This window comes from Neomonachus schauinslandi, chromosome 8 (genome assembly GCF_002201575.2).
Source record: "Neomonachus schauinslandi chromosome 8, ASM220157v2, whole genome shotgun sequence".
NCBI classification, from domain to species: domain Eukaryota; kingdom Metazoa; phylum Chordata; class Mammalia; order Carnivora; family Phocidae; genus Neomonachus; species Neomonachus schauinslandi.
This window is the reverse complement of record NC_058410.1, coordinates 110,600,580-110,671,388: the sequence shown is the minus strand read 5'-3', so window position 1 is coordinate 110,671,388 and position 70,809 is coordinate 110,600,580. Positions and strand designations below refer to the sequence as shown.

At 51.8% G+C, this 70,809-nt stretch overlaps 1 protein-coding gene across 1 annotated transcript; it reads right to left on the bottom strand.

Annotated features, from left to right (window-relative positions):
• Positions 1-12,856: 12,856 nt before the first annotated feature.
• KCNK5 (potassium two pore domain channel subfamily K member 5) lies at positions 12,857-50,495 on the bottom strand. The gene is made up of 5 exons (XM_021684622.1): positions 50,304-50,495; positions 19,494-19,605; positions 18,158-18,324; positions 17,679-17,847; positions 12,857-15,555 (listed from the first exon to the last, which is right to left on the bottom strand). The coding sequence occupies exons 1-5, from the start codon at positions 50,487-50,489 to the stop codon at positions 14,690-14,692; spliced, it is 1,500 nt and encodes a 499-aa protein (XP_021540297.1). The 5' UTR covers positions 50,490-50,495; the 3' UTR covers positions 12,857-14,689.
• Between the last annotated feature and the right edge of the window lie 20,314 nt (positions 50,496-70,809).

Genomic DNA, 70,809 nt, shown 5'->3' with positions numbered 1-70,809 from the left:
ACTGACCCTTGGCTTCGGCTCAGGTCATGATCTCCCGTACAGAGATCAAGCCTCACGTCTGGCTCCGCGCTCAGCAGAGAGTCTGCATCTCCCTCTCCTCCTGCCCCTCCCCCTGCTCATACTTACACAGTCTCTCTCTCTTCTTTAAAAAAAGAGAGACTCCCAAATATAGTGACTTGAAATAGGAAACAATTTCCTTTCTCTCTCATGTAGAAGTCTGAGTAGATGGTACAGTGAGGTGGGCAGCTGAGTGGTGATGGAAAGCCAGGTGTCTTCCACCGTTTTGCTCTCCCATCCTCAACACATAGCTTCATAGGATCCAAAATGGAGGCTGCAGCTCCTGCCATCACATTTGGACCCTCCTTCCTTGAGCTAGATGTTGCGCCCAGCCCTTCTGCTCATATCTCATTGGCCAGAACTTAGTCATGTGGCCACACCTAGCCACAAGAGGGTCCGGGAATTGAAGTCTGCAGCGGGGCCGTATGTGCCCAGCTGAAAATTTTACTACTATGTGGAAGTGGGAGAATGGATATTGAGGGACCACAGAGGGTGACACAGAATCTGAAGGTCCAGTTGAAGTGAGAGTACCCAACCAGGTGTCTCTAGGATTCTCCTCTTGGCTTTGAGCTGCCCTGGCCCCCTTCACTGAGCTCATCAGGGCTGGGCTCTGTCCTGCCCCACAATCTGACCCCCTTCCTACCAACTTCGGGAAGTGGACGCCGCCTGTGGAGGCTTTGGTAGTGCAGGAGGTGGCCCCAGCTCTTGCCTGGCCCCTCCATGACACCAGACACTGGGGTTTAGGAGGGTTTGTGGCAGGCTGGGAGGACAGGCTCAGGAAGAGGTAGCTTTCCACTGCTCACACTCATCAGAGGCGACTCCGCCTGTCCTCAGAGTGGTAGGAGAGGCCAGGGGGATGGGGAGTGGACTGGCTGTGATTTCATTACCTGCCCCTGAGCCAGGACCAGGGGTGGTCCCATGGCCAGGTAAACTGCTGGGGTGAGCAGCTGGGGGAGGTAAGGAGCACTTTCCCACCAGATTGACCCTGAGAAGGCCGAAACCGACAGCAGGGACTCCCGGGGCTGCATCCTGCCCACTCTCTGGGATGCTCGTCACGGCTGGCTGCCGGCAGTGGCTGGCCTTCTGGGCCTCTGTTCTCCCCTCTTGTTTTCTCCGAGAGGAACTGGGGGAGTGTGTATGAAGTCGGGGTTATAGGGGGTTGGGGTTTCTCAACCTTGGCACTGTTGACCTCTTGGGGCCGGATAATTCTTTGTCCTGGGGGGCTGTCCTGTGCATCGAACGATGTTTGGCAACATCCCTGGTCTCTCCCCTCTAGGTATCAGTAGCACCAAGGCCCTCCCCAGTTGTCAGACGTTTCCTGGGGCACCGGGGGGAAATCAGCCCTAGTTGAGAGCCACCGGAATAAATTGAAAATGTCCTGATTTCCTGAGGGAAGAAGTCAGGGATGGATGGAGAAAAAGAAGGGAGAGAGAATGGGGGAAAAGGGGAAAGAGAAAAATAGGTGGGAGAGAAAAAAGAAGGAAGAAGAGATAGCGAGAGTGAGAAAATGAGATCAAAGGGGAAAAAAATGAAAGGAGTGAAAGAGAGAAGCAGATATGGAAGGCCAGAGTGAGGGCCAGGCCCTGGAAGGCAGGGGAGGGCAAGCAGGCCCGGGGATTACGCGGGAGTCTGGGGATGTAATGGGGCCATGCAAAAACTGGCTTGGGGCAAAGGGACCATCTCAGAACTCTAGTGTCATGGTCAAAACCGAGATCTTGGCACCCCACTCTCCAGATGCCAGGCTGCAGAGCTTTTAGGGGTCAAAGTTCTCCCAGGTCTCTGGCCATGCTGCTTTCTTCGTGGGGTTGGAATTTGGATGTGGGATCTCCTCAAAGTTTCTCTAAGCCTCAATTTTCACCTGCAGAAAATGGGCCATTGCTGGAGAGAAAGCATGGAGGATGCCTGCTTTTCATGCCTGCTCTCTCCTAGAACCCCACAAAGATGATCACAATAAGGCATCCCACAAGGACAAAAAGAGTGAAGCTGGACTGTAGGCAGCAAAATTCTGGAAGCTGGAAAGGGATGGGCAGTTAGCCTGGCCGAAGCTGCACCTTCACTGCCTGGGGTGGGGGGGTGGAAGGATGCGCAGGCTGGCGATGAGAAGCAGGCTGCTTGGGGGGCGCCTGGGTGGCTCAGTTGGTTAAGTGTCTGCCTTCGGCTTGGGTCATGATCCTAGGGTCCTAGGATTGGTCCTGAGTTGGGCTCCTTGCTCAGCGGGGAGCCTACTTCTCCCTCTCCCTCTGCCTGCCACTCTTCCTGCTTGTGCTCTTTCTCTCTCTCTGTCAAATAAATAAATAAATAAAATCTTAAAAAAAAAAAAAGAAGCAGCAGACTGCTTGGAGCTGCAAGTGTCTTGAATGGCTCAGCACTGGGTGACACGAGATCCCTCTGAAAGGAGGTGCAGGTGGGGCTGAAGAAGACTGGCTGGAAGTGGGTAAAGGAGGAGTGACAGCCCCAGGCCTCCTCTTCCATCTTACATACCTGGACACCAGCTTCCCCACCTTAGCAGAAAATGGGCTTGCTGACCATCAGAGACGTTTACACAGCTGAGGCAGGGAGTTAACTGCCACTACCCTGAACATGAACAGTAAGTTCCCTGAATCCCTTCCCCACTCCACATTGGAATATTGAAAACAGGTGTACATATCCTGGCACATTCTGGGGATTCTCTTTAGGAAAATTGGCCCGAGAGAAAAAGCCTACAGACACTGACATTTAGGGGGGTTCTCGATGAAAAGGTCAGCTTGACACCAAGTCCACTAGGCACAAGCCCTGGTCATATAATCAGAGATTCAGTTCTTAAAGATCAATAGACAACCAAGGGTCGCTAGGTAATGGGAAAGAGGCATTGCTATGAAAACGGAAACCAAAATAAGCAAATAAGAAAAAAGAGAAAAACATAACTCAGAGATGATGCAGAAGGCAGAATCTTTTTTTGTCTCTTTGAGATAATATTCTGAGATAAGAAAACTGCTGTAGCCTTTGAAACAAGAATAGGATGCTATAAAAAAGGAACATTCACAGAATAAAAAACAGCTCTTGGAAATTAAAAATATGATAGCAACCTATTTGCATCCTTGCTAAAAATATTTAACCTGAATCTCACCATGATCTTACTTCCAGTCTCCAGTGAATGCAGGGGGTGGAGGGATGAATTAAATGACATCATAAGGAAATAATCAGACAAATCCAGAATGTAGGACATTCTGTAAGACAACTTGCCTAGACTCTTAAATTGTCAATGTTGTAAGAGAAACAATCATGGTTTTTAAAAAGACTAAGGAGATCCAACAACCAAATAAAACCAGACAGGATCTCAGTTCAAAGAGACCAGCTATAAAAGAAAATGTGGACAAAATTGGGGAAATTGGGATCTGGACAAGATATTAAAGATACTATGGGATTATTGTTAATTTTGTTAGGGGTGTTAATAGTGGTGGGATTGTGTAGCAGAACATTTTTAATTTTAGGATCTGCAGGCTAAGATATTTAAAAATCTAGTGTAGGGGCACCTGGGTGGCTCAGTTGGTTGAGCGTCCTGCTCTTGGTTTTGGCTCAGGTCATGATCTTGAGGGGGTGGGATGGAGCTCTGAGTTGGGCTCTGTGCTCAGCAGGGAGTCTGCTTGAAATTCACTCCCTCTCCCTCTGCCCCTCTCCCCATCCCCCACTCACTCCCTCTCTCTCAAATCTTTTAAAAAATAAAAAAATCAAGTGTAATATGACCTGCAAATTCCTTTCAAATGGCTCTACCAGAATAGTTCATAGATAGATACCTAATAACAACATTCAGTCTAGTCCTGTGCTGCCTAATACAGTAACTACTAGTCACGTGTGGCTACTAAGCACTTGACATCATCTGAATTGAGATATGCTGTGATCATAAAGTACACACTGGATTTCAAAGACTTAGTACAAAAAAAGGAATGTAAATTTATCTTGTTTTACTAATTATTTATTAAAATATATTTTGAAATAAAATATTAAATTTAATTTCACGTTTCTTTTTACCTTTTTAATGTGGCTACTAGAAGGTTTTTTAAAAATATTTTATTTATTTGAGAGAGAGAAAGCATGTGTGAGAGAGAGGGGTAGAGGGAGAAGTAGACTCTGCACTAAGCAGGGAGCTTGATGCGGGACTCAGTCCTAAAACCCTGGGATCATGACCTGAGCTGAAGGCAAATGCTTAATCTAGGCCACCCAGGTGCCCACTACTAGAAGGTTTAAAATTACCTATGTGGCTCACATTATATTTCTATCGAACAACACTGACCTAAATGTCAGGAAAAGAATGTTAACTATATTATTTTTTTCAACTTTTCTGCATATTTGCAATTGTCTTAATAAAAAGTTAGAAAAAGAAAAAAATAATAAAGTAGAAGACTTTCTTTTTAATCAATAAGAGTATTGACAATAAAGTTTGGAAAATCCTCTTGTAAGTAGGATAAGGGGATGCCTGGGTGTCTCAGTCAGTTAAGCATCTGCCTTCGGCTCAGGTCATGATCCCAGGGTCCTGGGATCGAGTCCCACACTGGGCTCCTTGCTCAGCAGGGAGCCTGCTTCTCCCTCTGCCTTCCGCTCCCCCTGCTTGTGCTCTCTCTCTCTCTGACAAATAAATAAAATCTTTAAAAAAAAAGTAAGATAAGAAGACAAAAAGTAAAAATTAGAGATCAGAGAACCAACCCCAGAGTCCTAAATGAAAATATATAGAACATAATAAGCACAGAAAGGAGCCGAACAGCATGAGCTTCTAGATTGAAGGGAAGCCTGAGGGCTAAGCAGTGAACTCAAGAATATACAGACCAGTGCACGGGTAGTTAAAGAGACCATAAAAAGTTCCCAGGGTGAAAAGACAGCAAAAATACAGGTCACATACAAAGGCCCAGGACGATTTCACTGAAATTCTCTGCAACCACACAGGAAGCTAGAAAACAAAGGGGAAAAGCTCTCGAAATTCTGAAGGAAACAATTTCCAACCTAGGGTTAGATACCCAGCCCAGCTATCAATCAAGATGCAGGTAGATTAAAGATCTTTTTAGACATACAAGATCTCAAACATTGTACCTCCCTTGCACCGTTTCTTAGAAAGCTACTGAAGGTAGTGCTCCATCAGACAAGGAAGTAAACAAAGAAAGATGGAAGACATTGGATACAGAAAACAGGGGCTTCAAGGCAGGAAGGAGGCAAAAGGAATCCCCAGTGAGTAGCGAAATGACACTTGAGCCTGCTAGCTCTATAGCAGTGGGAAGATGTTTGGTTCTGAAGGAAATTCACCAAGAAATAAACAAATGCGACTGACGGATAGTCCTGGGAGGAGTTTTGCAATTGTAGCAGGCCTTGGGAATTAATCAGGGACAGGAACATACAAAATTAAACAAACAAAACACATGGAAAACAAAATGAATGCAAGAAAGGGTACCCAAGTACATTAGGTAGTATTTCATAGTAACATGAATACAGAATTGGGATCTAACCATAAATTGAAATCTAACTATAGTAGAAGGGCTGGGGAAGAAGTTTGTGTGTTGGAGGTCGTGCAGAGCTAATCCCCATCTTTTCTAGTAGGGAGATGATCATTGCTAAAGTAGGATAACAAAAATAATAATGGGGTACAAAAATAGCTGTATGTTATTTGCAGAAGTGGAAGAAAAATAAGAAATGGTTGAAAAGTCTAAAAGAAGTTGCCTCTGGGGACTGGGGATGGGGAAGGGTGAGGCAGGCAATTGCCGTTTTCCGCTACCGTCTGTGTAGTATTTTTTTTTTTTTTTTACTTTTTGGAAGTATTTATATATATATATATATCATTTTGCTAAAAATAAAAATTGAATTAAAAGATAGAAAGAAAACCCAGGTCATCCAGGGCAGGGTAAGTGAATGCCCAGAACTGAGGGTCATTCCAGGTGTCACTGCCTGGCAGTTGCCTACGTCAGCAACTCCGGACATGGCTGGGGGAGCTTTTTTGGAGAAACATTATCCTGCCTACCCCCATGACTCATAGGTTCCCATTGTTTCCACCCCCCTGCCATTCTCCCACCATGGTGATGTGTGCACTGATGTGGGGAGCAGGGAGAAGAATCTTTCTTGTGCTCTTTGTTTACTGCATGCCCCACTCCCATCCCCAGGGATAGAGGCTTCCTTGCCAGGGACCAGGGGTTAGTCAGGGGGCACTGGGTGCCAAGGAGAAAAAACAATCTTAAAATACCCCTATGCCTTCCCATTGTGGAAATTCAGAATCATGTGTTTGAGTAGGACCTATGAGGTCAACTGCCAGTATCTCCAAGGAGTGGCCACCAACCCTTGGCCTGAGTATGCTGAATGACAGGGAACTCAGTGTCTTAGAGGGACAATGTGGAGGTTTGGGGGCAAAGGGACGGGCACATAGGGGTCTTTAGTGCTTACAGGCTTTTGTAGGGGCTGTTCAAAGCCTATTATATTGATCAAGGCCCATTAGTTATAAAAGGTGAGGTTCCACGGAAGGATGCAGCTCTCAAGGGAAGCAAAGCCCGTCTAGTTCCTTATCTCTGCCTTTCTTACTATGTGTCTTCTCTATCCTTCTGCTTCTCTCTGCACACCTTCATCCTCTGGTTCACACATGACCACAGAGGTTGGCCACCACTCCCAAGCCTCCATGACCTCACAGCTCTGCTCCCTACAGCTCACTGTCCCCGTCTCTCAACATCCTAGCTTCGAGTGCCTAGCCAGGTCATCCCACTGGTGCATCTCAGTTCCGGTTTCCTCTCCCAGTCCAATCAGTGTTGCCAAGGCGGGGGGGTGTCACATGGTTCACAGCTATAAGCAATGGTCTGAGGGGCCCCAGGGGATACAAGTGACTCTTTATGAGGTATGATCTCCCTGAAACCCAGACATGCTTGCTCGTTTCCAAGGTAGGCAAAACCTCACTGTCCCTCCCACCCCACTTAGGGCCAGTGGCCAGTCCAGAAGGAGCTCAGTGCAATGATGTGGACATGTGGCACATCTGGCCATGTTGAACATCTGGCTCTCCAAGGAGGGGAGAGCCCGAATTTGTAGTGTCTGTCCATTTGCATGGTGTCAATGCTCCTGTTACAGCCGATTTTAAGCTACCAACACGATGTCACAAAACATGAAGTTGGGGAGAGAAACACAGTAGCTAACCATTATATAATAGTCCCTCCACATACCTCCAGTAGATGCAAATATCCTCAAAAGCCTGGGTAACAGTGACATGCAATTAGGAAATGAGGAGTTTTGCATAGTTATTACATTGGTTCTTAATATAATTTGTGTGTTTATATAGTTTAACTTCTAATACAATCAGCTTATAAAATGTCTGAAACTGGAACCATTGGCTCTCCTGAGCCAGTATGAACAGGCTCCAGAGCACTGAGTCAGAACCTTTCCCCTGGAGTGAACTATTGAGGGTGGGAATCTGAGCGGATCGAGAGACAGAGAGGGGGCCTGACTGCCTGGCAGGTCAGTATCTGTTCCTCATTTTCCTTCCTCCTTCACCAACATCAGCTGTTCCAGGTAACCTAAGAGAGACAACAAACAGAGGTGATTTGAATTGAATTCAGTGTGATGTCAACACCCCAAACAGAGCTGCTCAGCCGGCCAGCACTGCAGGTGCAGGAGTCAAAGAATGACAAGGAAGTTTCACAGAACTCGAGGTAAACATGGATTTCAGTGCAGAATGAAAACACGGGCAGGGATGGATTGCCAGGGGTTGCCAGAAACACCGAGGGAGCTGACCGCTGAGGTCTCCAGCCAGGTGTTCCCAGAATCTGGGTATTTCCAAGGTTTTACCCCAGACCTTCTGATTCAGAATCTCCCAAGGCAGAGCCCAGGAATCCCCTGGTGATTTTTGGGTGTAGTCGCCGCAAGGGCTGGGATCTACTGATTGGGTCGCTTCACTGGTCTTACAGGTGACGATTGGCTGGGCAATGCACCCAGGACACCTTCCCTGGTCACCTCTCCCTTGAGCAGGAGAGAGCCTTGTTATGGCAGCCTCATGTGGTAGTTAGTAGCCCAGGCTGGGGCTTCTCAGCTTAGAATTGAGGGGAGGCTTCTAGCTGTGTGACTTTTGGCAAGTTACATAACTGCTCTGAGCCTCCGCTTCCAAATGCAGCTAATGTTGTGGGGATTAAATGAGACCATGGGCCTGAAGTGTCCCCATCAGGGCCCGTGTGTGGTAAGGATCCCAAAAATGGCAGATGTGGCTATGTAGGTCACACTGCCTACATGGTAACAGCCCCCAGGCCTCCCAGGACTGTTGAAACCTAGCAGAGAGAGGATAAACATAGTTAGAGACCCCATATAGAAGGGGCTTTGATATCTTGAAAGTAAAAAACTTTGATCTTAGGTGAGGAATTACAAAACCTGCCGGCATTTGGTCTCAGCTGTGCCACTTCTTCAAAGAGTTTTGGATTCAGGGAAGAAGATGTTATTTGTGTCCCATGTCCCCGTCCCTCCACCCGCTCTGGGTGTCAGCCCCGCTGCAGTGGACACCCCCACGCATGCTGCCCAAGAGCTTCCCCAGTGTGCATTGGGGCCTCTCTGCTTTCTCTACCTCAGAGCTCTCTCTAAAGCCTGGCAGAAAGTTGCTTAGCTCAGGGCAAGCCCATCCCGTGTTCTCATTATCTGCCGCTGTGTCACAAACCACCCCAAAAACTGACAGGCTCAAAACAATACCAATCATTTATTTGCTCACGATTCTGCAGTCTGCCGGACTCTCTTCCACGTGATCTCAAGCTGGGGCTCGGATGTCCAAGATGGCGCCTTGGCTGGGCAGGTTCTCTGTCCCTGGGCCTTCCCCACGTGCCTAGTTTGGTTCTTCGCAGCACGGGGCTCAAGGTACTTGGGTTCCTTACATTTCAGCTGGCTTCCCCAAGAGCACAAAAGTGGAAGCTGCCAGACCTCTTAACAGGTAGGTTCAGAAAGCACAGAAGGTCATTTCCACAGTCCCAGCCACATGCCGAGGGAATACACTCCACGTCTTACTGGGGGAGTGGTGAGGTCACTTTGCCAACAACTACGTGGGAGGGGAGACATTGTCCTGGCCATCTTCGGACAATGCCGTCCGCCACATCCAGCCTGTATGGGAGGAAGGTGGGGATTAACACCCCTGGAAGCATCCTCAATCAATGAAGGTGGCGTTTGGTGGGTAAATGCAGGGCTCTTGTCCTTCAGAGGGACAGTTCCGAGGTGTACTGGCCAGGCTTTTCGGGCGATCCCAGCAGGACTGAACCCCAATTTCAACCTCTCAACAGTGCCCGCTGGATTGCCTTTGCTTTCCCCATCTTTGTCTCCCCTCCCTTTCTGTACTTCCTCCAACCATCTCCCAGTTCTGCTCTTAGGCCTTGCTCTCCCGGGAAAACAAACCAAGACACTCAGTTTCCTCACTTGAAAAAGCCCCTTAAATGGAGCTGTAAAATATGGCACCTGCCTCCCAAGGCTGTTAAGTAATCCCGCAAGAACTGATGTGAACGAGCTTTGTAAACTGGGCGGCTGGCTAACAAGGTGAGGGGTCACTGCGAGTGGAGGTATCACTCCCTAGGGAAGTCCAGGGACTTGGGGGCTGCCGGGGTGGGAGGCCCAGTCCCCTGGGGTCATCCGTGAGCGGTGACTGGAGCTGCTGTGGGGGTGATGAGAGGTGAGGGGAGCTGCCAGAGAGGGTGTGGACAAATAAGGTGTCCCATGTCCCTGTCCTGCCTGCCAGACGGAGGTGACTTGGCACAACTACGTGACTCACCAGGTCACCACAGCCTGGGACAAGGTCCTTCAAGATCATCCACCCGGCTCTGCTGAGACTCGCCCTTGTGGGACAAGATCTGCCTCCTGATTTGGCTTCTACCCCAGGAAGAGGGATGGAGTTACCCCTGGGAGGGTCCAGAACTCTGGTCCATTCACCTTTCTCTCAGGAACCACTGAAAAACTGAGCCCTTCTCTGTGCTGGGTCCTGTGGGAAGGAGCCGAAGGTGAACAAGCCACCCGCCGCTCTCTCTTCGGGCTCCCAGTCAGGGACCTGGGGTGTTAGACCAGGAGACACGCAACTCGAACCGCATGGAAGCAGCTGCTCGCTGAACTCTTCCCGGAGAAACGGATGCCCACCATCAATCCCACCAGGCCTTAGGATGCCACCAGGAGAGAGGACGGGCATATCCCGGAAACAGCGTGGGGCAAAGACCTGGGCGGCCTGGCTCACTGGAGAAAGTTTTCTGTGGCTCGAGGCCAGAAAGAGGTGGGGGTGGCCGTTAGAGGAGGCTGGGGGGGGGGTTGCCCAGAAGAGCAATGGGAGCTCAGAGGAGTTTAAAGCAGGACAGAAAGCGGGTCAGATTTGAGTTCAGGATTCTCCCTGCTGGGTGCAGTGATGGCCAGGTGGGAGAGGGTCTGTGTTAGAGGCAGGGAGACCAGCTAAGGGGCCTCATTCACTCATTCAACAAACATCTGTAGAGCCCCTTTCAGGTGCCTGGCCCTGTGCTGGTGTGAGGCTCCAGGGGAGGGGCCGCGGGGGCCTGGAAGGAGGGAAGGGGCAGAGATTTTAGTTCTCACTGTGTTACACAAACACATTCTGGAGATTCTCATATTGGCTTCCTGAACCAGTTGTGTATGAATTTGGAAGTTGGGTACCTGTTGCTTCAGGGATGAAGAGCTGTTATTTCGGGGCTGAGCTCAAACCTCAGGGGCCCCACAGAAGGACAGCCATTCCCAGAGACCCCACCCAGAGCAGCCCAGCCCAGCCTGCCTCCTCCTTTCCGTACTCTGCCCCAGGCTCAAGAAAGCTTCAGTGCCAGGGTGGCTGGGAGAAGCTTGACCAGCCTCTGCAAGCAGGGGGTGAAACTCTTAACTGGCATGGAGCCACAGGTCTCCTCGAGGACGACACCGGAGGTCAGAGGAAACCACCCTTAAAAGGATTTTACACCGCCCTGGAAGGAGCCCTCCACCCTTTCCCATGTGATAGACAGGTGACAAAAACCTGATTGGGTGACAGGCACAGGGAGGGTTCATCAGGTGAAAACAGCCCGCCAACGAGCCCATAAAAACCCCTAGACATAGAAACTCCGTGCCAGCCCCTTCAAGTTCCCTTCCTCCTCGGGAGCTTTGTGCTATCACTTTGCTATCGCCATACACCTTGCTTCGCTGCCCACCCCTCTGTCCGGTCTACCTCTTCATTCTTCGAAGCGGCCTGACCAAGAACCGCGGGCACTTAGAGGAGAGGAAATCCTGTAACATTATCAGGGTCTCACTGACGCAGGTTATGAATCTGGTGTCAACAAGGGGATTTCCCTGTGGGGGTCCCCTCCCCAGACTCCTCACCCACCTCTTCTACCTTCCATGCCTAGCAGCTCATGACCGACAATGACCCATGACGTGAGGTGTCACCACGCCCCCACCCACCACGTAGTACCCCTCCTCTGCGCTCAATCCCCCAGCAACTTAGGGCCTTCCGGGCCCCACCTTCTGCTCCAGCTGCAGTCCCACCTTCCTGTTTCCAGGCCTTTAACTCGGAAAACTTCTGACTCATCTTAGCCACAGTGGCCTAAGACCACACCTCCACCCCAATCTTGTATTTGTGCTTCTGTGTGACACTGTGCCCCAGGAAAGGCCGACTCTCTGAGCCTTCATCTCCTTAGCTGAAAATGGGGCCGAGTGACCTGTGTCCCCTGTGGATGCTCTGAGGTATATTTGTCAAAGGGCTTTGTGAAGTGGTCAAGTGCTAAATAAAGGTAGAACTTAAGTTACCTTGAAGCTGAACGGTGCTAAAGCAAAACCAGAGAATCTTGGACCTGTGGGGGGGGGTAGGAGGGGGGGTACAGGGGAGGGAAGAGAGGGAGAGAGGTGGAGAGATGTTTTGGCAGAGGTAGGGATGATATCAAGTAGCTCTAGAATCGGTTGGTATGTTCAACACATAGGACCCTTTGTAAACACATCCATGCCTGCGTGAAAAATGTGACTCACTCCTGAAACCACAGAATTTTACATTTTTCCCAACAGACTCCAACTTTTAACTAATGTCCTGTTTGGTCCTGGTCAGGCGGCCCCGGAACCACAGAAGAGACCAATCTCCAACCAGTTGAGACAACGAAGCCTGGCCGAGCCTCCCTTTAAATGAATGCAGACATGCCCAGCTGAGCCTGGTCAGTCCTTCGTTCACATTCTCTCCAGTCCCCAGGGCCCACCCTTCCAACTCAGGCCTGGTCCATCATCGAGTTATTCTCTGGCCCACCCTCCAAGACAGGACCCCTTCCAGGGGACGTCAGTAGCCACAAAGCAAAGGCTTGCTTCCTCCCCCCATCCCAGTGGCTGGGGACAGATGCAGGAGCGTGGCTGCGTGAGTTTGAATCCAGGCTTGCTGTCTCTTGAGCTCTTGCCCCGGTCACTTCTCTGCGCCTTATCTCCTGGCCCGTAAAATGGGCATGTACACCTACCGCATGGCTCTGTTGCAAGATCAAAGGAGCTCATTTGTGGAGCATGAGCATAAAGCAGACTGAGGACAGTTTGCACGATCCTCACCACTGCCCCCAACCCACCCCCAACCCATCACTCTCCCCTGGCTTCTGACTCCTTCCCGGTTCTACGATCCTTCCCGCAAGACTCCTCCCCATCCGCATTCAGACCGGTTAACTGTCACCTGCTCCAAGAAGCCCATCCTGACCACCTCATCTTAACTAGCAGGCCCCTCCCCCACCTCCTCACCTTTTTTTTTCTTTCCCTTCTGGACCACCCCAATCCTCACCGTGACCCTCGCACCATCGTCCGTTCTCCCTGCCCCCAATCCTCCCAGACTGCCCCCACACAGCACACGCTAGGCTGTCCTGTCCATCTCAAAGGCTTTATTGTAAAAATGTTAAAATAAATTACATTTGACATCATTGCCAGTATGTACATACAGTGTGTGAGTCCAGGACGGCCAGCGATACGCCAGCAAGGTGGGGCAAGGAAACTAGGATGAAAACTCATGAAAACATTCACAGAAAAACAGCAGGCCGCTCCTTCTCACCCAGCTGCCCGGCCAGCATAGCCCTGGGTCACAGGATGAATGCAGGTGTGGACACACACGCCCATCACCGTCTTCACATGTCGGGGGGGAGGGGGTGGGGTGGGGTCCGGCCCCACAGTCCTGGGGAGGGGGCGGAGAGGCAGAGAGGGTGATCACTCGCCTCCTGGCCAGCGTCAGTCGCCTGTGAGGGATGCCTCGCCCCAACCGTGCGCACTCGCTTCTCGGTGCCTTCACCCCCATTCTGCGTGGGGGCTCTCGACAGTGTGATTCTGGCTGAGCTCACCAAGAAAGGCCCAGCAGAGCTGGGGGTAGGAGGGCGAACATGTAACAACCCAATCCTTGGGGGCCTGCTCTTTCGCCTCCTCTCCCCTCTGGCTCTGAAGCCAACAATGGATGCCAGGTATATCAAAACAGCAGTTTATTTAAAAAATAACAAAACATACAGGGCAGAGAGGGCTGGCCCTAAGGGTGCGTATCGCGGAGACCCCGAGAACTCTGCCGGCCCCTCACCAGAAACAGTCTGTATACAGTTTCACATTATCATTTGCTCCCCGTGTCCCCAGTCTTTTCTTAAACACACATGCGCACCTGCGGACACAAATGCCAAACCGTGGCTGCAGCAGGGGAGCAGATTCACATCTTTGGCCCATCCCACGTGTAAGCCAAGAGCGACTCGGCCTCCCCCACCATGGGGGCCACGAGGGCCAGGGAGCCATGAGGTCCTTGTTTGGGGCACAGGGGAGGCTGGGGACAGAAGGAACCAGAGCTGAGCTTCCTCCTGCAGCTCCCTGGCTACCGCTACCCTCTCTTCCCGCAGCTTTCCCAGGGAGGGAGAAAGCCTGCCTCTGCCATCATCTGGCCAAAGGGTGAGTCAGGGAACTGGGCTCCGGGTGGCTTGGTCTGAGCAAAACCAGAAGGCCTAGGACCCTGGGCCAACTCAGAGCTTGCTCGGGTCCTGTGTATTAGGATAGGAGTGTTTCAGCATCAGCCCAGGATCTCCCCTTTCCCTTCCCCTGGGCGCCTCTTCCCTACTGGGCTTTGCAGTAGGGCCTGATAGGCAGACAAGGTGGGGTTGGGGGATGCTTATACATGCACCCCACACAGCACCCTGCTATTTGCTGAGAAGCTGAAGTGCTCAGTGCCCCCACACCATTGCTGTACCTCCTGCAAAGGCAGGACCCAGGGCTCACAGTGCCCTCCCTCCTCTCTTTCTGAAATAGCTAGCTCCGTGCTGGGCACACAGGAGCTCATTAATACTGGTGAACTCAAACGGCCGGGGCCCCAAGCCTAAGAGAACCGTGTGAAATGCTCAACCGAAGGACGTCCGAAGACCCATGCAGGTGCAGGCCTCCCGGAGGGTCACCTGCCAGCCCATACATGTCTCTGAACCATCAAATACACCAGCCATACTCAGGCCAGACGCCTCCCACTGCCAGGGTGCCCATTCAGCCAGAGAACTGAGGCCCTGTCCTGGGTGCACGCTGAGTTTGACCCGTAGCATCTAGCCGGAGGGGATGGAAGGTGAGGAAGGCCCCTGGCCCCCCACTCCCAGTTCCAGGGCTGCCCCCCACCAGGGGCCAGAGGTCCCAGCTGTAGTAGGATGCCCCAGGATGAGGGGAACAGAAGCCATCGGAGGTGGGGTGGGGAGCCGGCCCTGCCTCACGTGCCTCTGGGGCAGTCGGACTGACTGTACTCGTTCATAAGCTGTTCGTAAGGCACAGAGAGCTCAGACTCAGTGCTGGTGAAGGTGGACTCGTCCGACGAGGGGAACTCGCCCAGGTTCAGGGGCACCTCAGCTTCGGCCCCCTCCTGGGGCCTCTCCTCCCCAGCCAGGTTGTCCTCTATGGAGGACTTGGATGTCTCTTCGTCCGAGAGGCCGGCCTCCTCATCCGCAAAGGTGATGCTGACGTTCTGGAAGATGAGCGGGTGGTAGTCCTGGGCGTCCCATGGCTCACCCTCCTCGCTTATTCGGTCCAGCTGGTTAATGAACACCTCGGAGGTCGGGGAGCCTTCCTTGGGGGGCCCTGCCCCGGCCTCGTCGCTGGGGGGCCGCGACACATGGCCTTTGCTCTTCAGCGTCTGAGACACCTCTTCCAAGCTGGGCACCCGATTCTTGGAGTAAACCACCAGGGGGGACAGGGAAGTGGGGAGGGCTGGCAGCCCACCCCCCTGAGGCCCCAGCCCCTGTGCTGGGACCCTCTCCCCAGCCCCGCTTGTCTTCATTGCCTTCTTCCCGATCTGCTTGATGAGGTCATTGTAGGTCTCCTCCTTCTTGGACAGAAAGCTGAAGATGTTGACGTCCTTGGATGCCGTACTCCCAGTCATCTGCAGAGCCTTTTTGGAGTGTGGGGAGCTCTCAAAGGACTCCTTCCGCCGCCGCCGCCGCTTCTTGATGGCCTTGTGGACCTCCACGAACATGCTCACCTTCCAGTTGACAAAGAGGGAAAGCCAGGCCAGCCCCAGGTAGATCCAAAGCTCCACAAAGTAGCGGTACAAGGCGTGGTAGTTGGCGCTGGGGTTCACACCTGCAGACAGGACAGGAAGCCCCGAGGGTCAGAAGAAGGTCAACAGGGACCTGGATGCACATCAAGGCCAAAGCCGGGTTCTCTGAGAGCAGGCACAGTGTCAGAACACAGAATGGGATGCACGGTGAAAGAAAGGACTAGAAACCAGACTGTTCCATCATCCTGACGGTCCAGTCATTCATGTCCCTATCTTAGTCCCCAACCTGCCTGAGCCTCAGTGTCCTCAACTGTCACAAGTCAGGAGAGTGGTTCCCTAGGGTAAGGTAGGTTCCAGGTCCAAGGCAATGGGGAGGCTGTTAATGCAGCCAACACACAGGTCAGGAAATAGTTCATGCATGTTTGCCTTTCGATTATTCACTGTACCACATCTAGCTGTTTTGTGCACTTTTGGGGGCATATATGTTATAGTTCAGTTAAAACCAGGATGGAAATTAAGTGAATGGCTGGCATCTTCACTGCTGGGTTTGGACTCACTGCTTTAATATGAATGGGGCTGGTGGTTGGGCCAAGAGATCTGTGTGCACCGGTCCCAGCAGAAACTATTCTGGAAAGCCTTGATTCTCCTTCAGTGGGGTCTGGCTGCCCCCTGACTTCCTGTTTCTGTCCTCTTCAGGCTGGCCCTTCCCATGGTCTAGAGGGCTCTGCCACTCCACATCCTCCTCCTCTGAGGCCAGGCTCCCAACACCTGCTCCAGGGAGTCCTCTGGGTCACCCTGCACAGCTCTGACTGATCTCCTACACTCCAGCATTATGAGATTTCTAGCTTAACTTTACGTTTCTAGGCACACTGATCTGCGTTATTATATATCCTGCCCCCACCCCACCTTTCAACTGCGAGCAGTCTGGAAAAGGGACTAGGGGAAGGGGGCTTCCTCCAGAGTGGGGCTCCCGCAGGGCAGGGACTATACCACCCTCATAAAATTAGAGGTCCCCTGAAGACAGGTGCTGTGTTTGCCCCTGGAGACAAGAGGTGTCTCTAAGGGATGCTCGGGGCTCTTGGTCACAGGCAGGGTGTGATGACAAGCAGGGCGCATGCTAACTTAGCTGGGTCCTATCCTCAGCACTCATTTGATCTTCTACCACCCTGTTAGGTAGGAGCTGTTCTTTTTAAACCAATCTTAGAGATGAGGAAACTGAGGGAGAGGTCTGAGGTCTTGCTGGAGCTGAGAAAGTATGGCTAAATATACCCCACTTCTCCAGTACAAAGGTTTCTCCTTGTTCGCTCAGGGTCCCTTAGACAATGGCAGGGCTGTGCCTCTGTCTAACTTTATCTCCCAAGACAGCAGGCCTTGATCTGCCGAGGTCAGGAGAGTGTTCGGGCCTCTTTCCTGTCCCCCCCCACCACCACTCAGCCACCCCTCTTCGCATTTGGAGTCTCCCCTTACAATGAGGCAGAAGGTTAGTGACCTGCACCTGCCCCTGGGTGGGGGTGGGGTGTGTGTGGGGGAGACCGGAGGCCCCTGGAGCAAAGGTTGGGGTCAGCTGGGCAGGAGGCATTGAGGGAACACTGGGTCAATGCAGCCAAACAGGGGTCAAGACAATGAAGGGCCAAGATGCAGGGCAGGCCACAGGCACAAGTCTCGGAGAGGCTGGGGCCAAAGAATTTTATCACCTGCCTGGATTAAGTAGGGGGAGAGTGGGAGGGACTGTCCCAGCCCCCAGAGGGTGGGGCAGCTTAGGAGAAGGCCTCTCTTGTCTCTAAACTGCCTGTGGCAAGAGTAAAGTTTCAGGCCTGTGAGCCAAACCTCTAGACCAGCTCCCTCCGCTCCTGTGATGGGATATAAGGCCGGCAGCTCTGGGACAGGAAGGGGGCCCCTGACTTGGCTCCGGGGCTTTCTGGGTAACAGGCTCAAACCCTGCAGGGGGTGGGGAAGGACCTATCCCCAGCCCCTAGTGAACCTAGGCCTAGGAGACAGGGGAGAACAGAGGGAGAGGAAGCAGGAAAAGCTATGACCCAAGAAAGAAAGGGAAACAGAAGAAGACCCCTTGGTGGTGGGGGGAGGGTTGCTGCCCAGGACACTGAGCACCTGCTGGGGTCTCATTAAGGTCAGCTGAATTGCAGGTGGAGAAGCAGAGAAAGAGAAGGCGGAGAGGCTGAGGCACGGGGAGAAGGGCAGGACTCACCAGCCACAAAGTCGCCGAAGCCGATGGTGGAGATGGTGATGAAGGAGTAGTAGAGGCCCTCGATGTAGTCCCACTCCTCGGTCACCATGAACACGAAGGGCGGGATCACCAGGTGGACCAGGACGCCCCATACAATGAAGATGGCCGTGCACGTGATCTGCGCCTGCCGCTGATGGGGTGGGGGTGGGGAGACCAAGTCAGAGCCACAGCAGAGACTGGGGACACTCAGCAGGGGCGCCCGGAAGGCCGGGGAGGCAGCCAGGCAGGAGGCCAGCTGGCACCAGGCCCGGGAGGAGTGTCACCCGCCCAGCAAAGGGCAAGGAGCACCGTTCCCAGCCTCACCCAGGGGCTGGGGGTCCCCGGAACTGCCCTCCCGTCCCCGCTCTAGCACCTCTGTCCATTCTTGAATCTTTCCCATCCTCCCATCACCTGCCAGGGTCCCCCCAGCACTGCCCAGCCCCCAGGGTTTGGAGACATACCAGGCTCACGCCTCTCTTGGTGAGGAACTGGCCCAGCCTCTTGGCACGTCCCCCGAAGAACTTGCCCAGGGCACTGATCCACGTCAGGCAGAGCGGCACCCCGAAGAGACCATAGAAGACACAGAAGAGGCGCCCGGCAGGGGTCTTGGGGGCCACATTGCCATAGCCTGAGGAAGAAGAGAGTGAGGCACAGAGAGCCACAGCGGGGGTGATGGACCCAGACTCGCCACGGTCCCTGCCTCCACTACGCACCCATACCTACACCCACATCCACACAACCACGTTCTTGACGATCACTTGCTATTGATCCAGTATCACTCCTTAAGAAATGAAATTTCACTTCATTACCCTTTGGTCGTGATCATTTATAAAGCAAGTAGGATGGCATGGGCTATGTCTCCTCCATCAGACTGGGAGCTCCCTGCTGGACAAAGCCTTCATCATTAGCAAGCCTTCCACTAGTCTATTGGGCACCAGGGTGCAAATTACAAAGAGCCTTCTCTGGGGAGACACCCCAGAGGCACCATGGGAGGTGGTCTCTAAAGATGGCCATTCTTAATCCCATCCCTTCCTGTATGAGCGTGTTGCTGCTCAGGCCAGGCCGGCATCGGAGGCTGGGCTGCCGTGGCCGGCCTGGCCAGCGGACGCGGCCCAGTGGTGCCTGAAAGGCTAAGTCTAAGAAGCCCTGTTGCTTCTCTCCGGAATGGCCCAGAGGCTCACTCTGGGGATTCCCCGCTTGGACCCAGCTGCCATACTGGGAGCTGCCCGAGTCACTGCGTTTTCACCCCCAGCCGTGCTCTCAGCCAACAGCCACGCTCCACTGTCGAACGTGTGATGGAAGAAGCAGTCCCAGATGTCTATAGCCAGTAGTGCTTTGGGCTGATTCCAGCCTCAGACACAGGACAGCCACCGCCATTACCGACCTCCAGCAAGAACCAACTGGCTGAACCCAGCCAGCCCACAGGGTGGCGGAAGATAGTAAGTTGTGTTTTAAAAGCCCCTAAGTCTGGGGTGGTTGGTCATGCAGCCACAGATAACCAAAAGAGACTGCCAGCTCAGCGAGCAAGCATGGGCTGGGGTGATGCAGTGCACAGCCTGCTCAACCCCCTGCATGGCTTGGGCTATCGGGCTGTGTCGTTTCCGCTCCAAGAGCCCAGGTGAGCACTCCTGGAGAAGTCTCCCAAGCGTGGCCAGTCACCAAGAACTTACTAAATCCCCAGCAAAGTGTTCAAAGAACGCAATGCAACTGAAGGCCATGGGACCAGAGCTGGACTCTTACAAGGTTCCGTGGAGCGAGGGCATGGACGTGGGTGTCCTGAGGTCCCTGAAGACTTACCAATGGTAGTAATGACTGTGGCGGCAAAAATCATTGCATTAGGCCAGTTCCAGTTGTTGAACGTCTGATTCCCTGTAATGGCCACGCCCTGTCCTGCAGCATCAGATACTACCTAGAACAAGAGACACAAAGTGACGAAATGATTTCTTCGAAGTGCCAGCAGTGGATGCAACTCCATATGAGCATTCTTATTGAATCATCACAATAACAAGGTGGCAGTTACTGTCTCCAGTTTATAGATGATGAAACATTTTATAGAGGATCAGAGAGGTTAAGAGATTTGCCCAGGGTCACACAGCTGGTAAGAATGCGAACTCAGGCACTCTGTCCCTAAAGTCCGTTCTCTCACCGAGCCAGTGCTTCTCAAACTTACTAGCATGCACCAGCGTCACCCGGAGAGCTTGTTAAATACAGACTGCTGGGCCTCACCTCCAGAGTCTGATTCAGCGGGTCTGGGAAGGGGTCAGAGAATTTGCATTTCTAATGAGTTTCCAGAGGATGCAGCTGCTACTGGGCCAGTGACCACACTTTGAGAACCACTGTACTAGACAGTTCTGCCTCAAAGAAGGCACATGTGATTCAGAAACACGGAATGCCTATGCCCTACCCAGTCCTCCACAGAGAAGTCTTCTACTGCGGGACAGACCTGGGAGGGACCCCCATCCACCCCTCGCCCCAGCTCAGTGCCCTCCTGGATCTGTCTTCTGAGGGAGTATGCACTGCATCAGCTGGCTTCCTTTTCCCCGTGCTTGGAACTCTACCCTCTTTCCCTACAAGCTCCCCCTTCCCTCTCTTCTCTGGATCCCTCTCTCTGCCCTGGGCCAAGCAATTTCAAGGTCTAGGCCAGGACAGATCACCAGAAGTGGTGTGTACATTTCAGGGTGACTCAAAATCATGCGATCAGTCCAGTCCCCACAGGGCTCCCAGGAACTGTGGGCAGCAGGTGAGAGGCCACCTGGGGAAGTCCACTGGTGGCCCTAGAAGAAGCCTTATCTATTCCAGGAACTTTAATAGCGCCAAACCTGCTTCAACCTGCCGAGAATGGCCTCTACCCTCCCCATCCTTCAGTCCTGCCACCGTTCACCGCAACCTGCAGATGGCAGGGCGTGGACCCCAGCAAGGCCCGGGATTTAAGCCAGGAGTTCCAGTTCTGCCCCCGAGGGGGACCCCAGGGTGGGCCACCCAATCCAGACACCAGAAAACTCAGCCCAATTCTCTACAAAACTGAAGCCGGGGACTGAGGGAAGACAGAAGGGCGAGGGATGGAAGAGGGAGACAGAAAGCCTGCAATTCTAACCCTCCGCGGTGCAAGTGAAGTCCAGTGGGAAACAAGGGAGGGGCTAAGGCTGTTCTGAAGGCACGAGCAGTTTGCCCCAGCAGCAGCAGGCCTGTGTAAACGGATCTGCAGATTCCATAAAGAATTTTCCATGATGACATGCTCATCTGACAGGCCATCAAACCACACCACCCGCTGCCCGGCCTCCTCGCGGCATTTCCAGAACATCTCCCTGCAGGCCAGGGAGCGGCTCTCCCTGCAGCCCTCCCCTCAGAGAGCTGGCCTTCTAGCCGGCCTGGCCACTTCCAGGGGCGAGCACCAGCACGTCTAGATGCCAAGGGGCCTCTGGGTCCATCTGAAAGGTTTTCTAAAAAATTAAACCTATGTCTGAGGCAGGAAAATGAGCAGGAGCAGGGTCCCGTGTCTTAATGTTAAACAGATGGTGGCTCCCTTTGGCCCTTTGTCATCTCAGCTGCCCGTTGTAGGGTGGAGAGGGTAGAGCGCAAAGTGACAGACGAAGGGGAGCTCAGCCTGACAGACAAAAGGAACATTTAAGGGGAAGCCGCACCACTGAGCAGAGGATGGTGCATTTGGGGCACTGAGTCTGGTCCTCCCCGTGGAGTCCCGGGGACACGAGCGCTGTCCCTCTTCTCACACAGACTGAAAGGGGTGGATTCTAGAAAATCAAACCAGAGCCCTCACAGATGTCTAAATGGGGATAGCAGAATGTTTGGCACATTCAAAAGAGGAACTGGTGGGCACTAGAAGCGAGCACAGGTTCGTCAAGAACAAGTCATGCTTAGCTAAGTGCATCTCCCGCTCCAAAGGGGTTGCAAACCCTTGAAGTTGGGTGGAATGCAGTAAATCTAGATTTCAGCAAGGCAGCTGAACAGATGGGCTTGCAGATATTTCATGTGGACAAGACAGAGAGATGCAGGGTGGAGCTGGGATTAATTTGGGCCCGTTTAAAGGCAAATAAACAACCAAGAGGTACTGATCTTTATCAACCTGGCCTGAGGCCTCCACGATCAGGCTAAAGGCCTGGCCTCTTCCATATTTTAATCAACAACACAGAAAAGACATATGTAGAGGGCTGACCAGTCTAATTGGCAAAGGATGCAAAGCTGGGGACAAGCCGGGATGGGGGAGAGAGCCAACACACCGCAACGGCAGTTTGAACTCAAAATCACCTCGCCTGGGGAAGATGGGCCCAAGCTAACAAGACAGGATTATCTTTTACTATTTTCATGTCATACACTTTGGGTTAGAAAAGACCAGTCCAGGATCCACGGGAGAAGTCCTTCGGTTTCAGCTGACCACAAACTAGCAGACACTAGAAAAGTAAATAAAATCTCCGGCAGTGTGAACACCTTCTCTCTAGAGGGCTGGGCCACACACGGGACCTCTGCTCCACTCTGGGTGTCGGCCCTCACATGATCTGCTAACCGAGAGGGAGCCGGGGTGGCGTTTTTGGATAACAAGCTACCTGAGAATGCACGGCTCTGGGCAGTGTCCCACTTTCGGTAATAGAAAGTGTTTAGAGCACAGCACAGCAGGGATGCTGAAGGTGTGACTGGACCCAGGGGTGCTCAGTGGGGTGGCAGCCCCCTCTGGGAGTGTTTGGAAATGCGGAGTGGGGAGGGGTGTCTGTGTGAGACACTGCCACACACACCTTGGACGCACTGCGAGGAGATGAAATCCCTGTCTTCCCACCCACCTATGCCAGGTGATGGTGCTGGATGCCCCCCGACGCACAAGACAGCCGACACTGCCCCCGCTGAGAAACACCGGCTGCCCAAAGGCAATCTGTGACTTGGGAATCAGTTAGTAAGTGCTGAGGAGACACCGAACGGAAGAGTGGCAAAACAGGGTAACCAAAGAGGGCATTACGGTTGGGGGCCCTGCGGTAGACAAGCTGGGTCTCCTGCCTTCCCCCCTGCCAATGCTATGCCCTTTGGGGCACAGCCTGCAGCCTCAGCCTCCAGCCCTGGGTTATCGGGGGCCACAGTCCCATGCACTTTCCCCAGGACCTCTGTTATCTCTCCACGGTCATCCAGAGAGGGGCACTTGGAAGGGTCCCAGTGTCCCCAGGGTCAGAAGCACCACCAGCCCTGACAACAATCCTGTGGCAGTTCTGCCCACTGGTCAGGTCACGAAGCAGGCTCAGAGAGGTTACATGGCAGAACTGGGCTAGTTTCCGGACTATCTGGTTGTAAGTCAGTGGGGCTCCCCCGGCCTCCCTTCACGGCTCCGGCTGTCCCCTGGGCACCCCCAGCAACCCCCGCTGTTGCCTCCTCTGCGCCCATGGGCACCCAGCAGCTGGCCTGGGAATCAGCCTGGCTCCATCCCCATGCTGGGGCATGAAGTAGGATTTCTGTGCTGCTGAATGGCGGATACCCCTTGCTGGGGTGTATATACACACATCACCTAACTGGCTCTTCCTGCGATCCTGCCAGGTGTCACTTGGCAGGTGGGGAAAGTGACCAGGACTGAGGTCATCCCTGGGTTACGGAGAGTGGCATGGGGGAGCCAGGCCAATACCCTGTTAGACACGGCGTCCTATCCCCAGGGTTAGGGAAATAGCTCTCACAGGAGGCGGCGGCCCCTGTTCACTCACAGGATTCTTTAACTTGGCTCCCACATTCACACAAAACAATATTTTCCTTTTCCACAGAACCCAGGAGAGTGTTGGGAGAAGGGGATACTGCACACAGCCCGGGCCCAGCTCTGTTTGGGGAAGGAACAGAGCGCCCTCCTGGGTCACCCTCGTGATCAAGTAGCTGTGATTTATTGAGGGCTTTCTATGCACCAAGTGTTGGGTGCTAACACCTTACTGCCTTCAGCGCGTTCAATGAGGACAGAATCCTGCTGGGAAGATACCATAATTTTTTCCATTTTGCAAATGAAAATTTAAGCCTTAGAGAGGTTAAGTAAGTAGCCTAAGGTCAGAATGCTCAAAGCGAAGCTGGAGAGCCCTGACTAGACATGGTTATCCTGCCCCCCACCCCCCGCCCCTTCCCACAAAGGCCACAGGAAGGAGGCCAGTGTGCATACTTCCATCCCTCCGCACCAGCTGAAAAAACAGTGCCCTAAAACCAGTCCATCCACTCTGACCCAAGCTCAGTATTTCTGGCCAGGCCTCCAGGGAGGCAACATGCCCTTGCCTTGGCTTCAGGCAACCAGCTGCCCTGACCCCACCCTCCTGGGCTCTCACTGTCCGCGAAATACGGGTTCCCGGACAGCTCCGCACCCCCCGGGGATCCAGAGTTTCCCGGGCAGAGGCAGCTGCCAGGCCTCCCCTTCCTGGAGAGACTCATCCTGATGAGTGGGCAGTCCCAGGGCTGAAGCCCACCTTCAGACCCGGGCAGGTGGGGCTGAGGTCAGGTCTCTCCCCTCATCCACCTGGGGCGGGCGGGGACGGGGCACCGGAGTCAGGGTGGCAGCCGGGCTGGCGATGGCAGCTAACTGGCACCCAGGGAGCTACTCCCCACCTTGCCTCCAGCTCCCAGGCAGACATCCGGTATGGGCCACAGAGCCCTTTCCTGCTATGCGGGGTGCAGCCGTAAGGAGCCTCCTCGATGCCAACCTCCCCTGGACCCACAGGCTGTGGAGGGGGTGCAAGCCAAGCAGCCTTTACCCATCCCTGGCTGCATTTCACGCTGAGGTCCACACACCAGCAGGGTGCTTGGCAAGCCAGAAAGGACTTTTATCATTCCTCCCACCTGGCCCTCCTGGCGCCCCCTTGAGGTGGGCGGGGCAACCGCTTATTAATCTTTATTTCATAGATTAGAATAGTTATATTTGAATAGCAGCTGATTCTAAGCACTGAAGTGACCGATACCACCCAAGCATCTAAAATCACTTAGCTCGCTGAATCTTTACAACCCTAAAACATGGGGGCCGTTACCCCCAATCACAGATGAGGACAATGAGGCACACAGGCTAATTAAGTAGCGTGCCCAAGGTCACACAGCTAGTCAGCGGTGGAGCTGGGGGGTGAACTGGGGTGGTCTGGCTCTCAGCCCCCCGTGCCACCTACGGATGGGGAGAGGGGGTGCAAGGGATGCAGGGGGTGCTTCTTAGCTATAAGGAGTGGAGCCAGGTCTCGAGAACACAATTTCCCAAGCAACTGCGAGAGAAATGTCTGCAGGAATGCAGACTCCCCTAGAATGTAAGCGTCACGAGGGCAGGGCTTTTTGATTTGTTTTCTGCTGCTGTATTCCCAGTGCCTAGAACACTGCCTGGCACATACTAGGTGCTCAACAAATACTTGAGCGTGGGTGAGGAAATTAACTGAAATGGGTGCATGTTCTTTGGCCTAGACTAACTTATCCTCTGGTGTCCTTCCTTCAACACTCTCCCAGCATCATTCTGCAGCTGGGTTTAACTAAATTCATTAACGACAAGGTGGAGGCCTTTATCTAGCGGGAGAGCGGGAAGCAGAGGTAGACCCCAGCAAGAGTAGGGGCTGGTGGGGTTGAGGGCTGGCTGCAGGGGCCACAGAAACCACCCGCCACAAAGTAGAACTGAGGGCGGGGTGGGAGGGAGCGAGACTTTGAGCGGGGCAAAGGGCTGGGGAAGGGGTGGGGTGAGGGAGGCAGGTGAAAGCCCCCTTGGTCAAGGCCAAGACAACGGACCGAGTGGCAGTGGGGCTGGGAGAGTCCCTGGGGAGACTTGAAGGACTGTCTTTTCTGCAGGAAGGGGAGGTGGTCCCCTGGGCAAACTGTCCTGTGGGCAGCAGGTGAGCAGGGAGCAGAAAAAGGAATCTAAGTCACCCTTGGTAGCAATACTTTAGTAAGAAGCCCACACCTTTCTCAGGGAATGCTTACAAAGCCCCTCTGCAGCTCAGCCTGAGCCTTGCATCTAGGAAGGCAGACGGCTCTCGTGCCCGCTCCGTGGCACTGACCTGGTGGTGAATCTAGGGGAGCTCCCAATTGCTAACAGCAAGTCTCTGGGTAAATAACCTGGTAGCCTATCAGCCTCAGTTTCTCCATCTGCCAAGAATAACACCCACCCTGAGCATACGAAAAGTAGGCAGGGCATCATCGTCAGCACTGAATGAATGGATCTGCAGTCAGTGCTATGACATGGTACGTGTGTCCATCAGGAGACCAGACCCTGCGAAGACCTGAGACCCGGGGGGAAAGACCGCGCGTCCCCAAGGTTACATCAAAAGGCGAGGAGTTAACTCCCCTGCACCTGGAGGGCAGGCCTGGGTGAGAACAGTACACTGTCCCCAAGCTTCCTCACAGCTGCCACCTTTTCCCACCTTTCAGTTCTAAGAGTGAAAGCTGCCCTTCCTCAGTCTGATCAGTCTGCTCCCTCGGGGCACAGGGTGACTTCTCTGACATCAAGAGGGGGACAGGGGATCAGTTGGAGTCGGAGGGGCTGGGGGCGCGGGTGTGTGTTAAAGCTCTCCCTGGAGGAAGCAGAAGCGCCACCCAAGATGTCCTGCTTCATCCCTCAGGAGGCCCATCTCTCCTGGTCTCTGCCACCCAGAAGCTCCCAGGCACCCTGGCCGGTTTCCCGAACAGCCAAGCAAGGCAGGCAGGCTGGGAAGGAAACAATGCCACACACTATGTCCCCCGACACTGTGCCCGCCAGGAGGGGCTGAGCCTGTCTGAGCCCCAGTCCCAGCTTGCCACCCCACTGCCTCCAGCTTCACGATGTCCACCTACCACCCGGCCCCTGCCGGGCTCTCCCTGCATGTCCGTGTTGTCCCTATATCCATCTAGTCTAACAAAGAACCCCTCAGAACAGGGGGCCACGGGTGGGGTGTTCTGAACAGGACAGACAGAAGTAGAGGTTAGTAAACCTATCTCGGGTGCTTTCCAAGCAAGTATTTGCAGTTTGGGCTTGTTTAGAACAATGTTTTTCAAATCCTTTAACACCTGAACTAATGAACAGAGAAAGGAGGAGGGGAGGAGGACCCCAGAGCCTGTGTGGGGACTCCCTAGAGCAGTTTGAGAAGCGGGAGTGGGCGTGTTGGGGGCGAGTCTGTCCAGCTGCCAGGCTAGTCCTTTCCCCGACTACTGGCAGATCACAAGTATCTTGGCCCAAAGGTGAGCACTCGTTAATCTTATTCCTAAAACCAATGGAAGTTGAAGACTGTTAATGAAACCCTCCCTGATCTCCACCCTCTCTCTCTAGCTTTCCCTCACTGGGGATGGTGGGGAGGGGGGGGCCTCCCGGGCTTGTTATCGGATGAGGAAACTGAGGCTCAGGGACCTGAGATACCACACAGGTCTCGAGGCAGTGGCTCTCAGTCCAGGCTGCCCAACAGAACCACCAGGAGTTTACATGACTATGGTGCCTGGGCCCCCCCGGCAGATGTCCTCTGCAGCTGCCCTGGGCAGCAAACAAGCTCCACCGGGGGTTCTGATGGGTGGCCCCTCACTGCCTCATGCAGGGTGACGGGTGTGTCCACGGGGCTCCAAGCTGCCACCTCCCTGTCCTGAGCATTCTCGCTGACGTCTCACCTCAGCCCAGGTGACCCAGGGTGTGGCTGGGAGGGCAGGCGTGCCTTAGGAGCAGGGGACTGGCAAGGGCCAGGTGGTGCCACCCTGATACCTGGCTCACCGGGCCCTGTCACTCCCAGGGAAGGAGCAGGTGTCTGTGGCAGGTGCCAGAACCCAAGGGGGCTGGGCCACACCGCGTCTCAGCTGAGACCAGACCTCAGCTACTGTGGTGTGGACTTTGTTAACTTCTTTTTTGCTTATCTGCAACTTTCAGCTTTGCTTCAGTGCCTACCTGGACTAATTATGTTTTTAGAAGAAGGAAAGACAAACTGTTGGAGGTATGCTGGGATGGCAATGCACGGCCGAAGACCCAGGTCCAGCTCTGCTCTGCCAGTCACTTGCTGAGATTCTCCAGGAACACTTGACCTCTGCCTGCTTCCTTCTCATAAAATGAGGCTGGCCTAGGACTGCTGGGGTCCCCCTGTCTGTACATGTCATATTTTCCTCTGCCCAGAACCGTGACTTCTGAGCCCAATTCAGCCCTTCCGAAGCCCCCCATCCACAGCACATTCGAGAAAGTACATTCTCATTCTCAAGACTCAGCTCACTGGCTACCAGTTCCAGTTCCTCCTGAGCCCCCAGCAAGTCAGGCCGCCCATGTCAGGAGTGAGCCCTGCTCCTCAATCACACTTCTTTCCTCGTGGCCCCTGGATCCCACTACAGGATGGAGAAGGCGACTCACTGCCTCCCCTCCTCTCTGGTCCTTAAAGTAATGTGCCAGGGCTGGTCCAGGCTGTCCTCCCACAGCCCAGGTGTCTTGGGTGGGGCTGTGTACAAAACACAATCCCCTGCAGTGTTGGTCACACCTACAGAAACCCACGGAACCTCATTAGGCAAGGTGGCCAAGTGGCCCACCACCCCACCTCAGTGCACATTTAGGGGTCACTAAACTGCTGCTTCACCCAGACTGCACGTAGAGATCGTCTGGCGGGAGCTCGGGAAAGTCCTCCTGCCTGGGTCCTACCCTCAGGGAATCAGCCAGACATGGTCTGGGGCATGGAACCAGGATGCTTAAAGCTGCCCCAGGTGACTCTAATATATACAGCCAATTTCAAAGCCACTGCCCTAGACCCAAATCCTCCTCCCTGTTAGGAGGCCGCAGTCCAGCCCGGCTCCAGGGCAGCAGGCCTGGAAGCATGGCTGGCCTCCAGTCTGCTGCCGGCCTCCCCCTACACGTCCTCCTGGACCATCTCTCAGGGGCCTTTGCGAAGTGCAGAGGCCCTGCTCAATCTCACGCTCATGGGGGCAAGCCTGTGCCAGAGGTGAGCACGTTTTCAGCAGAAATCTCTGGGTTTCCGACTTTCTCAGGCCCGGGAGCCCTGTCTGTACTCAGGAGGGACAATACAAACAAGGCAGGTGACCCTGCCCCCATTGTTCTCTGCCTGGGACGGTAACCCCCCAGCAGCTGGGAGCCCCTCCCATGAGAGCTGAGCCCAGGGACTTGCTGACCTGGGAGGGCTGCAGGTTTGGCTAAAGCAAACAGTGAAGGGCTGGTGGGGGTTGAGCTCAGGATGGGACGTCAGCAAGTGTTCTCAGGCACCTGGAGGGCTCAGCAGATGCGTAAGACTGGAAATGCCTGTGTGTGCAGGCGCAGGGGAGCTCTCTGGCGCGGCTCGGGTCCCACAGCAATGCCACCTGAGAGCTGGCCATGGGGCTAGGAAAGCATTTCCTCCCACCCATCCACACACAAAGATGACCTTCTGCGGCCATATTCTCAAAATCCACCTCCTGCTTCATCTTCCGAAAGACTCAGGGCAGGTGGGATGTCCCAAGACACCTAATGACAAGAGGGACATTCTTCAGCCACCTCAGCTTCTCTACCCACCAATTCACACCCACTGTCCTGCCGGGGGTGACTGTGGCCCCGTGCTATCCGCTCCCTATCTGGGATGCCGCGGCCTGGGGCCTGGGGTCATGACTTGGCTCCTTCCCTGCCCCCAGAATCCAAATCCTGGGAGTGTCTGACAACTCTCTGCCTTGACAGATGCAGAGGAAACTGTTCAGCCAGGACCCCTCCAGCATGCCAGATGGGCAGAACAGTCCCCTGCCTCCCCCACAGGGATGTGGGGACTAGGGAGTAAGAGGACCCTGCACCGTGTTCAGCTCCTGGCTTGTCCTTCCCAAGCAAGCCAGCAGACCTCTCTGTTGAGCCCCACTCAATGGCTCTAACAAGGAAGCTAGGAAGGGCGCTGAGGTGGTGTCTCCCTCCTCCTCGCCCAAACCCACAATCATCAGGCACCTCTCCCACCTAGAACTCCTCTAGCCCTAATGCCATTTAAGACGGAGACCCTGGAGGAAAGGAAGGCAAAATGGATAGTCAGGAGGCAAAATGGATAGTCCTATTCCCATTTTGTAGCTGAGGAAATGGATCAGAGAGGACTAGTGAGAAGTCACACAGCAAGGTGATGACAAAGCACTGGGCAGAGACAGCCAGAATCCCGACTCTCAGTTGAGGGCCCTTTCCACCCAACAACCAGACCATCCACCACCCATCCCAGGACTGGGCTGAGAAATGCCACCCAAAGTGGAGCGGGGAAGGGGACAATAGACGGGTAGGCACAGGTAACTTGTGGCGAAGAGCTATGAAAGTGCTGCGCAGATCTACTTTTGATATCATCTGGGATGAGCATATGCTGACACTCCCTGTCCCCAACTCCCGGGATGCCTCTTGGATTTACCCCGACCTTGCAGCGGGGTGGAAGGAGCAAACACGGGAAGTCACCATCCATGCAAGGTTTCTAAAAACAGCCTTGGAGCAGGCCACAAAGGAGGTCACAGGAACTGCTGACTTGCCATCTCCCCATCCAGGGCTGATGACCTGAGGGATATCTAGTTCACCATCAGCCTAACTGCACCCCTCACCCCCTTCCCCTCCCCCCCCTCCACCCTGTCAGCTTGCTTCCCATCCTCCAGAGCTCAGGTCTGCACGCTGGCCTGGACAACACAAACTGGGATGGCCAATCCACTTCAAAATCACAAAGATCATGTTTGGGACCCTCCATGAGCAGCACAGGGACAGAGCAGGAAAGGCCTGGGCTTTGAAGCAGACACACCTGGATTCACATCTGGGCTCTCCCATTCACCAGCAGGTCACCTGGGGCATGTCCTCTCCCCTCTCTGAGCTTCACTTTCTGTATCTGGCAAGTGGGGGTGCCAAGACTTCATCGGGTTGGGGTGCAGGTTACGTGAAACAATGCGTGGCTGGGCATACAAGTGGTGCTCCCGAAACAGGTACTAGAGGTAGAAAAGTGAACGTGGGAAGGACAGGGGGGATGGGCAGGCCACCTCCACTCTGGGGGTATACACCTGCTGGACAGGGCCTCCGGAGCTGTGGACATGAGAGACGGGCTAGCTGTCAACAGCGATGCCTTCCTTCCCAGCTACCACCACCCGGAAGACCAGGGCTTGGGACAGTACTTATGGCTACAGACATTCTACTAGGTATCTGTTATCCGGCCCCCGTTTATCTCCCCCAAATGACTGTGAGCTCGGAAGGCAGATCTCACTCATCTCTTACCCCTAGAACAGAACCTGGCACTAGTAATCACTCAATATTAATGAGTAACTGAGTGTCCGAGATGTACGTCTTTCACACCCAGCCCTTCCAGGGCACACGGAGCGGTGCCGGTGTATTTAGGGTGGGTTCTGGCTCCACTGGATAAGGAGGGCAGTCCCGGTAGGTGCGGGCAGCCCGGGTTGATGGCTCTTTCCCTGCCCCACTGCCCTTCCCCTGCGTCACCCCACCCCACCCCACCTGTCTTCAAGGCCAAAGCCCCCAGAGGTCCTAGCCCTGGTGAGTCAGCTGCCCTGCAGACTTTGGAACCACCAGGATTTTAGAGGAAGGAGGCAGGTGGGTGGGGAAGGGTGGGAGCCCAGGAAGCACGTCAGGGTGAGGGCCACAGGTCTTCCCGTGCATGACCCTGCTTTCCCGCTACCCCAGCGGGGGGACAGGACGCTCGTTCCACGAAGCTCTCTTGAGCCCTGGTGGCTGCCAGACCTGTCCCTCTGGACACAGCTGCCCACTTCCCTGGGCTCCCCTGCTGGGACCCTGAGGACAAGGTTCCCCACCACCGGCACCCCCAGACTCTTGCCTCCATGGTACAAAACCTGTCTCGATGATACCTGCCACACTCCTGCCTCTTGGTTACACCCACACCCTTGAGAGAAGAGCTGTGGCTGACACCACCCACCTCTCGTCTTGTCTGGCAGAACACACCGGACCACCGGCACACTCCTCCGCACCCACGGGCCTCGAGGGCAGCCCCTCCACCTGCTCCTTCCTCCTTTCCCTCTCGCTTCACCCGCGGCTGGTGGCTCTGGGTAATAAGTAACTACCCACCCTTGAAGCCTGGGGTTCTGATGATAAGGAATTATTAAGCTTACCCATCTATTATAATTTGTTTAAGATGCTTTGATGGTTAAACTGTAAACCCCCTCACTAATTAAAAAAAAAAAAAGCCCAGAGGGGTCTTAGGGGGTGGGTGGCAGGAATTCTGCACGAAGGGCAGGCAGCTTGAGTTTCTCCACTATGTAGGAACCACGTCCCCCGTCGCCTGTTTCTTACACACACACCCCCAGCACCCGATCCTGGCCCCACCGCCTCCGAGCATGATCCCACCCGCCCCTGCACAAAGCCCCCTGCGGGATCCTCCTGAGGGCCAACCACCTGTCACAAAATCCTTCCTTCTTGTCGGACTCTAACCTAAATCCCTCCGGCTGCACTCCAAGCCCATTTCCTCTGGTTCAATCTCCAGCTGGAGAAGAACAACAGCTGGCCTCCATCCTCCCTGGAATAAATTGTACCAGAAACTACCGGCCAAGTGGCAGGGGCACTTTGGAGTGGATGGTACACCCCCCACTGCGGGGAGGTGGGGGGGGTGGGAGGCAGCTTCTGCCTCCATGGCCCCCAAAGCCCAAATCAAATCCCACCAGAAGACGGAGTCCCAATCAGAGACAAGGGTCAAGACCGCAGTGCCTGGCGGCGACTGTGAGAGTCCCTGGGCCAGATGCAAGGGGAGATCTGTCCTAAAGGGCAGACTCCCCGGATTTTACACACCAGTTGCACCAGGGGCTCTGGCCGCCAAGGCCCCCGTTTGGAGATCACAGAGGTGAGATACGAACAGGATCCCCAAACGGTGTGGGGCTAGGAATGGGAGCCAGATATATGTAACCAGTGCCCCCCCCACCCCCAGTGCCACCCCTACCCACGTAGGTCATGAAAGCACAGGGCCAGACCCAGTGCAGCCGCCTCAGCCTTCTCTGCCTGGCAGGGACGGACGGCCCCCCGGCCCACCTCCCATCCCCAGCCGACTGGGGCGTGGACGTGACCGGGGTGAAGAAACAGAGCCGTTTTGTGCTGAAGGTATGGAAAAGTACAGCCAGGCCCTCCTCGCGCAGAGAGGCTGGGTGAGGTGAGCAGCGGTGTGGGGGCTGGAAAAGCCTCCCGGGCCCAGACGTGGGGCCCAGGACCAGGCACAGGCCGGGTGACAGGAAATGGAAACTCTCCGGCATGGCACAGCAGGAGAATCGTGCCTGGGAGACAGCCCCATTACGAAACCCACGAGGCGGAACATATCAGGACTACGGTTCGCTCGCTCGCTCCTACATGAGGGCTGTGATTTTAAGCAAAAGCATTTCTCAAGTCTCCTTAACCCCCTCAGCCCCCCACCCCAGGCTCTGACAGCACTCAATCTTCTTAGCCGAGTGCAGGAATAGTGAGCGCTCAGGCCTGCACAAGGTCAGCTATCCCCCACCCCAGAGGTCATGACCTCCATTTCTTCACTTGTAAAATGGGAATAACACCACCTCCCTACCAACTCTCAGGGTTCTGGGTCCAAAGGCTCGATGGATGTGGACGTGAAGCGGGTGCACAGGCAAAGCTAGAGATGCTCCTGACTTAGAAACTTATAGTTTCTAAACGCCTAGTGTTGTTGGGGTAGGCTTGCTTTCAGACTCCTGGTGCATTGTGTGTGGCCAGGGAAGGCTCAAAGGCAGGAAGGTAAGTGGCACCAGATTTCCAAGTCACCCAGGGGTCAGGCAGGAGAGCGAAACCCGCTCCTCATGTGGCTGCATCCTGTCCCCCAGCAGAACTCAGTTTCCCACGAAACACTCTACGTGGGAGGCTGGTCCAGGGAGGTCTGTTTACCCTCAAGCCTACTGAAGACGGCTGTCTGTCCTGTGCCACTGAGGGCCAAACAAGTGACCCAACAGTAGGCTTCCAGGACACAGCCTGTCACCTCCCAGGATGAGTGGCGAAACAAGATGGTAAGATGGGAACAGGGTTCCCTTCCCCCTTACTCCCCCCTAGGGGCCCTGGGGTGTGCCCCTCTTTGGAGCGGCAAGAGGGCAGTTGTGCCTGCCTACGAAGGCCACATCTGGCCAGGCATCAGCCCCAAGCCCCATGTGGAACCTCATTTAACCCAAGGAAAAGATGGGGCCAGAAGCATGGATGACCATGCACTGTGCAGCTCAAAGTCGGGTCTACCGGTCAGGTATTTGCTGAACACTGGCCACATGCCCTGATGCTGTGAGCCAAACAAGCGAAGTGCAAGACACAGGCCCTGCCTTGGAGGACTCGCTGTCCTCACCAGAGACAGACAGGCAGACAGGAAGTTACCCGATGGTGGAAGATACCACAACAAAGCAGTGGACAAATGTCAAGGCCAGGACAAGCTCTAGGGCTCGAGCCATGCCCTTGTCCAAGTCCCAGCAACTGAGCACAAAGCAGGACAAGAAGTCCAAACACAGATGGGGCAACACAGGCTCAAAAGACACAAATGACTAGAGCAGAGCCATCTCCCAGTCAGACGCTACCCCCAGCTCTGAAAACCGCCTTTCCCTACTCCTGGCCTGCCCTCCCCACCCAGGTCTTCCACCTTTCTCTGAGCCGGACCCCAGAAGGATACTGGAAAACCCCTACAAGTTCCATCAGTCACCCCTTCTTTCATTATTTCCAGATTTGTGATGGAAGATATGTTCACAGGTCTCATCCCAAGGGGAAGATGTGCCCCTGTGGCCGGCAGATTCACCCAAGTGGTGAACCTGAACCTTAAGTACAGTCTTCCCTCCCAAGGACCGGGGAAGAGTTGATGCTTCATGGGAGATGGGCAGGCTGAAGGGAAGGGGGTGGAGCAGGCGATCAGAAGAAGGAATTGAGACCCTGAAGCAACAATTGGAGATCCATGAAAAATGACTAACTCAGGGCGCCTGGGTGGCTCAGTCGGTTAAGCACCTGCCTTCGGCTCAGGTCATAATCCCCGAGTCCCAGGTTCGGGCCACACATCAGGCCCCCTGCTCAGCGGGATGTCTGCTTCTCCCTCTGCCCCTCCCCCTGCTTATTCTCTCTCTCTCTCTTAAAAAAAAAAAAAAGACTAAATTTCCATAGCCTGGTCTCCACCTCCACTGAACTGAGCCTGACCGATGACAACAGGAATGACCCTCCCACCAAATACACACTCATCTGAGTCTGATGTGGCTCAGAGGGCAAGGAAGTCCACAGCTCTCTGCAATCTCGTATTTTCTGGGGTGTGAGGGGGGTTGTGCTCACCTCAAAAGAGCCTGCAAGTCTCCAGTGGGTGGGACAGGGAAACCACCTCCTTGCAGGTTCTCGGCACATCACGCTGCACGCTGCTCCGAGGCGGCCAGGCCAGGCCAGCTCTCCCCTCTCCCACCCCAGAGCAGGAATGGAATTTGACTAGACACCGAGAGAAGCCAGTGTGCCATTAGAAACCTCCACAGATTCCTATCAACACGCCAGTGCTGTCCAAGAGAACTCTCTGTGCTGATGGAATGTTCTATATCTGAGCAGTCCCATGTGGCTACCAAGCCTTTGAAATGTGGCCAGGGTGACCGAGGAACTAAATTTTAATTTAAAATTAAACAGCCACGATATTTAGTGATATCACGTTAAAATAAAATTAGTTAGCAGCACGTAGGTTGTGGTTACCATACTGATCCTACCCAAATTCTCTCCTAGGCAGGGTGTGCCTTCCCCTGGACCCTCAGGTTCACCCCAAGCCTCAGGCTGTAGTCTGCAGCACTCTCCTGATTCTGAATTATGTGCACGCTGACCCAAATCTTGCTGGCTTGTCCTTTTTGTTCATTGGTAAGGCAGGGCAAGGTCTCCCTGTGGCCCTGTGGGGCTTGCCTGAGCTGGATGCAACATAACACTGGTCTGCGGGCCTCTGGAAGACACCGCCCCTTATAGGGGACATGGACCCCAGCACTGGGTCCAGCCGCTGGGGCTCCCCCTGGGCTCTGCCAGGCATCTCTCGGGGAACCACACTCTCTTCTTGGAGACTGCCAACTCACATGAGTCCAGTCTCCAACAGCTTGGTCTGCAGACCAAAGGCCCAGCTGGTGTCCCCAATCTTTGAAAGCCTTCCCCTCCAAGTATTCAACAGCACTGATGCCCGGAAGTCACAACTTCGGCAGCTAAATTTAAAAGTAATAGCAAGACGCTGTTCAGCAATCACAGGACTGATACCGGGTTTCAGAGTGTGTTCTGTTAAAACCCTGTTTGGCTCTGTGCTTGGTGTTCCTCAGATGTTAAAAATAGCAAGTCTAGAAGTGGCTAATGATATAAATTCAGTTTCTTTGTTTTTAAAGGCAATTCAACAGCATTTCAGAAAACTGGGGAGTCAGAGAAAGAAAAAGGCAGCAATCATCCTGCCTCCAACTGAGCACTAACTGCCTTCTGTTTTTACATCGAGTTTCTATGACTCAATGCGAACAGAACCACACTTGCTAATTTGGGCATCCTGGCTGCCCTCACCCCCAGTCTTGTTTTTGCCTAACTTGAAGTCTGGCTTACAGCTCAGTCCCACTTTGGGAACACCAACTGAAGCACTGGGAGACCACCCCCACCCCAGGGCCTGGGGAGCCCCTGCGCCAGGCATCCCTGTGTCAGTCTGTCTGAGGGGATCCCATCCACAGGCCACGCAGCCCCAGCCTGGTGAGAAGGAAGGACCACACTGTGTGCAGAGCAGTGGGGGAGAGGCTGTAGGGCTGTGTCCAGAGACACAAGAGCAGCGTCAGGAAGGGGAGATTTTTTTAAGGCTTGTACATGATGACCCCAACACAGAGCAGGCAGGGAAGCCAGGGGGTTTGACCACATGCAGCTCTCAGCCCTGGAAGATTCCAAGAAGACAGGGCATGCCAAAACAGAGATCTGTGAACTCTGAAGCCTCAGCAGGCTTGGTGCAGAGGGGAACCTTCTAGAGCAGGACCCAAAACTGCCCCCCATGACTCTGACATTGCCCTGCCTGAGCACCGCAGAGCCTGCCCTGGGTCTGGATGCAGCACACCCCCAGGGAGATGCTGACACTTCGCCGGGCAACCTACCAACCTGTCCCAAGAGGGCAGTGCGCACAGGAGGATCGCAGGGGTGTGGGCGGTCCCACGGCGCCTGCTGGGTGGATGCGGAATCTGGACAGGCAAGACCCCCACAGGGAGGGCAAGGGATAGTTTTCCAGACTAGAGGTGGGCCTAACTGGAAGGCAAAGGAGGGTGTGAGGGTCCTGCCCCTGGGATTTGGGGGCTGGTGGAAGACAAGCCAAAGGAGAGAGAAATACAGCCTCATGGTTCAGGGTGTTCATTAATAATTACTCCTCACACGGTGCTAGGTTTGCAATGTGATGGGGGCACAGATTGAGGGCCTTGCAGAGCGGGAGAGGAGTGCAGACAAGGCAGAACCCCCACGGCAACATGCTCTGAGGGGAGGTGGCGCCTCCCCGGAGAAGGACGGGGAGCCTTCCCTGACAGCCACAGCCTACAGCAACTTTTCTACCTTGGGGCCCCTGAGGCCCCCACAACATGCCACACTGCTACTTAATAATCCTCAATATACACTGCACGGCCCCACCCCAACCTCAAAAGCAGGGATAATGTCTAAGCCTTCCCAAAATTTCCACAACCCTTAAGCCAGCACTGGGTGTACAGCAGGTGCTCAGTAAGTATCTAATTGGCCTTAGTGAGCAAGTCCTTCGTTCAGAGAGGGGCAGTGACCTGGTCTAGTTGCACAGTAAGTCAGCTGAGCAAGTCCCAGGACCCTCTAGTCCCCACCTCACCGGGCCACTCCTAAGTAGATCTCTGGGCTGCAGCTAGCGTCTGGGGGATGGGAGAGACTGGGTGTTGAAAAGCTGATAATCAGGACACCCTCCCTTTTCCTGCTCCCCAGGGGGTGCTGACAAGACACTACGGCATTAGCCTGCTCCACTTAGCCCACTCAGCACTTATCCCTCAGTGAGAGGCAGCCCTTCTACCCACTGCTCCAGGGGGCCGGGATGCTGAGAAGGGAAGGGCAGCCTTCCAAAGCTAACACTGTCAGGATGCATTCCACGCCCCGGGAGGCAAGAGCTTTATTTGAACAGCAGAGATGGGCAAGGTCTGGGGCTGCTTTTCTTTCTCCTCCAGAGGGTCTGTGAATAGGTGCCATCCTGCACCCGAGATGTGGGAGGACCAAGGAACTTGCACTAGACACAAGGGACACCCAGGCCCAAATAAACATTCAAGGCCATGAGGGGCCCCCTCCTGGGGTCCTCAGCATGCTGCAGGATCACAGATCTCTGTCATCAGCCAGACAGGCAGGATCTGGGTGGCATTTCTACTCCAGGAGAATGGCAAGACTAAAACTATTCCCTTCCAAGATGTGGACCAGAGTCCTGCTGGGGCTCTTCCTTGGGGGAGCCAAATGGGGGAACAGGTCATAAGTATGGGTTTAGCTGCTGAGGACGTAGCAGGTAATATGGGGATTCAGATGGGAAACCCCACCGCTGACAAGCAGTTGCATGTCCCCCCTCCAGCTCCTTGATTCTTTCTTGGAGGCTCGGTCTCTGGGTCCCCCAACCCACAAATTCTGCAGTGAAGGGTCGGGGCCTGTTAGGTCTGTAAGGATGCTGGAGGAAAGCGGCTGAGGGCAGGAAAGGAGTTGACAGCCCCGACTCTGGACCGTGGCACCCACTTACAGGACCCAAGATTTCCTGCTTTAAAACTTTTCACGCTGAAAATGGCAAATAAACCTATATATGGTCAATGTGGTCAGGAAAACAGTGGTGTCAGAACCCACAAGGCTGCAGAATGCAGTGCTCAGCAAAGGCTAGCAAGCAGGCATGGAGTGCTTTTGGGGTGCGAGGAACCAGTGGGCCCCAATGAGAAAGTCCAGCCCCAAGGAGTGGCTGGTAGCCTAGCAAGATGGGTAGGACTGGCACCGATTTAGGACACCACAGTCTAAATGAGAGCCCCTCTGCAGAGCTCTGGATGCAGAAGGCCCAGCTGGGTGACTTGGTTATGTCATTTAATTTCTCTGCTTCAGATGCTTTATCTGCAAAATGAGGTTCCCTACAGCACCTATCTTGCCATTGCTGGGGGGTCGATGCGACGTGGCGATGGTCCTCCCCTGGCCTGTGGCGCCCTTCCCCTCACCAAGTGCTGGCCACTGTTACTCCTGTGGTGTGACTGTGGTCCTGCCCCCACTGCCACCCTTCCCCAGAGTGGCTTACGTTATAGGCGGACACACACCTCGAGTTCTTGGTAAGAACTGAAAACTTGCAATGGGTCTACAGCATTTTAGAATGTCTCTCCACCCTCATGAGATGGCCTTTTGTCTATATGGAGGCCGACTGAGATCAAGGGGAAGGGTCCAGAAAGAGGCTGAGACCACGCAGCTAGCAGAGTCCAAATCACATGGGCCATGGCAAGAATGTTGGCTTGGTCTGAGGGAGAAGCCACTGAGAGTTTTCTGAGCTGGGGATCACGACCTATGTCTATGAAGAGCCCCGACTGCCGTGATACTGGCCAGGACAGCTATTAGGAGGTGTGGTGGTCACCTTTCAACCTACCTCTTGGGGACACTGCTTCGAAGAAACTTTCCCATTTGCCCCACTTAGCTCTAATTACTCCTTCACTGTACTTCCCTGCCCCTGGTGAGCACAGAAACCTGGAGAAAGTTACATAACCTCCTAAGGACTGGACCTTGGCTCCAGGGCTGTACTGGGAGGCCAGTTAGGTAACCACTAGGCTCCCTCCAGCCTCACAATTTATGATTCACTGCCAAGAGAGGTGCCCAGGGCCTGACCCTCCTCCCCCATCAGCCACCCCTGCCAGCCTCCAAGGTGGGGGGTGCTCTGGGCTCTGGAGAAACCAGCCAACAGCTCCTTGGGCACAAACACTTGGGGCACAGGGTCCTGTGATAGGACAACTCCCTGGGAGGCATCAGATGCTTTCTGCTCCAGGCTCTGGATGGCCCCAAAAAACATCCTCCTTTCAGAGCTTCCAGTTACCACCATCTCAACTGCTTCTTGTCCCAGAAAAACTCACTAGTTAGGGTGGGGAAGCTGGGACTCAAGGTCCCAGGAAGGGGTGTCCTGGGCAGGTTAGGAAATCAGGCAGGCCAGGTTAGTGTACGTAGAATTAGTTCTCTGCACTCCAAAACCCCATCATGATTTTGATGTCAAGGCCATTTAAAAAGGCGATTCGAGGCAGGGTAAAAAATGGCTTGGTGGAGAAAGGCTCTGGACCTGGGCAAGCAGAGCCTCTGTACCCTGAGCTTAGTTCCACAAACAGTCTGTCACCACCCAGCCCCTCACCAGGCCTCAGTTTTCCTACCTAGCAAATGGGATGGTGTTTCACTGCCACACCTCAGTCGGGCCCAGAGAGGTCACAGGAAAGCACCTCAGATGAACGGGTCTGCAAGACCCAAGGCAAGGCCCTGGGTGGAATCTGGGAAGGGTGCAAAGCCTGGGTATCCGCAAGCTTCTCAGGGGTCCTCCAGGTGCTGCAGGCAACACTGTGCAACACTCCTGCTCCATTCCCTGGGGTCGACACCCTTGGAGGGCTGCCCTGTGAGAGGGGCCCAGTGCAGGCTCCAGCTGAGCCAGAGTGATCAGGTCAGGAACAGCCCGGCCTTGCTCCTGTTCCTCCTCAGCAGGCTCTGAAGGCCTCGACCCCTCTCCACGAGGGAGGGGCAGGGGGTGCTGCTTCCCTCCCCCAGTGTGTCCACTTGCCCTCTTGGGTTTCCACAGTCCATGGTCCAAAGGCATTCCCAAAAGGCAGGGATGGGGCTCGTTCTCTTTGCAACAGGTCTCAAACAGGTTTGGGCACATAGTATGTGCTTAGCAAAGATCTGCTGAAGGAAGGACTGGATGGCTATTTGCTCTGCCTCAAGTTCCTTCAAAGCAGCAACCACAGTGAGCCTGGCCCACTGGGGGGGGGGGGGGGGGCGGCGGGGTGGGACAGATTGGCCTTGTTAATCCCAGGAGAAAAGAGTTTAAGAAAAGTTTATAAAATAAGGGATGGGGAGTGGAAGCAGGGAAGGGGGTTCCCAGAGATAAAGACCCAGAGAGGGAGAGCTGTTCCAAGTTCCTCGAAGAGGACGAGATGGCAATAAACTGAATCTAAAGGTTAACTTGGAGCTGGCAGCCCGGCCGCAGTGAGTGACCTCCATGCACACGTTCTCCTATGATCTCCTGCGATCTTCGTCCCACCGAGATGGGTAACACTGCTCCCACCTTCCGACGGAGCAGCGCGCTCAGGGTCGTACAGCTTGCAAAGGCGCCGTGACTTGAAAAGCCTGTCCTTGACCACTAGGCAACTTAGCCCCACCTCATGAGACTTGAAGGGGAAGGTGGGAGCTCATTTTGATAATGGCATTCCCCCCTCCTCTTCCTCCACAATTCCCAGCCTATGAGACCAGGGGCCAGAGTCTGGGCTGCGCAATTCACTTAGACAAGTGCCTCGATCTTGAAGAGGCCCAGCCCCTCCCGACTGGACATGGAAACGGAAGGTCCACGGGGCTCTCAGTGTCCCCCTCAGAGCCAGACTCACCACTGGGCATCTCGGGGCCCAAGAGACATTGGGAGCACAGCAGTGCTCAATTAAACCCCACAGGCTTACTGCGCATGTCTGTGGACTAGGGTGGGGGGGGAGTGGGGGACGGACACAGGTCCCTGCCCAGGTAGGTCTCCTACAGTCTAGCTGGGCCTAATTTAATAGGCACTCCAAGCCTTCTTGAGTGAATGGATGAATTTACTTGAAGGAAGTGGAGTCCAGAGAAGTGAAATCTGGCCAAGGTCACACAGCACATACCAGGAGTGTAGGCAGGATTGGAACCAGGTTAGAATCAGCTATTTCCCACAAAGTGGTTCAGATTCAAGTCTGTCAGCCCCAGCGTCAAGCACAGGTCAGGTCTACAGAGACAAAGGGAGGGGCTTTCAACCGGGTACTGGCCTGGCCATCAAGCACCCTGCTGGGCTTTTCTCTGGGGCCCGGTGGGGGGCCGGGGGTGGAAGTTTCTCCCTCCCAGGAAGAGCCTAGCTAAGCTGCAGCAGCCAGATTACACTGGGCCATGGGAGGTGACAACAGCCACGGTACACAATCCCGCCTAAATATTTCGTCAGGAAACCCAAATATTTAGATGGCGGAGAGGAAAAATAGAAAAACAGAATGTACATTTCAAAGCCAGTCAAAGGGACCTGTCTACCAAGGGCCCTCTGAGAGGGGAAGTGGGGGGTGCCTGCCCCCTACAAGGGTACAACTCTGACCTAGGGTCCTACGTGATCCCCACCCAGGGAGGACACACATGAGGCTATCTGCACCTGGAATCCTCCAGAATGCAAAAGGTTCCACAGGGGCCTGGGACGAGCCAGGACTGAGCAGAGAAAGCCTTGCCACCTTTCCCCAGAGCAGGAACCAGGGCCCTGCTGGAAGGGAAGAGGGGGCCAAATTTCCGTATGTTTAGATGTGGACCATTAATTCTTTTGAGGGAAGGGTTATGGGTGAACTTGAAAGAAATGGGAAATGGTGGGTAACTCCACTAGGAGGAATCTGGTGGGCTTTATCATCGGTATCACCAGATCAGGAGCTCAGTCCATGGTGGGGCCTGAAGCAGGCATCAGAAACAGGCCCTCCCCCCCGCACCCGCCCCCCCCCGCCCCCCGCCCCGAGAGACAGAGCACAGGATCAGCAGCTAACAGGCAGCAAGTCACCCACTGCATGTGCCAGGCACTCTGCCAAGTGCGTTTACGTGGACTCTGCGGACATGAGGGAGAAACTGTACTACTGTCCCATTTCGCAGATGAGGAGACTGACCTGCTCAAGGTCACGCAGCTGAGTGAGCATCCTGAAAGCCGTCCCACATCCCTAAGGCTCTGAAGATACCATGCAAGCCTTGCCCTTTCCTGCCTCCAGGCCTCTGCTCCTTGTTTTTTCCTCCCTTTCCACCCCACACAGAACAGAAAGGTCCAGAGTGTGGACTCTAGGTTCAAATCTTCATTCTTCCACTTCCTAGATGTACAACCTCTAGGATGAACGTCTGTGGTCCATTCTGTGGCTCCTACCAGGATGGAGCGCTGGTAAGAGCACCTACTGCAGAGGGCTGCTGCATATGGATTCATGAGATGAGGCCCCAAACAGTTCACACAGCCTGTGGCTAAGCAAGTGCTCAGCTTGCACCCCACCCCCCACCCCCATACCCTAACCTCCAGGCTCTTTCTCCACTCCTGGCTCTGAAGTCAACAGGGCAGGGTAAGTCTCAGCCTCTAGTTAGCCATGTAGACCTGGGCAAATCCCTTGGCCTCCATTTTCCCAGAAAATGGGCATAGCATTAACATTTAACCCACTGGACTGTTTTCAGGAGACACGGTTAAAGACCCAGCCCAATGCCTGGCATGCAGTAAGAATTCAGCAGGATGCTCACAGGGGCTGCTACACACACCACTCATCTTTCCAGCCTGCCTTAAATTCCTGTTTCTTTAAATTCAAGAGTAGAGATTAATCTCTCAATGGTTCACACTTAGAACCTCGAGGTGCATTTACCAATGTCAACCCAGTGATAGGTCCTTTACTTTTCTTCCTCCAGACCGGGGGCTCCCTGAGGACAGGGGTTATGTGTTGTTCAGAGCCAGAGACCCTGCAGGCCAAGGGGTTCTACAGGCCTCAGGAAACAGGAAGCGAATCCTCTGAGGCCCTGTGACCCTCGTCCATCTCTCCAGCCTCTACCATCTGCAACCCATCACTCAGCACCAGGACCGCATTTCCCCTCATTTCACCACAGTGACCGTTTCTCTCCCTAGTGAGGCTGAGCTCCCGAGGGCTAAGGTCCCTGTCTAGTTTCTGAGGCTTCAGCACACACCAAAATGCTGGCCAGCAGTGAGGCCCCTCTGTGAGCCCACCCCTTCTTTTGCCCAGATCTCTGAAATTTAGGGACCAGATTAACTCCTCACCAAAAACCCAGAGGCCTCAGGCAGCTGTAGAAATCTGGAATATACCACCCTCACTTTTGCATGAAGGGACAACTAAGGCATAATTTGGAAAGGTCATCAAATGGGGGGGGTGGCTCTGGTAGGGACCCAGACCTGAGGGGCTCATGGTAAGGGGAGAAGGTGCCCTAACTGAAAGTTGGGTTTTGTGGGGGGGCTGTGGGCTCTGTGGGCTTTGGTGGAAAAACCCACACTCCATCACATCAGAAGGAGGAAGGGAGGAAGCATCCTTATCAGAACACCCATGGGGTGAAGGGATCAGCCCACAGAAATGCTGTTAATTTCAAGTCGAATACTCCACTTTTTTTTAAGTTGCAACGCCTGTGAAGGAAGAGGGAGCTTTCTGAAATGCTGTTCACTCCCTTACTTGAAAATTGCAAAAATTTGGTCAGTTCAAATTCCTTGGCTAAACCCAGAGGGCTTCATCATCTGACCCTCACCTCTCAGCCCTGTGGCGGCAGCCCAGGACCATCAGGCAGTTATACTCCTCCCTGAGGGCTGTGGGCAAGAAAGATCCACCATCCCCCTTTATTTGTTTAGCTCTTTAAAAATCTGGTTGATACACACCCAGAAGAGGGAATCTGGATCATACGGTTCCACTTTTAATTTCCTGAGGAACCTCAACACTGTTTTCCATAGTAGTTGCACCATTTTACTCAAAAGAAACAAATATTATATGATTCCACTTGAAAGGTATTTAAAGTAGTCAAAATCACAGGAACAGAACGTAGATTGCTCATTACCAGGGGAAAGGGGAATTGTTTAATGGAGATAGAATCTGTTTTGCAAGATGAAAAAGTTCTGGAGATCTGTTTCACAACACTGTGAATATACTTAACATGAATGAACTGTACTCTTAAAAGTGGTTAAGATAGGATAAATAATGGATAAGATGGTAAACGCTGTTATGTGTTTTTCACAATTAAAAAAAAAAAAAATGTTTGACATTTCTTCTGCTTCAGGAAGGTCCCCCTGATCCTGTGTGAGCCAGACTTGTGTGGGCAGCCCCGCCCCAGAGCAGGGGTGTCTAGGGAGAGGAGCAGTGGCAGGGGACCTAACCCTTAATGAGCACTGACTAAGGGCCCTGAACTGGTCTAGGTAAACAACGAGGGTGCTATCGTGGCATGCCTTCAGAGGCCAGCCCATGACCATCATACAAGCTGCATGGATGGGGCTCTTTCAGCAAGAACAAGGACCCCACAGTTGGTGGGCTGAGTGTCCTCTATCCATGTCAACCCATCCTTGGGGAGGATGGACAGGCCAGGCCTCCTCTGCCCTATTTAAAGAGTCCCAGGGAACTCTCAGTGACATCTCTAAGGACACTCGCCTCGACGTGCTCCATTCCCCAAAAGGAACACGGGAAGGAGGCGAACCTATGTCACATGCTTTCTTGTAGTACCCAGCACACTTGGCCTCTTTGTATCACCCGGTTCTGGCCAAGTAATTCTTCAGCACCGGTGGGATCTAGCACCCCAATTTGTGGGAAGACTCTCTTGGGGGTTGTCTCAAGAGCATGGCTCCTCTGTTCCCCAAAGCCTTATACTTCCCTGCTCCCCACTCCCACCACACATAGAGTTCAGAGGCTGAGCCCAATCTGACGGCAAACAGCCAAGTTCAAGATGAAAGCCCTTGGCCTGAGGTCAGAGCCAGCCAAGCACAGCATCCAAAACTGGAGGATTGTTTCTTTTAAACGCCAGACTAGGGGCGCCTGGGTGGCTCAGTCGTTAAGCGTCTGCCTTCGGCTCAGGTCATGATCCCGGCGTCCTGGGATCGATGCCCCGCATTGGGCTCCCTGCTCCGCGGGAAGCCTGCTTCTCCCTCCCCCACTCTCCCTGCTTGTGTTCCCTCTCTCGCTGTGTCTCTGTCAAATAAATAAATAAAATCTTTAAAAAAAAAAAAATGCCAGACTATCAATAGGGCAAAACCCCAAGAAAATACTTAGAAGCAACAGTCCTCACCTCCCTTGCCACCCCTCCTATAGGACTCCCCCCACCCCGACTAGAACCTTTCAACACTTGTTAATTCCCACCCTCTGATAAGTCTCTAATACCATGCCATCTGTAATCATCCTAAGGGCTCTAGTAAAACTTCCCAAACGATTCAATGAAAATTCACTTTAACTGTTGAAACTCTAACTAGAGCAGTTAACTGAGGCACATCTATCGATTTAAGAATTCTTATTTTTTTGGCTGCCCTCAACTTTAAGGGGAACATAAACAGACAAGCCATGAGGAGAGGACCTCTTTCTTCCATTTCATCTCAAAAACCCGACTTCTCTACTTTCCACCTCTGCAGTTCCAGACAGTGAGGATCCAAGTTCACACTAATGACGTGGAGGCCTCCGGGATCTTGGATAATCAAAAGATCTTTTGTGTTCCCTTTACTTACAAAGGCACTTAAGTGGACCAGTGTGCTTTATAATTTCCAACAAGGCTTGAAACAAAAGAGGTTTTCATGTTAACCCTCAATTCTCAAAAAAAATTCAATTAATGTGCCCCATTCTCAGCATTTTGGTCAGATGTAATTTTAGCACATAATCCCTCGTTATACTTTCAAATTTCAGGAGGAGGATTGGTGTTAGTGACTTGAGGTCAGACCTTTAAAACTGGAATCCGCTTGACTGGTATAGACGGGAACAGGTATACAGTAGGAAGGTTCCAGTAAATAAAAGGAGAGGGGTCTGGCACACATGGAAAACCTCCAAATAGGATAATGCAGTTTGAAGCTGGTGAGGAGGCCAGCAGGATCCAAAAGGCTTCTGGGAACTGGTCTGCTATGTGAGCAGTCTAGCAAAACCCAGAGTTAGGGATGGGGCATGCCAGTGGAGGGCAGGGCCTGGAGCCATCCCTATCGCACCCCTAGGAGACCTGGGAATCTCAAGAGCCACAGCAGGAACACCCCCTCTCTCCCCACTTTTCCTCCCTCTCAAACCCTCCTAATTCCAAGACCCTACTTGAGGTCATCGCCTCCAGAGAGCCCGCCCTGACCCCTCAGGCTGGTCCTGGGGGCCCTCATGAGCCTCCCTGTCCTGGTGAGCTTATTCATCCTTCTTCCAGCAGCCAGTTTAAGCCTGGTGGGTGTCTTAATCCATCTTTGCACTCCCAGAGCCTTGCCTAGTGCCTGGCACACAGTGGGCACTTAATAGACGCTTGCTGACTAATTCTCATGTACTTCGGAACACAACACAGTGTGAAACCTGACTCTGCACCATATAATCCTGGGCAAGTTATATCACTGTCCTCATCTATAAAAGGGGTTGGTCACCAAGATTAAATTAAAATAAGAACTTCTATAAAGTGCTTATTGGAAGCTCTGGTGCACAGTGAGTTCTCAAATCCTTCCTGTTTATGATCACTGCACACCGGAGGTGAAGGCTGAGGAAGGTTCACTGCTCCCCTTCACCCCAACCCTTTGCTTTCTTGTGCTGCCAAAGGAGGGGTGGACTGATGCTTACCGAAGCCACAGAGGAGGCGCTAGCTTGGCCAGGCCCCACACAGGAGGCCTGCGTGCCAATGCCTGTGCTAGAGGAAGGAGAAAATAGAATTCCCCAGCCGGCCAGAGTCCACCTGAACCAATTCACTGAGCTCGCTTACAGACTAACCAGTCAAGAGCTTCACATGCCCAAGAAGGAGGGCAAAGGTGTACAAGGGGCAGGCTCTGGAGGCAAACTGTGTGATCCTGCGTTGCCAAGGCCACCCCAACTGCCCTGAGCTTCGGTTTCCTTATCTGAATATGTAAGGTTGCTGTAAGAAGTAACTAAGGCAGGTAAAGCACCTGGTCAATGTGTGCTCGATAAACGCCAACAACAGGGGGAGACGTGCCGTGCCGGCTCTCCCAAGTCACACCAGTACACACCTTGCCTAACGCTTCTACTTGACCTGATCCTCACTGGCCCCTCATTTTGCAGAGGGGGAAAGAGGCAAAGTTAAATGGCCTGATGGGTAAATGGCCAAGCCAGATGACAAAACCAGCCTGTGCCCTCTCTCCTAAAATGCACATGCCACCCACAATGCCCAAGGCGTGGGGCATTCAGCCAATGCTAACTGCCCTTTGTGGGAACCGCTGCAATTTAGGAAGAGGCTGGGGGGGAGCAAGGCTTGGGAGCAAGGCTCCAAGGTGGTTCTGAAGGCAGGAAGGAGGGCGACCATGTGGTCAGAGGCCAGTGGGGGTGGGGAAGTTTGAGGTTTGAAAGTTGGCCTCCACCTCAGTTCAAACCACAGCTTGAACAGGGAGGAAGCACCTGACAACTTGGGGCCTATTTCCAAAGATCGAACGAAAGGTGAGGGGTGTGTTGTGTTAACTCCCTTCGTGTGCCTCTGAAAGCACGTGCGGATATTTCCAGGGTAAGAATAACCCCAGCCCAGACTGCACCCCCCCTTCTAACAGCCCCTCCCAAGAGCCCACCCCAAGCCCAGGAATTCCTAGCGTGGGACTTCTTTAGGATTACAAAGGTGATTCAGAACCTGACAAAACACAGAACCTCAGGTGCGTGTGGCGGGCCAGATGGGAAAGAAGTTTGAGTTTTCAAAGACGGAGTCTTCGTTTTTCCTTAAGCCAATTTCCTAGGGCTGAAGGCCATGCTTCAAGTCGCGGAACAAAAAGCAGAGCCAGGCAGATTTCTGCAGGCTAAAAAGTAACGCTAGCTAAAATGCTTCCCCTGGTCAGTTTTCGTGTCTTGGGCTTTTCCTATGATGGGAGGGGAATCGCCCTGTTGGAGAAGGTTTGAGAGTTTTCTGGCCAGGGATGAGGAACAGGGCTGTCTATAATCGTCTCCAAATCAGACTGGCCTGATGCCCAAATCTAAAAATTACCTGCCCACTTTTGGGGGGCAATCATTGGCGGGTTTAAGAGGACCTCCAAACAAGAGGCATTTTGTTTGCTCGAACACCTTAAGAAAACTAACTTCCAAAGCTACTACTACCAGCTGCACGCGGCTGCCTTACCCCGACACCCCCCCTTTCCCCTCTCCTCGGGTTTTGAAGTTTATTTTCCCACATTCAGCCTTGAATTCTTTCCTTCCTTCCCCTGCTGTGGCAAAGAGGGAAACACTTCGAGGGCAGCTTGATTCTTCATCACCCACGCCTGCCCTCTTCCCCCTCTAAACAAAGCCCTGGAAGAAACTAAACAGCAACTCGTTCTCCGGGGGAATTGTTTCCTCAAGGGAAATTATAAAGTGACCACTCCCCAATGCGCACACACAGGGCAGACACTCATCCAAAGGAGCTCCCGCTATCGGGGGCGAAACCACCCGATTGCCCTCTGAAGCTCATCCTCCCCACCAAACCTTACCTCTCCTGGGCCCCGACTCTGGGGACGGCTGCAGGTCCAGAGGCTCTCCCCACTAAAATCCAACACCTAACCTGCCCAACCTCCCCTCTACTGGCCTCTGAGAGGTCAAGTCTTTACTTGCCCAGCTGCTGGTAAGTACCTATATGCTCATGTGTGTGAATGTCCATTGATTTCAGGGCAAAAAGGAGGTAGCAAAGGAAAAGCCTCCTCACCTATTCCAAAGCTTTCAACTTTCCAACAGTCCAGGGCAGGGAAGACAGATGAAGACAGGTTCATTCTCATTTCACACATGGGGAGACTTGAGACGGGTCAAATGAGAGACAACTAGACAACCATAAACTGTTGGGGGTCTGCTGTAGATTAAGTGCTGTTCCTCATCAAACCTCCTTTCTGGCATCTTTTGCCCCAAGAGAAATGTAACACCTTGGACAATCTATCCCTAGTCCACCCCACAATTTAGAACCTTCACCAGCTCTTATACCCAGGTCCTGGTCCTTCCACTGGAGGGAGGCCATTAATGCAGGCCAAGAGGGTGGGTGGTTAAGGCTAAGAGCCTCTGAGAAACTGGAGCAGAGGATCCTGGTCCCCAAACAGACCCAAGGTCCCAACCACCATGGTCAGCCCTAGTTTATCCGAGTGAGGTCAAAGCCATCCATAGAGCAGGAAGGAGAAGAGGCTCCCAATGCCAACCCGGAGGAGAAACTACCCCCCAACACCTTCCATTCTAATCAACCTCTCCTTCCCCCTAAAAAGGATGTCCAGGGTTTTGTTCCTTTGTTCAACCTGCTACTTTCACAAACTTTAAGTCCAAGCCCTGGGGGAGGAGGGGGACTGTCTCCGCGAGATAAGCTCTGCCGGAAGCGTGAGCGGGTCCCCAGCATTCCAGCCATCGACCCCCATCCCGGGAGCTCTGGCGGGACGGAGACCCTTGCCCACTTCCTGAGCCTAGCGGGTGCGGGGGAGGGGAGGCTTTGCTAGGTTGGGGCTGGGGGACCCTCCAGTAACTCCGCTGGGCTCACGTTCGCGAAAAAAAAACCCAGGCGGGCACGGCACCGGCTTGGAGCTGGGAGGTGGAGATGCGAAGGGGTGGCACCCGGCTCGACTCCCGAACTCCGGGAGCGTCTCCAAGTAAAGATAAACGCCTTTATCCGCCCTCCAGCCCCCTTCCAACCAGGGAGGTACCCGCACACTCACACCGAGCCACCGCGGGGCCTGGTTCATTGGGGGGTCAACCCCAACTTCTTCTCTCTGGACAAACTGGGTTCCCAAAGAGTCTCCGCGCGTGGGTGACTCCAGTGTCTACGGGTGAACCACAGATCCCAGCAGCCAAACCCATGCGAGACATCCTTTCCTGCTACCCCCAGGACTACCCACGGGGACTGTGAGTTATCCAAAGCTGTGAAGGGCTTCCCTTCAGCACTCCTAACGCTTTGGCCAGCTTCAAGTGTCTGTAGGGGCACGGACGGCGGCTCACCTGTAAGATCTTGTCCAGGCCCTCCTGGCCCAGGCACGGGAACTCCTTGAGCAGATGCAGTTTCTGTGTATAGTAGTTTTTCTTGGCCTCTTTCCAGTGCGGCTCCTCGAGCACCTCGAAGATCGCTGCCCCGATGGCCAGGTAGAAGATGATGGCCGAGGTGAGCAGTGGGCCCCGGTCCACCATGGCTCCTGAGCGGCCGCCTCCTGGAGAAAGCCTCCCCTAGCCCCAGCCGCTCCCGGTCCACGCGCCCTCCAGCCTCTGGAAACAGCTGTTTGAATTTGGAGCTCCGCATGCGCAGTGCCCTATTCCCCCCACCCCCCGGCGCCGCTCCCCGGACAAAGTTGCTCCTTCAAATTGGCCCACCAAGCGCGGGTAACTGTGCGAAGCGTTGCTCCCGCAGGCGGGCGGAGGTGGGGGCGGGCGGACACCAAGCGGGGGGCAAGGGGGCGCCCTGGCTCGCGGGGGTAAAAGTAGCTGGGGGAACTCAAGGCCGGATTCTGGGGAGACACGTGGGCCGTCCTCCGCGAGCCACAGCAGTGTGCGCCGCGCCCGCCTCCGCGCGCCTCTTTAACCAGCGCCCCGCGCGCGCCCTCCCGCGCCCAGTCCCGCAGGGGAGGAGCCCGCACAGGCCCCGCCCCCTCGCCTGCACCGCCCCCGCGCAGGCCCCGCCCCGCGTAGGTCCCGCCCAGCGTAGGCCCCGCGGCTGGCCGGACAGTCACCGCGAGGTGCGCGCTGAGGAATTCCGTGCTGCGTGCGCTTCCCGGGTCACCGCCAGGGGAGGCTGCGCGCCCCGCGCTGCCAGAGGGGTTGGGGTCTCCGGGACTCGCGTTTGTTATTAATGCTGGTGGTATTAACTAAGATGAGTGTGTATCTAACGACCAGGGTCGGGAAGTTAGTACTATTATATTGTAATTCAATTTCCATCTGCTGACGTTTCTGCCAGGAAAGCTTGATTCTCTCCGTCTCTTTCTCTTACACCCTCCTGTAAGCCAGGGGAAAGTGTAAGATTAGAAAGGGACTAGAGAGGTTGTAGAGAATGGGGCTATCAGGAACAAATCCAGCCGCAAAGGCGAAACTCTCCCCTATTGCCCCATTCTCACCTGCCCTGGTGAGACAGACCCCCACATCGGGAAGGAGCAGTTGAGGCTGCCCTGTTGTAGACGCTTACCAGCCACACACACTGTAACTCTCCAGGAAATACTTAACCTCTCCATACTCCCAAGTCTATACGGCAACTCTCATCTACACCCACACACGGGCACTCATCTCCCTTGTTGGGAGATATTTTCTTCCTGAATCCCTTCTAATATACGATATAACTCTAATGCACTATATAACAGTAAAATGACCGCTGGGGGGTAGGGAATCTGGACTGTTCAATGACATATCCTCAGACCTTTACATAGTAGACATTCAATAAACATTTGTGCAATGAAGGAGTGAATGAATTTGTCAAAAACAGACACTGAGGACGTTTCTCGCTCCTCTAGCTTCGTCTATAAACCTCAGGGAGTACCACATCCTTTCCATGCATCAGGAGCTGGGCCTCTAATTATACCAACCTTGCAGTGAGGAAACTGAAGCCGTGTTGGGTTAGTTTGTTCAAAATTTCCAACCAGCCAACAGCCAGAAGTTGGAGTGGCACATTCCAGCACTTGGTACCAAGGGCTGGCCCGGACCCTCTGTGGGGGCAAGGGCAGCAGTGAGCCAAATTGGTGCATGGCCTTTAGCCAAGGCCTTTTATTCCCACCCCACCCCCTCCATGGGGAGGGTGAGGGACTTTGCTCAGGTGTCAAGAGTTAGGACAGTTTTTACTGGAGGGGGAAGGTATCTGTGGTGTGTCTGAATTGGGCAGGAACAGAGGCTCTAGGGATACAGGTCTGAAGGATTGATCTGAGTTTGTGGATGTTTCTATCTCTCCTTTATGGCACCATGTGTGCGTCTCCAGGAGGCCGGGGCAGGAATCCCCATGTTTCCTAATTCGGTGTCCCTGGGGACTTAGGGATCCAGCTCCCCTCAACAAGGCCTCTAAGTTGCTCCCTCTGGATCCCACCCACTCCCCAGCCAGGCCTAGGCCCTACCCCAGGCAGACCCCTCTTCTGTCTTCTGTAACTCCTGTCTGCCTCCTACCCACCCTGCACCCAAGCTCTGCAGTCCCACCCTCCAGCTCTCAGCCTACAAGGAGTCCAGGCTTCTGTCCCAGATCCCCTGTGTCTGGAAAGAAAGTCAGGGACTGTGGTGTGAACAGTTCATCCAGCGGGGGTGGGGGCAGTTTGAGAGGCCACAGGCTCTCTCTCTGTTTGGAAAATTCTCCACCGTTCCTCTCCCACCTCCGGTCTGTGTTCTTTTCCTAAGAAAATAAAGGGCCTCTTCCTATTTCAGTTTCACTGTCTCACAAAAACATTGCAGAATACTTTGGGATGAATCAGGTTTTATTCAAAGTTTTTATAATTTCAGGTTTCTTTATCTTTCCATTTTACCTATTTCTCCATTTCCCAACTTCTCTCTTGCCCTCAGTGTGGTGCTCACTCTCTCCTCATCTCTCCTTCTCTGGTCCCATTCCTTACCTTCCTGTGTCTTCCCGAACCTTTTGACTTAGGTCTCCATTCTTTTGCCTCTCTCCCCTTCCCCGGGCTCCTTCCAGAGTGATTGTGCTTCTCCTCCTCTCCCCTCACTTCCTCCACCCTCCCAGACTCCATCCACACATTTGGGTCAACAATTTCTGATGGAGATCAGAAACTATGGCCATTCTCTGCACAACAGCCAGTGGGTGCTTTTGAAAATATAAACTGTGCTGGAACCAATATTAGACTACTTGAGCCTCGAGGATGGAAAAGTAAAATAGGTAAAAGGTGGGGGAGGGGTATTTTCTTACACAAGCTGATGTTGGGAAGCAAGAATTTCCTGTGCCCTTCTGGGTCCTTCTAGCTGGACTAAGAAAATCAAATTGACATGAGACAGATTAACAAGAGAAAATCAAATTTAATTTCATATTTGCAGGAAATCCACACAGACATGGAAATTCCAAAGACAGTTGGTCAAAATGAGGTATACATGTCATTTTGAACTAAGAAGAAGGGGGTAGGGGTCTGGGACTTCAAAGGGAAGGATTGCAATTCACAGGAAGATGAAAAAGAGTAAATGTTTGGTAAACAAATGTTTGCTAGGTCACTCAGAAACAATGAGACATAGAGGACTTTGATCAAACAGGCCTTGCCAGATTCCTCTGTCTACCATAGCTAGTTCATAGTGTAATGTAGATATCTATGGTGATAGCTCTCTTCCTGGAACAGATCCTCTATCTGAATTCTTTTTAGCAGTTGAGGGGGGAGGTAAAGAGCCTTTCCTGAATCTGCTGGGTTTTGATTGCTTTTTAACTCAAAATAATCTCTACGATTTGGCGTAAAGTGGCCCATCTTGGGGTGGCCTGCCCTTGGCCCCTACACTGACTGCTACAATGCTTATGGCTAATAATCATTTCAGAGTGCCATCTTTTGAAAGGCAATCAGCTTTGTGAATGGAGTTGAATTTCACATTGGTAGCAACAGGTCACTAGATTTACGTGGGTCCCCCCTAGGAGAAACTGACAGAGCAGATCAGCTGTTTCCCTCCAAGTCATGCTCTGGCCACAAAAGTATCCACATTTACCTTTTTCTTCCTTGGTTCAATTAGGTAAAGGGGTTATCCTCTTGGTGAATGAATGTTTGATAATCCTTTTTTTTTTTTTTAATTTTATTTATTTATTTGTCAGAGAGAGAGAGAGAGCACAAGCACGGGGAGTGGCAGGCAGTGGGAGAAGCAGGCTCCTGGCCAAGCAGGGAGCCCAATGCGGTACTCGATCCCAGGACCCTGGGATTATGACCTGAGCCGATGGCAGATGCTTAACCCACTGGGCCACCCAGGCATCCCTGATAGTCCTTTCATAACACTTACTGCTTTATTTCTTTTTAGGAATATTTCTGTTTATATTCTCTTTAGGGATTTCAAGTGGAATAGTTCCCCTCTGAAATTCACATATGATCTAAGGAGACATATAAAAAGCCATTAAGAACATCGAGTGGTTCAACAACACAATCACTTGAAAACCTTGTTTCTTTAGAAAAAACTTTGTAGCTGTCAATTCAGAAGTTCAAAAGGTTTTATTTTCATTTTTGTTCCTGTCATGTTGCTTGAAGGATAGACAGTTTTAAAATAGCTTACATTATGAAAGATTGTCAATTACTTTAATATCTATTAAATTTTCATGTCTACTAATCCTCTGGCTCTTCAGTTAGAAATGTTCTGAGTAGTAAATTCAATATACCCAATAAGACAACCTTCGTGTTTTATCCTAGGAAAAACAAAATAAAATCACAGAGCAATAAATTTGTAGTGAAAATGGTGTAAGTACAGTGGAATATTATTCAGCCTTTAAAAAGAAGGAACTTCTGGGACACCTGGGTGGCTCAGTCGGTTAAGCGACTACCTTTGGCTCATGTCATGATCCCACGGGCCTGGAATCGAGTCCTGTGTCGGGCTTCTTGCTTGTCGGGGAGCCCGCTTCTCCCTCTGCCTGCCGCTACCCCTGCTTGTGCGCGTGCTCTCTCTCTGACAAATAAATAAATAAAATCTTTAAAAAAAAAGTGAACTAGGGGCACCTGGGTGGCTCAGTCGTTAAGCGTCTGCCTTCGGCTCAGGTCATGATCCCGGGGTCCTGGGATCGAGCCCCGCATCGGGCTCCCCGCTCGGCGGGAGGCCTGCTTCTCCCTCTCCCACTCCCCCTGCTTGTGTTCCCTCTCTCGCTGTGTCTCTCTCTGTCAAATAAATAAATAAAATCTTTTAAAAAAAAAAGTGAACTAAAGTTCTCTTTATAAAAAAAAAAAGGAAGAAGGAACTTCTGACACATGCTACAACATGGATGGACCATGAGGACATAATGTTAAGTGAAATAAGCCAGTCGCAAAGAAGACAAATACTGCAAGATTCTGTTTATTTGAGGCATCTAAAGCGGCCAAACTCTTAGAAACAGAAAATAGAATAAAAGTTGCCAGGGAGTGGGGGTGGGGGAGGGACGGGAAGAGCTGCTCAATGGATATAGAGTTTCAGTTTCCTAAGATGAAAAACTTCTAGAGGATTTGCTGCAGAATAAGGTGCATGTAATTAACACTCCTGTGCTGTCCACTTGAAAATGGTAAAGATGGTAGATTTTATATTATATGTAAAGTTTAACATAAACACACACAGACACACACACAGTGAAAATTAGTGAAAATTGAACTTGTAAATTCAAGGTAAGCTATTTGAAGTTACAAGCATTAGCCAGGCATTGAGGAGAGTGACGTGGCTAAGTGGTGGGAATTAGTCAGTAATTAACCTTCAGCAGGGTTTCAGTTACTCTTAATACTGAAGCTCCATGTCCATCATTCTGAGAGCTTGTAAAGCTGTGGAGAAACATAACCTTGTAAGTTAAGAACAGACCTCAAGCACCAATGCTGAATTTTTGGTCCTGGAAGATTTCAGATAGATCTCTGTAACCATTTCAAAATCTTTTCCTTAAAAAGGGGGCATGACAATATGAGAATTTCACAGTTGTGGGACAATATCTGAAACGTCTATGGCCAGGAAAAACAATTCGTTAAGAAGCCCCCAGTCTGGCCAGTTCAGAGGTCACCCAGAGCTGTTCTTTAGACTGGGTCGTTTTTTAGAGTTGACACAGCAGGGTGTGAGTTCTGGGACTTACACCCCAAATCTTTCTCTCCAATTGTCATTGATGCCTGAAACCCATATTGGAGACTCATGCCTCTGTGTTACACATCGCCCTCTTTCTAAGACCTCTTTTTAACTCCATGAAAGGGGGATGGCGTTAAGACTCTAACAGTTTACTTCTGTGGATCTTAACCTTTTCTTGTTTTGTTTTCACGACTTTGAGTATCTATGATTTTTTTTTCCCAGAGTTTCTTTCTTTTTTTTAAGATTTTATTTATTTATTTGACAGAGAGAGACACAGCGAGAGAGAGAGCACAAGCAGGGGGAGTGGGAGAGGGAGAAGCAGGCTTCCCGCTGAGCAGGGAGCCAGACGCGGGGCTCGATCCCAGGACCCTGGGATCATGACCTGAGCCTAAGGCAGATGCTTAATGACTGAGCCACTCAGGCATCCCGAGTATCTATGATTTCCTCGGAAAAATGCACCCATGCACCGACCCACCAAAATTTTTACACAAGTTCTGGTGGTTTCAGAGGACACCCCATTCTCACCTCCCACCACGGTTGCCCCTGGCTAGCCTACTCCATCAACTCCTTCGGCAGGGAGGTTTGGGGGGACTGGGCAGAGCTGTTTGATGAGGAGGAGAGAAGAAAAAGGTGGATGGAGGGACACCTGGGTGGCTCAGTCGGTTAAGCATCTGCTTTTGGCTCAGGTCATGATCCCAGGGTCCTGGGATCAAGCCCCGCATTAACCTCCCTGCTCAGCGGGGAGCCTGCTTCTCCCTCAGCCTGCCGCTCCCCCTGCCTGTGCTCTCTCTCTCTCTGACAAATAAATAAATATAATCTTAAAAAGAAAGAAAGAAAGAAAGAAGAAAGAAAGAAAGAAAGAAAGAAAGAAAGAAAGAAAGAAAGAAAAAGAAAGAAAGAAAAGAAAGAAAGTGAACGGAAAGGGGGTGGGACACCAGGGCAAATTTGACATATCTTTACAAATTTGCCTATAACAATAATAATAAGGCACTTTTTATGTGTTCCCTAGGTGCTAGATATTTAATAAACACTAAATGAGGTAATGCAGATAAATAAAACATACTATTATTATTATTATTATCTCATTTAATGGTTGCAATAACACCACAGGGGGTTATTAGCCCATTTTACATACGAGGAAGTTGAGGCCCAAAGAGGTTAAGTAACTTGCTTGAGGTACCTTGTACAGGGTGACCTGAGTCCGGAGTCCATGGCTGTTTGTCTCCATTGACCTGAGCACATGCTGTCTCCACCCCCCCCCCCCTTCCATGGCCTCCTCTGGCTCCCCCTGAAGCCTCCTGGTTTCCTTCTGTACTGTGCGTCTTCGCCCTGCTGGCCTAGGCCCTCCCCAGCTCACTGTGGGAGTGACTGGGTGCGCCTGGCAGCCTGTGGGGCTACCTCTCTTGTCTCTCTGTCCTGCGGTGAGCAACCTCCTATGTAGCCTGCAGGATTTCTTTTGGATATTGTGGGCTGTCCCTCCTGGTCTCTTACAGCCTGCTCCCTTTGCTGGTCACCCTGAACACAGAGAAGGGCTTTGGAAAGAAGAAGTTGTCAGTGGAGTCAACTGTTCTCTGCAGGTAGAGATGAGACTCCCATACTGACCTTGCCAGTGTCTTTGGGCAACTGTTCATAATGTCTCATATTCATGCATTTATTTATTCATTCATCCATTCTTCCATGCTTTTTTTAAAGATTTTATTTATTTATTTGAGAGAGAGAAGGAGCACAAGCAGGGGGAGTGGCAGGCAGAGGGAGAAGCAGGCTCCCCACTGAGCAGGGAGCCCGATGTGGGACTCGATCCCAGGACCCTGGGATCATGACCTGAGCCGAAGGCAGACGCTTAACGGACTGAGCCACCCAGGTGTCCCTCTTCCATGTATTTTTGAGCAAATACTATGTGCCAGGCTCCAGCATAATGTGGCCCCATCTTTGTCCCAAAGGGCCTTTGAATGACCAGGAGACAAAAGGGCAGTAAAAGTCCACCTAGGGTTGGGAAGCCAGGGATTACAGAAGTGGGGCTGGGAATCAGTTCCATCTGGATAGAGTCAAGAGTGACTTCAAAGAGGAGCTGATCTTGATAGTCATTTTAGAAGCTAGGTAAGAGTTCACCAGGCGGAATGGGTGGGGGGAGCAGCGAGAAATGTCATGAAGGCAGAAAGCAAGGAGGTGGGCTGAGCAGCCGCAGGAGACTCAGTAAGACTAGCGCTCAGGGGAGGGGCAGCCAGAGACCAAGTCCCAGAGCTACAAAGATGGTGTGTGTGTGTGTGTGTGTGTGTGTATGTACACGCATGTGCACATACACTCAGGAGCATAGGGGAGGGGGCGGGGGTGTCATGACAAGGGGTTCTAACCTGTAGTAAAGAGGTCCATGAATAAAATTCAGAGGCTCCGTAAACTTGGATGTAGAGACATTTTACATCTTTATTTGCACTAATCTCCATCTGGAATTTTTTTTAAAGATTTATTCATTTGAGAGAGAGAGAGAGAATGAGCAGGGGAGGGGCAGAGAGAGAGGGAGAGAGAGAATCCTCAAGCAGAGCCCCCACTGAGTGGGATGCCCACGGCAGGGCTCGATCCCAGGACCCAGAGATCATGACTTGAGCTGAAATCAAAAACCAGCCGCTTAACCGACTGAGCCACGCAGGCACTCCTCTCCATCTGAAACTTAACATCACCTTCAGTAATACCTGCAGGTGACAAACACAGTAGCATTAGCAGCACCAGAGACTTTGCCACCAACAGATAGTCACCAACAGATACCGCATTTTCAGACCCCATGTAGTGGCAGTAGATACCTCAAAACATTGTTTCAAAATTATGTCATTAGCCCCATTGCTGTAACTTATAATGTGTTAATGAAAAAGCACATATATTCCTATACACAATTTTTATCTTTAAAGAATATTTTGATAATTGTGTTTTGATATCAGCTATGTCCTTGAGAAAGTGGGGGCAGCCACAGTGCCGGGGGCGGGGGTGGGGGGAGAGAGTGGGGACCAGAAGGAAGGTAGAAACAGTGGCAGTGAGAGGCAGGAGGACTCAGGAGGTGTGAAGGGGTTGGGAGCTTTGTGATTTGGGGGCCTGTCACAATTTTTGGAACTCCCCTACTTTCTGCCTGTTGTTTGTGGGACCTGCTCCATTCTGGAGTTGGGCACCTATGATAATCGGCCTCCCCTCCCGCATTGCCTGAACACGGGACTCCCACAAGAGCCTTTCCCCCAGCCTGCCTCCCCTAGCCTCCCTCAGCCCCTGGCTGCTCTAAGCAACCCCAGAAGGCCTCATTTAGACCCACTGTTCAATGCCTATGACAGCCCCATCTGGCCCCAGTGTGGCCGATACCAAGGGATGTAAAGATCCCAGAGACAATTGGCTACTTGTCCAGCAGATGAAAGAGGGGCCCGAGGATTGGATGGGGGGGGAGGGGAGGAGGATGAGGAGAATGCCAAGGGACAGGAGGAACTGGGATTCCTGGAATTTCTGCCTTCTGAGACAATCTCAAGAGTGAGCTGGGCAATAAACAGAACTTGAGCACACATAGGACTTTGGCCTTGGAGTCCTGAGACGTGTATTTCTGAGCAGTGGCTCACCAGGTGCCGGGGCTCCAGGTGCTTGGAGCCCCATACCTTGTGACAGGACTCGTCACACGGAAGTTACTATTCACTGACTCTCCTGAGGGACTGGAATCCCGGTTCCCAGTCACAAAGCACCCCCTCCTCAAACCTTACTGCGGGTGAGCATATTGGGGTGAATGGTCTAGCCCCTTCCCTTGTACCGTCTGACTGTCAGGGCAAGGAGGGGACCTGTCAGAAGCTAGGCCATGATAGGAGTCACCCTTCCTGTGTATTTCTCACGTGCCTGGTGCTGCTCTCAGCACTCGAGACACATGGCAGCGTGTACCGCACAATGGTGTGACCCTCTAAGGTAAGCCTGGCCAGTCTCCCCATTTTACCTGGGAAGGAACTGAGGCTCAAGGAGGAAAGTGACTTGGTCGATCTGGTGTGTGGAGAAACCAGGATCACAACCCGGGCAAAGGCCTTGGAGCACTTAGACAGGGCAGGGTCTGAGAGAGCTTCCCTCCTCCAGAACCTGTCCCCTGTCTCCCCTGTCCCTCCGGAGCCAGGCTTTTACCTTTGGTGGCGGGCAATGTTAATTTGTCTATCCTCCTCCATCCCATTGGCTATCTGCTGCCTCTATTTTTTTCATTATGGTCAAATATACATAATATAAAATTGACTGCTTTAACTATTTTTATTTATTTTTTATTTTTTTAAGGACTTATTTACTTGAGAGAGAGAGAGAGAGTGGGGGAGAGGGGCAGAGGGAGAGGGAGAGAGAAAATCTCAAGCAGGCTCCCCGCTGAGCACAGAGTCTGTGCACGTGGGGCTCAGGGCTCGATCTCACAATGCTAAGAGCATAACCTGAGTTGAAATCAAGAGTTGGACGCTTGACCGACTGAGCCACCCAGGCGCCCCTAACCCGTTTTTAAACGTAAATTCAGTGGCATTAAATACATTCACAATGTCGTGCAACCATCACTGCTATTTGTTACCAGATGTTAGCATTTTTAATATGATGTTGTGGCTTAAAAATAAGAAACATTTTCTTTTTAGGGATTAAACAAAATGCCGAAAGAATCTTGTCACTTCTCTGTTTTCCCGAGGCTTGAGATAAAGTCCTGTGTTCTTACCGTGGCCTCTATAAATCCAGTCTTTGCCTGCCTCTCTGGTCACATCTCCCACCATCTTCCCAGCCCATCCACAAGGGACCCAGCCACCACTGTTCATGCCAAGACCATGTTGTGACTTTCGTGGGAGGTTTAGCCTTTGCAGGTCCTTTCCTCTATAAACGATATCTTACAAATGTATTAGTATAAAGACCAATACATGAATATCATATTTAAAACATTTTCTTCAACTGAAAATTTGTTTTTTTCTTCTGATTTTAAAATAAAAATATTTTCGGGGTGGGGGGCGCCTGGGTGGCTCAGTTGGTTAAGCATCTACCTTCAGCTCAGGTCGTGATCCTGGAGTCCTGGGATTGAGCCCCGCATTGGGCTCCTTGCTCAGTGGGGAGTCTACTTCTCTCTCTGATCCTCCCCCTCTCGTGCTCTCTCTCTCATTCTCTCTCTCTCAAATAAATAAGTAAATCTTAAAATATATATATATATTTTCATGGGCTCCTTGTAGTCTGGTGGGCCCAGGACACTGTTCCCAGCTACAGCTAATGGAAAAGTTAGCCCTGTTCCAGAATCATACTGTCTCTACCTCCCCAAACAGTCTCTTCTCTATCCCTCCATCCTGGCAAGCCCTACTCTTCCTTGGAGAAGGCTTCCCTGACTGCCCTAAGTCCCTAAGAGAGCTGGTGGCCTCCATCATAGGCACTCACGCCTCCTGAACCCTGGCTTCATAAGAAGCAGCACAGTTGAGAATCATATATTAATCTGTGTGATTCCTTGCTTGATGTCTGTCTCCTCCACTAAATTGTGCATCTCTGTATCCGCAGCACCTAGCCCAGTGCCTGGCATTTGGGGGTATATCATGATAAATATTTTCTGAATAAAGAAATGCATTGGAAGTATAAAGAGACACCAGTTGTGTTTAAAAACATTTGAATAGGAAAGAGAAAAATGTCTGGAAAGAAATATACCCAAAGGGTAACAATGTATTTGGGGGAGGTAATTAGCAGGAGGTAGAGAGTGGTAGGTTTAAGAGTGGTTTTTACAAAATTGCTAAGAGACTAGCTCTTGAAGTTCTCACTTCAAAAAAGAAACAATAATTTTGTGATGTGATAGAGGTGTTCACTACCCTACAGTGGTAATCATGTTGCAATATATAAATGTATCAAGTTGATAGGTAGTACACCTTAAACTTATTCACTGTTATATGTCAATTATATCTCAATAAAAAAGAGTGATTTTTTTTTCCCGTGGATATGCTTGAGTGCATTTTCTAGTTCTTTCTCTATGAACATCTGTTGCTTGTGTATTAAAAATATTAAATGAAACAGCAGAGAAGCATTCTTTCCAGACAAGTCCTGAAAGAAAGACCCCACTGACTGCAAGCTCCTTGAGATATGGCTGTAACTATCTTGTTCTCAGCGGCATCCCTTGTGATGGCCACATTATAGGTGCTCAATAAATATTTGTTGACTGACGGAATGCTGATCCGTGAGGTCTGCATTGGAGATGGTGACAGCAGGGAGGAGGCTTCTGCCTTGCCCTGTTAAGGATGAGATGGGGATGCCATGCACTCAGCAGAAGGGGGAGAGAGAGGGAACTTCTGGAGGCAGGATTATCAGACTCAGAGAGAAAGGATTCATTTTATCTGCACAACTGGATGCATGGCAAAGTAGGGAATAAGGTGGAGAGAGTACAGCAGAGGGGGTAGATAATGAGCTCACCCTGGGGCATTTTACATGGAAGGTGCTCTCAGCATACCTGGCAGAATCAGCCCAGAGCGCAGCGAGACCAAAAGACCAGAAATTCAGGAATCGGAAGAGACAGATTTGGGGGTCATAGCACCCAGATGGCGGTTGTCTTCTTCCAAGTGGCTCAACGGCCTGCTCCCGCTCCCAGGCTGGAAACAAAGACGTTAGCTTTGTTTGGCTGGCTTCCGAGCTCTTGGAGAGGAAGAGGGAGCTTCGCTGGGACAAGGATGCAAACCAGTTCCAGGGGCCAGACAGAAGCTGGGGATGAGCCTCTGAATAGAACACTGGAACTGAAACAACTATCAATTACCCCCACTGAGTCAGAGTCCAGGCTGACATTTAAGAGCACAAACACATAGGAACACGTAGAGGAGGCAGAACTTTCTGTTCAATAAAAATCACGGCTGTGACCCAGCTGAACCATCCTTCAGCTCATGCTGAGACTGGAACCACTTCTCATTCCAGGTGCGTCCTTGCTCTGAAATGGGCATATGAGTCACTTGGAAAAGAAGATTTGATTAGCAAAGATTCAATCAGACTACAGCTGTGGCCAAAAAGTGGGGCGCACCTGCAGGGTGAGACTTCCCCGCAAGCAGCCGGATTGCCAGGCACCCCATTCATGCTGCCTGCCACTGTGCCCCAGATCTCACCATTGGGGGGCACGCCACTGGGTGAAGGCATGGCAGCCTCCGTGGTTCTTACTGCAAAATGTGAATGTCCCTTCATGGTAGCACATCCCAGTGGTTAAGAACTTGTAGCACATCTGTTTCTGATTCTCCTTGAGGGTTCACTAGGATCAGGACCCTGAGAGAAAGGAGTTTTAATGAGGGAATGGAAGGACAGAGACAGTTGTGTAATTTGGTAGGATGCGGAGGGTAGGGTGCAGCTTAAAGGCTTTGGGCACGGGGTGGGGATGGGGTACAGCACAGGAGGGGTCTGCATGAAGTGTAGCTGTGCTGTTCCAGGTGTATGTGGAAACCAATCGGGCTGATCCTGGAACAGCTCACAGCCATCCAACCCTGTGCCCCTGTTGTGGATTGTTCTCCCGTCCATGTATGCTCCGTGATTATTACCCAAATGTATGGAAAACCACCTCTTCTTCCAGGGACCTTTCTTCAAAATTCTGTATCCTTTGAATCTCTTGGCATCACACTGGGCACATTGTTTGTGTGTTAATAAGACATGTCCATTGTTAGCTCAGAGAGAAAGCTTCGCCAGAAGCCAAGCATCCAGCAGACATACTGATCACCTTCAACAAGTTCTTCAAGTACTTACAGATCTGCAAATAACAAAGAGCTCCACAAAGATCTGCAGCCTCTTCAAACAGCAGTGGGCTCTGTAAACACCTTCGAGCTCTTCAAACAGCTGTGTATTGTAAAGCAATTACAATTTTAAACTGTGATTTAAAATTTTTTAAACATTTACAAATGACAGGCTCTGCAAACAGGGATGGGCTCTGCAAACATCTGTGGGATCCGTGAACAGCTAGAGGCTTTGCAAAAAGTGACAAGCTCTGTAAACACCTGCAGTCCACCAGCACCTGCATGTTCTGCCCTGCAAGCCGCTGTAGGTCCTGCAACAGTTGGACGCGAGGCTGTAAGAGTATTGACTGTGGCCCAAATCTGAGAACACTATTACAGTTTTTGAAACTGATTATGACTGACCCTTTCCAGAAGGAATAAATATTAGGAAACAGATGGGAAGGGATGGGAGAAGGATAAGTAAATTTGATAAAAAAATGTTATGGGCTCTGGGTGGGTTCAACAAAACATCAACGGAATCATTTTTGTTGTTGTTTAAGATTTTATTTATTTATCAGACAGAGAGAAAGAGAGAGAACACAAGCAATGGGGGAGCTGGAGAGGGAGAAGCAGACTACCCTCCCAGCAGGGAGCCTGATGTGGGACTTGATCCCATGACCCTGGGATCATGACCTGAGCTGAAGGCAGCTGCTTAACTGACTGAGCCACCCAGGTGCCCGCCCCCCATGGAATCATTTTTATGTGCTGAGAATGGTGTTAGGCACAATGGGAAGCAACGGGAAGTGTGGAGAACCCTATGCACTCACTGCTCATGGAAATTCAAACACCCTGCACCATTTCTGATAGTCATCCAGAATACCTGTACACAGCTCAGATCGATTTCCTTCTGAGCCATGATTACAGTATACCTGGCTAATACCCCTAGTTATCAACTGAAGCAATAAAAACCCATCATAATCCACCTGCAGACTGTATCCAAAGGTGATTGACACCTCCGCTGATGGTTGCTGGCATCAGGGCTGGGCCAGTCTTGTCTGCGGGGACACAGGCAGTTGAAGGGCAAAGAGCAGGCCAGGACAGGGGACAGGACTCCAGGCACGGCACGTCCCCGGTACATGATGCCCACATGCTCCCGTGTGTCCTTCAGGGCCTGCAAAGCATGGGAACGATGGTGAAGCATTTGCTCAACTGAAGGCTCCTGGCAGGAGGAGGAGAGCTCAGGACACACTCACACCTGCCACAGGCTGGAGAGGAAGATGGCTGTTGAGAGGAGAGGAAAGGAATAGTCCTAGGGGAATGCTGAAGCCACTGCACAGACACTTTCCAGCTGTGTGGCCTTGGGAGGATGATTTGACCTTTCCGAGCTTTATTTTCCTATTCTGTGGAAACTGGGGATAGTAGTACCTGCCTTAGAGTGTTGTTGTGAGAGTCAGATGGCTTTGTGTCAACCAAGTGCTCAGAATAGCGATGGCAGATGGCATGTGCTTAGCTTCAGCTTAGTGAGATGACAGTGATGAGGAGGAGGATGGCGGTGATGGTGAAGATGAAGGTAGTCGTGGGGGTGATGCTGTTGCTGGTGGCGATGGACACTGTATCCATTTCCTGGGGCTTCTGTCACAAAGTACCACACACTGGTGGCTTAACCAACAGAAATTCATGGTCTCACGGTCTGCGGAAGCCTCAGCTCAAGGCGTTGGCAAAGCTGGGCCCCTCTGGAAGTAGGAGAAAAATCGCTTGCGCGTCTCTCTCCTAGCTTCCACTGGTTTGCTGGCAATCTTTGGTGTTCTTTGGCTTGTTGACCCATTCCCTGATCTCTGCTTACACATTCACATGGCATTCTCCCAGTGTGTGTGTGTCTCTCTTTGTGTCCAGATTTCCCGAGGACACCAGTTACATTGAATTAGGGCCCCACCCTAATGACCTCATCGTGACATCTGCAAAGACCCTATTTCCAGATAAAGTCACACTTCTGAGTACTGGGAGTTAGGACTACAACACTTTGGGGAGGACACAACTCAACCCCTAACGATGATGATGATGATGGCAGTGGTGGTAGTATGATGGTGCCCTTCCTTCTTCTCACCTCTCTCTGCCTGAGAGCGGGCTTCCTGCACTGTATCGCTTAAAGAAATGCCTGTTCATTGGCCAGTGTCAGATCTTGCCCATAGGGGGCCCATGAGAAATACCCATAGCATTGACTTGCTGTCAATCCCACCCCGCCATGACCTTACTGTCTGTTTGGGGTCTCCCATCCAATCCAAGATAGAGGGGGTGGAAATACTCTGCCGAGGAAGCAGGAAACAAGCTGTTCTAGCTGGCATCACCGTATCGATATTCCCAAGACTCTGAGCAAGCAAGACATGAGGCTGTATTGTTTTATTAGTGTTTGTATAAACAGATGGCAGGAGAGCACTCAGTTGGGACAGGAAGGGGTGATAAGGCACAAAGAGTCATAAACACTTGGGTGCAGGCTTCATCCCAGCTGAGCCTAAGGCTGAGTGTTTGCCCAGGTGTGGCCTTGCCTCCTCCCAGTGCAGATTGCATCACTTTTTGCCCTAGGGGATAAGGGATTAATCTGGGGGATGGAAAATAAATAAGCACACTCTTCATGGCAACACCCCCACCCCCACAGACAGCACACCCTTTTGGAATAATCCCACATTCTAAAAAAAAAAAAAGTATAACAACAGTCCCCTTCTTACCTTCTCTGCATTTTCCAAAGCATTTGGGTACACTCTTTTTAAAAAATAATTTATTTTGAAATCATTTCAAATTTACAGGAATATTGCAAGAACAGTAATACTAAGAACTCCCTTATCCCTTCACCCAGATTCTTTAACATTTCACCACATTTGCTTTGTCACCCTCTTCCTTTAGATACACCCATTAATCTTTTTCTGAATTTAAGAGCAAGCTGCAGACATAATGCCCATCACTCCTAAATACAAAAAAAAAAAAAAAAATTAAAAAAAAAAATCTCTTGTATGAATCATCCTAAGGCTCTCCAGGTAAGGGAATTGACATCAGTAAAGACTACCATTCAGTCCACAGATCCTGTTCAAATGTTGCCCATGTCTTTTTCCTTTCATGGCCCAGGATAGAATCTAGGACCATGCATTGCATTTAGTTGTCATGTCTCATCCATCTTCAGTCTAGAAGTTTCTCCATCTTCTTTGCCCTTTGTATCCTTAGCAGACCTAAAGAGTTTAGGTCTTCTATTCTGTAGGATGACCTTCAATTTGGGTTCATCTGATGTTTTCTCTTGAGCAGCCCCAGGCCACTTCTTCATTCTTGACAGGAACACCACAGATAGGATTCTGTGCCTTTATCCCGTGGTCCATTTGGTGTCTGTCAGCCTTCCACACCACACAGTCACCATCTCTGCTTAGTAATTAATACAGATGTTGTGAGGAGATACTATGAAATTATGCCAATATCCTGATCCTCATCGAACCTCTGCCCACCTGCTTTAACATCTGTTGACAACTCCTGAATCAAACACTACTACTGTGGTTGCCAAATGGGAATGTTTCCATTTTCAGCATTCCTTCTACCATTTGTTGGTTGGCATTTAATTACAAGGAAAACCTTCCTCTCTCCCCCATTTGTTTGTTTGTTTGTTTATGTCAGAATGGGCTCATGGATTCCTATTTTATTTAATTTGTTGAAATGCATTAAAATTATTATTTATTTGAGTGTTCAGATTATTCCAAGTTGGGCCAGACAGACCCCCTTCAGGTTGGCTCCTTGTGTCCTTTGCCATGTCCCTATCGTGCTTTGAGCATTTCCTTAATGTCTGGGGCAATAAAGCATTCCAGGCTCATTTGTACTCTCCCTGCTCCAGCCTTGGAATCAGCCACTTCTACAAGGAATCCTGGTTCCTTTTAGTGGAGGGTGGTATTTAGAAACCAAGATCTGGGTGCTCAGTGAGTTGTTACGGGAGCATCATTACTTCTAGGCCCTCTGAAAACATAGAGCTAAGACAAAATATAGATACAGCCACTCTCATTCACAGTGGTTGTGTTTTATAAAGTTCACCAACACTGCATTAGTGAGCACTGAACCATTGCTCTTAGAGGAAATATAAGGTTAGGTTCCTGTGAGCCTTTGGTCACATTTCCACCAACCAATCAATACATAACCTTGTTTTATGTGTGTTTCTGTTTAAAGACATCTTATTTAATAGATATTGTTGACTCATGGACAGTGAAGGCACTGCCATCTGCTCTGTAACTCATATCTGAACAAAGCTTGTCTAACATGTATTTCCTCCATGAGGCATGTCACAGCTTTCCTGCACGTGCAACACTAGACACTTCAGCACTATGCTTGGGCTCCATTTTAAACAGCAAAATCACCAACAGGAAGCGCCAGAATGAGAACAAGGTGGCACTAAATAGACCGTGACAAGGATACTTGTTGACAGTATGAGAGTCGAAACAAGGAGACAAAGCAGTCCTTGTTGACCTGAGCTGAGAACACTCACATTGGCAGACTAAACTTTTTTACCTCTCTGTGCGTGTCCGTAACCTCAAAAGTGCTGCAAGTGTTTACTTTGGGGTTACAAATACATTTTGGTGAGTAGGTGAATTTGCAAATATGGAGTAATAAGGATCAAAACTCATACAACTCAATAGCCAAAAACCAATCTGATTAAAAATGGACAGAGGATCAGAACAGACATGTTTGCAAAGAAGACATACAGGTGGCCAGTGGGTACATGAAAAGGTGTTCAACATCACTCATCATCAGAGAAATGGGAAATGGAAATCAAAACCCCAGTGAGATATCATCTCACACCTGTTAGAATGGCCCTTATCAAAAAACAAGAAACAACAAGGGTTGGCAAAGTTGTGGAGAAAAGGGAAACCTTTGTGCACTGTTGGAGGGAATGTAAATGAGTGCAGCTATTATGGAAAACAGTATGGAGGGTTGCCGGCTCTTCGCTGGTCAGCCCATGTACCATGTGATACAGCAATCCCACCTCTGGATATTTATCCAAAGAAAACGAAAACACTAACTCGAAAAGATATCTGCAGCCCCATGTTTATTGCAGCATTATTTACAATAGCTGAGATATGGAAGCAGCCCAAGTGTCCATAGATGATGGATGAGTGGATGAAAAGTTGTTTTACATACATGTAAAATATTGGAATGTTATCAGCTATAAAAAGGGATGGAAATCTTGCCATTTATGACAACATGGATGGATCTACAGGGTGTTATGCTAAGTGAAATAAGTCAAACAGAGAAAGACAAATCCCATATGATCTCATTTATGTATGGCATCACAAAAAACAAAAAAAGCAAAGTCCTCAAGTTCATGGCTGGAGAAAACAGATTGGTCATTGCCAGAGGTGGGGCTTAGGGGGTGGGCAAAATGGATGAACAGTCTTAGAAAGTACAAGCTTCCAGCTATAAAATAAATAAGTCCCAGGGATGTAATATACTGCATGGTGACTAGAGTTAATTACACTGTATCGCATATTTGAAAGTGACGATTGGGATGCCTGGGTGGCTCAGTCCATTAAGCGTCCAACTCTTGATTTCGGCTCAGGTCATGATCTCAGCGTTGTGAGACTGAGCCGCGATTGGGCTCCGTGCTGGGTGTGGAGCCTGCCTGAATTCTCTCTCTCCCCCTGCCTCTCCCTCTGCCCCTCCCCTGTTCATTCTCTCTCTCTCTCTCTCTAAAAAACAAACAACCAAACAAACAAACAAAAACCAGGAAAAGTTGATGGGAGTAGATCTTAAAAGCTTTTGTCACAAGAAAAAAAAATTGTAGCTCTGTGTGGTGATGGATGTTAACTTGACTTATTGTGGTGATTATTTCACAATATGTACAAATATCAAGTCATTATATGGTGCACCTGAAACTAATACAGTGTTGTATGTATTTATTTATATCTAAATAAATAATGAGTTTTGACTGTATATACATACAATACACACATACACACATAATACCTAATACACCACATAGAGACATCCACAACTCTTTCAGTATCGATCTGCATAAATGTATTTTAAAACCGTGAGTTTGTACCGATACTTCCTATCCCAGTCCCGAAGCTCCAGATCCTTCTAGCTTTTCCTCTCTTCATGTGCTTGTAAAGCATCTCTCTGACAATGAGAAACTTAGCTCCTATTATCCCCAAGGTATTTACTTCCTGTGCCCGCACCTTCTGAGCTGAGTTCTCTCCAGTCATACACATGCTTCTGTGCAAACCCTTACCCCCTCATGGGCCTCACTCCTTTGGCTGACCCGTGCACCCACCGTTCTGTGAAGAGAAGAGACCCAGGGGAAGGGAGGGAGAGGGAAGCTCGGGTAACCATTAGTATCATACTGGCCTGGTGAGGCAGACAAAGTATTTTTTACCCACTTTACAGATGAGGCTCAAAGAAATTGACCATCTGGCCTCGAGGTCAACAGGGAGTAACTCTAATTGCTGAAGAAGTGGCTCTCAGTCCTGCATGCACTTTAGAATCCCCAGCGAACTTTCCCAAAAGACTAAGCCTCAAACTCCACCCCAGGCAATGGGAGAGGCAACTGGGAATGGGAGGCCGGCAGGGTTTTTTTCAAAGCTTTCCAGGGCATCCGGCTGTAGCCAGGGCGAAGAACCACGGCCTGAGGGCCACGTGAGTCCGGATCAACTCCCCATTGTGCCGCCTGAGCACAGCTCAAGCAGGCTGCTGAGATGTTGGGGAAGGTCCTGGGGCAGGAAGCGGCCACCTGGAGGAGGCGTGAGCCTGAGCTTACATGGGATTGTCCAACATAGCTGTGGCTGAAAGCAGACCCGCGCCCAGGAAATGTGAGGCAGGCAATCATGAGCATCTCCAACAGATACCAGATACCTGAGAGGGTTGCCGGCTCTTCGCTGGTCAGCCCAGAAGGCTTCTGGAAGGGTGAGCAAGCAGGGAGTTGCTGATCCTTATAGATCCAAGATTGAAAGTCAACCTTGACTCTGAGGGCTTTTGTTTTGTTTCTGATAACACAGGGACGAGGACTCCCCCCATCTGTTGAGGATGATGCCATGATGGCAGATGGTGTCTCAGGCTTGAGAATGGGGAGCACATTCTGCACTGCTCCCACCCCCAGTCCATCCCTC

Coding starts and splice junctions, on each gene's coding strand:
- KCNK5 (XM_021684622.1), bottom strand. CDS start 50,489: ATGGTGGACCGGGGCCCACTGCTCACCTCGGCCATCATCTTCTACCTG. Junction 18,325..19,493: donor CACAGTCATTACTACCATTG/GTAAGTCTTCAG, acceptor CTTCTTCCTCAG/GCTATGGCAATGTGGCCCCC. Junction 15,556..17,678: donor CTTCGGCGACTTTGTGGCTG/GTGAGTCCTGCC, acceptor TCCTGTCTGCAG/GTGTGAACCCCAGCGCCAAC.